The sequence below is a fragment of the Rhinolophus sinicus genome, chromosome 2 (assembly GCF_057876585.1).
Source record: "Rhinolophus sinicus isolate RSI-liver-muscle chromosome 2, RSI-T2T, whole genome shotgun sequence".
Classification (NCBI taxonomy): Eukaryota; Metazoa; Chordata; class Mammalia; order Chiroptera; family Rhinolophidae; genus Rhinolophus; species Rhinolophus sinicus.
The window spans coordinates 136313938-136386026 of NC_142502.1; the positions used below are offsets into that span (position 1 = coordinate 136313938).

General features: G+C 42.4%; 1 protein-coding gene across 7 annotated transcripts; it reads left to right on the top strand.

Moving 5' to 3' along the window:
* Positions 1-7422: 7422 nt before the first annotated feature.
* On the top strand, positions 7423-53903 carry EVA1A (eva-1 homolog A, regulator of programmed cell death). 7 transcript variants are annotated; one of them, XM_074332235.2, is made up of 5 exons: positions 7423-7698; positions 29332-29454; positions 35949-36121; positions 36678-36815; positions 52657-53903. In XM_074332235.2, the coding sequence occupies exons 4-5, from the start codon at positions 36788-36790 to the stop codon at positions 53028-53030; spliced, it is 402 nt and encodes a 133-aa protein (XP_074188336.1). In that variant the 5' UTR covers positions 7423-7698; positions 29332-29454; positions 35949-36121; positions 36678-36787; the 3' UTR covers positions 53031-53903. The 7 variants fall into 7 exon arrangements, with proteins under 7 accessions (XP_074188336.1, XP_074188332.1, XP_088652198.1 ...); XM_088796072.1 differs by lacking the exon at positions 36678-36815 and adding an exon at positions 9380-9500 and having other exon boundaries at positions 7502-7698; XM_074332233.2 differs by lacking the exon at positions 36678-36815 and adding an exon at positions 35181-35310 and having other exon boundaries at positions 7502-7698.
* The last annotated feature ends 18186 nt before the right edge of the window (positions 53904-72089 follow it).

A 72089-nucleotide genomic window follows, 5' to 3' on the forward strand; every position in this document is an offset into this window, starting at 1 on the left:
TCTGAAACCTTAGATAGTACCTAACCCACTATGTTTTTTCCTGTGCATACATACCAATGATAGAGTTTAATTTCTAAATTCAGCACAGTAAGAGAGTAACTACAATAACTAACAATAAAACCGAACAATTATAACAATATACTGTAATAAGTTATGTGAACGTGGTCTCTCTCTCTCTCTCTCAAAATACCTTATTATACTGTACTCACTTTTTTACTTAAAAGCACTTTATGGCTTCTCTTTGGCATAACCGAACTGCCAGCAACACTACTCTTGCACTTTGGGGCCATTATTAAGTAAAATAAGGGTTACTTGAACATATGCACTGTGATACTGCAACAGTCAATCTGATAACATAGGTGGCCAAGAAGTGACTAATGGCGGGAAGTGCGTATAGCAGAGATACACTGGGCAACAGGATGGTTTACGTACTGGGTGGGAAGACAGGGGGCAAGCTTTCATTACCCTACTCAGAATGGCATACAATTTAAAACTTAGGAATTGTTTATTTCTGGAATTCTCCATTTAATATTTCCAGACCATAATTGGCCTTGGGTAACTGAAACCACAGAAGTGAAACTGGATATAGGGGACTCCTATATAGTATGTCCTATGCTTCTGAGAAGTATAGTAAACCATTAAAAATAAATCAAATAGATCATATTGTAAATACATTAATCATACTAGCTAATTTAAAGGATTCCTAGTATGGACCTTTTGGTGAAGCAAGTGAGTCAGACTTTCATTTATGATTTACTCTTCCGTTAGAACCATAATCTTAGACTCCTTGTTGACGTCCAAAGTAGATCCCAAACTCTATCAGTTGTGTCCAGACACAGGAGGCTGGCTGGTTGCTGGTGGCAGATACCAGTTGACGAATGGAAATCACTCCAGTTTGGGCCCTGGAGTAACAAAAAGATTGGCATCCATTTGGTTTGATCAGATCTAGCACACCTGTGCATAAGGACACCATGTTCCAGAACTTGCTACCATGAGATTGATGAATTAGAGAACTGATTAAATGAATGCTCTGTGGGGTTTTCAGAAGGTTCACCCCCTGCCACAACCATCTGCTTTAGTTAGTACACACCTTTCAAGGAAAGGAATAGTTTGGTGTGTTTGGTCTTCTCGTCTGTGTTTGCCCATTTATTTTCCAGAACAAATCACTCTATTAATTTCACAAGCTCACACCTTTCACAGAATTACAGGAAAGAAGTCTCTGAGGAATTTGGATGGGTTGCTGTCAGCCTTGTAATGGAGCACTGACATAGAGTTCAGTCTTCAGTTCTGTTATGCTGTTAGGTTGAGGTTACTTCAGTTCAAAGTTTACTTTATGTTGAACTCTAGTGTTTCTTATTCCTCTAAAAATGTCTGTTAATAGTTTGTTGCATATGAAGTGTAATCTTTTAAAAGGTCATGGGACTAAAATTACTTACAGTAGGATGTCTCAATTTTGTAATGAGAGTCAAGGGTATGTTCAATATAAAAATAGACATTTATCTTATAGACATCTGTTTAAGGTCCTATATGTTGCATCAGGAATCTAACTTGCATTTTCTCAAAGAACAACTACTGGCAATTTTTTATAATTGAAACCTCTCATTTTTATAGTGGCTTCCTGTTGGTTGTAACAGAGTATTTTGTGTGGTTGATTTATTAAAGTTCTGTTCATGCTTATTTAACCTCATTGGCCAAGATGAAAAAGTAGAGGAGGTGTCAGGCTGGGCATGAAAATCTCCCTATGGAAAATGGAGGAAAAAGAAAAGAAGCAAAATTTACACTTAGCTATGTTTATAGTTTAACCAGTGAATATGTTCTGATTTAAAACCTGTCATTAATCAAAGGTAATGTTGTATTGGGCAGCAGCAACTGGCTAGAAAAATATTTTGATTTCTACTCTATTACCCTGAGCAAGATAAAGTGGTTCAGCCAAGAGTATTTAGATCTCTACTCTTCTGACTGGGGCCTTGAGGAAATAATACAATGAGCCTCCACTTTGCAATAGATTGAAGAGATGCTTAATTGATGTTTGTTCTTCATTATCTCATCCCTCCTGGGCACATAACATTTTAAGAAAGGTGGGGGAGGTGATTAGAACACTGCGGGGACACAGCTGTGTGCTTATATTCCCTGGGCTTTTTATTTCTATTAAAATTTCACTGGAACAACTGAATGGTGCTCCCAGCATTTCCTCAGATTTCTCCGTACAGGTAAAGCGTTACTCTCTGAAAAGGAGGAGAATGTCTGGTGAACATGGATTTTATAATTTAGTTGTCTACATCTGGAAACTAGAACTTCAGAGGGGGCATAACTGTCAACATTGATTTACTTGGTGATTAAAGGCATCCATTAGACCTTGTAAAAAGTTGGTGACAGGTTGGGCTGTACATGTGTGGTGCTGCATTCTGACCTTTGGTGTCTAGGAGGTGTTAGTAGCTAATACTATCAAGTGACTATTGCACTTCAGCAGGCCGTTGTGGAATGAATGAATTTAAATGCCACCTGGTTAATGGCTATCCATGGGCTTTAACAGAAATCCCATTACTTTGCCAGGGAATAAAATGGCAAAAGTAAGACAGTCGGTTAAAAAAAAAAGAAAGAAAGAAAAAGGAATTGTTCTGCTTCCCCAAACTAATATTTTAAACAAGTACATATTTTTTTTTCAAGCTTACTTTTGCTAAGATATATAAATATAAAATGACCATAGGGCAAAACATTTAAAAAAATTTCCTGGCTTCCTGGTTTTGTTCAAGTGACATCATTAACGGTGACACATTGGTGTCTCTGTCTGCACATCCATTAGCCTCTCATCAGTCCATGAGGCAATTTCTTTTGTCTTTCATTATTTGGTCTACAGGACTGCCTTGCTCTGACGCTCCTGGAGACCATTTACTGCTTCTGGAATTCATAAGCACTGGATGTTTGAAGGCTTCTTGTAAATAGCAGTGCCATAGGAGAAGGGCAAGGATTCTGGTTTCAATCATTTGTACTTTCTTGGGATGGAACAAGATTTCCTATCCTTGACCATGTGGGGATGACCTCACTCACTCAAGGCTGAGATAAATCCAAGGCTTTTTGTCAGCTTGGCATCGTCTCAACATGCTTTGGACAAGGGAGCGATTTTGATACCTTTCTTTTCCTAATGACTCTTGGAGATCATCCACTACTACACTGAGCTCCTTACAGTTTTGTAAACCTCTCATCTGTTAGGACCTGGGCTTTGTCTCTGCGTTTCCTACCAAAGTGGTTCTCAATCCTAACTGCATGTTTTAATTATCTGCAGGGGTTAAAATAAAAGGCCCCACCCTTAGAGATTCTGATTCAACGGGTCTGGTCGGGAGCCCAACTTGTGATTTCAAAACACTCCCCAGGTGAGCATTGAGTGTACTATGCAAAGTTGCCTATGCTGTGTAGGACGATTCCCTGGGAAGGGCAGGTGGTATCCAGGAAATGGCAGTTACACTGAACCACGCTGATAGATAAAGGGGCTACACAGGGCTAGATGATTCTGGGCGAGAACATATCCACGTATTTCACCAAAGGCATCTTGGGTGCCTTCAGCAGCTCATCATTTTTACCACAGGGACCTGAAGGTCTCCCCTTAGTTTGGCTGGTAGCCCCACTTGGTTTCGTTGTCCTCCTTTGAGTGTTGTGCCTTCTCAGTAAAACGGGGATAACCATATCTGAGGTTGTATTTTTGTTTGAGGCAAAAACAGTACCAGGTTGTATTTTTGTTTGAGGCAAAAAAAAATTGTCACAATGAGCTTTGTGTAAAACCATCCAGTTGCTGTCCTGCAACTACGGATGGGAGTATGGGAAGTGGAAGCAGCAGAACTGTGTCTGGGTCCTTGTCAGAGCTGACTGATGACACTCAGCGATGATGCGGACATAGGAATCCTCCTTGCAAATCCTGGCACCATGACATCTGTGTTGCTGACGGAATGCCATAGCCTCCCTTCACTGAGAGTGAAAACTACCATGTCACCTTTGCACTAACTGAAGGGGCTCTGGGAGCTAGAATTTTTCCATGAGTTGTAAGTGCTGTTGGCCAGGATATTGGTGTGAGGGGGGGATGACGGAGCCCTGTACATGCTGCAGGAGTGCCAAGGCCTGCAGGCGTCCACATTAGCAAGACACTCACCTCCAGAGCCTAGCTCACAGGCAAGGAGTGATTACTTCAGATCCTGGTCTCCTAGGATGAACACGTTTCCTCTTCTCATTCCCCAGCCCTGGCTATAACTGGAGCTGCACGCTGTGTGTGCATGACTCCCTCCTGCTTCTGCCCCTGGCCCTGCCCAGCTTGTTGTGTGGATCTCACCCCTGCTGTGTTTCCATCCTCCACCGCCTTAAGGCCAGTCCAGAAGACTCTATGGGACCCCGAGGGTGGGCAGCTTCATAAGGAAGCCACTGAGCATCTGCCCTGCTCTGTCCCAGGGACTAAATGTCCCTCCTCACATCTGACCTAAAGTCTGAATTGTTATGTAATGTTATTTTTAATTATGTCCCCATGGAGATGGAGAATGGACAATTCCCTCTTTTATGACAGTTGTGCTATTAGTGAAGTACTGGACCCTCTCATCTTGGGATAAATCTCCCCAGTACTTTCAGTTTCTCTTAACAGTCTATGCGTTACCTCCTCCCATCTCTTCTCAGGCTATGGAGTGTCACGCCACACACAGAAGCTTAGTAACAGGGCACTCAAAGACAACTTACTATACAGGTGGGAAAATGAGACATAGTTTTGATGTTGTGTAACTGTAAACAAGTGAATGGGACTTGAAATGAGGACTCTCCTTTGCGTGGCAGGGGCAAGACAGGGGGCAGAGGTGGCAGTGGGCATGGACAATGGTGGCCGTAAAGCATACCATTTAAGAAACTTGAGTTGTAGGGACAAACAGATCTTCACTTCATGACAGATGTCTCACGTTTCTCTTTTATAAAACAAGAAAAAAAGAAAGAGTCCTTAACCTGTTAGGATGCTATGAGAATTAAAAGAAATATATGTGTAAAGGACTGGCGCAGGGTTTGGCACCTAACTGGCTCTTGTTAAAAGGCAGTATGTACACACACACACATAAGCACCCACAAAGTGGGTAGCTTTGAGGAGTCCCTCTCCAAGGCTTAACCATAGCCCACAGTTCCTCTGACATAGCTTCTGGGAACATCTATTTCTGTAGGACCCCGGAACAGTCATTCCAAAACCCTTCCTTCAAAGTTGGTCTCTGTGCAAGGATGCATGCTCTAGAGAATAACCTGTAAGACCCCCAAGATTGCTCTGTCTGGCCACCTATATCCAGCTGCATAACCAGAGGCAGAGGCTGCCCTAGATAGCAGCTCTCGTCCCTCTATAGCTGTGATTCCCAAAACCAGTTGGAGTGTAACTTCATACTTACAACGAAATGAGGAGAACCTAAGCAAAGCATTTAGCCCGATGCCAGGTGTTTACTAAGCATTCAACAAATGTTAACAATTCTTAATAGTACGTAATAATGTTAAATCCAAAGCCAGGTGCATGGGTTAGTATGTTTCCAAATGTCCTTTCTCTGGCTTAAGGGGCAAATGAATAGGCTCTGGATTTGGGCCAGTCCATGGAAAGTCTATGTCACCTACTGGCATCTGTGTCCTATTTATTTATTCATTCATTTAGTACACATTTATTGAGCTAAATGAACAATTATGTGTGTAGTCCTGTGCTCGGCACACAATCCTTTGATCTCGGGTGTTCACGCATGTCTGTGTAGAGGGCTGGTACTAGCACACACAGTACTAAACCAGGAAAACCCATTTCTCAACACTGCCTCTCCCTCTGAAACTGAAGGGAGTACTTGCCCAAGTTCAGGAGAGTAATTTCGTGGCCACTGGAGGCTAAAATCTGGTTCCCTGATTAGGAAACAGAGGCCCTTTTTAGCTAACAGTTGCCTCTGTGTTGGGGGTACAACTTGTCAGTATGTTTTTATCCAAACACAGGTGTTCTTTTCCTTTCTGAAGAGCTGCATTTCAAGGTTTAATGAAGTAGCTCTTGAATAAGTCTAGAACAGTGGTTATCAACTCTGATTATATTAGATCATCAGGCAAGTATTACAAAAATACTGAGGTTGGAGCCCCACCCCTGACCAATTAAATAAGCGTTTATGTGGGTGGAAAAGGGGCCTCATATTGTTTTTTAAAGCTCTCCAGGTGTTTCTAATATATAGACACTCTACTGTACAGTCAGTGTCCTAGCAATGCTTTCAAAATGCTAATACACATTTGAATCATCTGAGGATCTTGATAAAATGCTTCATTTTCCAACCCCATTTCACCTGCTGAAGATTCTGCTTCAATAAGTTAAATGGGGTTGGAAAACCCCCATATATAACAAACTCCCAGTTGATAATACTGCCAGTGCCTGGACCTCACTAGGAGGTGCTCTGGGATTCTGGTCATCCACTGGTCACTGGTTACTCCAGCCAGAGGCCTGGAAGTTACGTCTTCCCTTCATTCTGTCCTCATCTGCACCCTATGGACTCTTGGTCACTAGGTCTTGTCAATTCCATCCCACCGTTCCCTACAGCTCCTATCCTCTCTTGATAGAGTAGTTCAATACTCTCTTCCCTGTTCGCCCACCATCACACCCCATTCTGGTTGTTCTCTGCTAGACTGCCTCCTGATGGGGCTTTCTCATTTCTTCTTGCCTCTGTCCATGCTGTTTTTACTCCGCAGAGTATTTTTCCAGTCCTTGACCTATCTCTTAAGAGACCACACCATCCCTGGGTCTCCTTTCTGCCTGCACTAATCATCTATGATGACTGTCTAGGAGCAATATGCCCTTCTGGTTCCTTTCTGCCCAGCTCAGCGCCTATCAAGCTCTCAGTAAAGTCATTGAAGTAACAAACAAAACCCTAACTCTGAATAAGCAAGGCCAAACAAAGACCTCAGCTGCTCTCCTTCCGATCAAAATGAACATTCCTTTGAGATTATGTATCAGGCTTTAAACTCGCTACTGGAAAAAAAAGTTGATCAAATTTAGCCAAGTGAGTACTTACTTCCTGTCTGGGTCGGGTGGTTTAATACAGGCTCAAAAGTAGGCAACGGGAATGAGAGGATGGATGCTGGCAGGAGCTTGGAGGTCTGCTTTTTAAGTCTGGACTCGTCCCAGCAGGGGGAAAGACCAGAGCTCTGGGACAGGGTGGGCACGGCCAATGGGGAACCTTCCGGGGGCCCTGGAGACAGTCGGAAGCAAGGGGAGGCAAGCAGGATTTCGGCAGCGTGAACTAACTTGGTGGGGAGGGAGGTGCCGCACGCTGCAGCCGTTCAGGTTTCGCGTCTTTCCAGCGCCCACATGGGCCGTTGGCTTGGGGAAGGGGGCGGAGGAGAGGGAGGGCAGTTCTGGAGCAGAGGGGGCGGAGGAGTAGGGAGACCGAAGGAAATGAGACAACCTTTCCCTCCCACTGACTCGGGCTCCTCTAGCGTCTGTGGGGCTCCGCACCGCTGCCCGTGAGCTCTGAGGCCAGGACCCCACGCCCCACGCCGGCCCCCTACCCCCACCCCCCGGCAGCTCCTCCCCTAGGATTTCTTTCCTAAGCGCCAGCACTGGCCTAAGCCCAGGGCACTGCTTTGTCACGTCCTCCCCTGAGTGATCGGCTCCGGGTTCCCCCGTTCGGCCCCGCGCACCCCGCGCGCAGTCCCCGGAAGTGCGTTCTGGCGGCCCCGGCGAAGGTAAGCGGCGCCGGAGAGCGCGCCCGGGGCGCAGGGGCGCCCGGCATCCCAAGCGGGCCCCATCTTCCCCGCAGCGCCCCCTCTGCGGAAACAGCCGGAGCACTCTGACCTGAAGCCGCTGCTTTGTTCCTGACCCCCTGCCCAGGTGTTGTAGACTGGGTACCCCAGGGAACTCTGCTTCCCAGCGCTTTCTTTTTGCCTCCTCTTCCACTACTTTCCTGTTGCTTCCTCTGCCCCCCGCCCCCGCTTCACCCCCCCTCCCCCATATATCCAACTACTCTCAGCTCCCTGCCGCTGCAGCCTGGCTTCGGGGGTGCTTTCCAAATCTCGGCGCCTCTCTCTGCTCCTCTGCCTCCCAGAACAGGGACTGAACTGGCCGGCCTGTGGCAGTGATGGCTTTGAACCCAGGCCTGCCGGGTGCGGACCTGCCTGAAATGTCCCTGGCTCACTTTGAACTCATTTACCTGGCTCCTTTCGAAAGCACCCAGCTCGCAGCGCGCTTTTCGCGACTTCCAGAACCCCGAAATCTGAGTGGACTGGGAGTGAAAAGACTGTTGGCGCCCCCTAAAGCCACCGTGGGACTCTCTGCTAGTGGAGAGGAGTGCAGTCAATTCCTTGCCGCTCTGCCTGAGGATCCCAAATATTGGGTTGGGGCTGGGGGGAGGAGCACTCCGTAAGAGTAGCTCAGGGACGCGGAGTGATACAGATGGTTCCCAAGGTGAGGAAGACCAACCACATCGTGCTAGCTTGCCATTTCCCTCATGTTAAAGGCCTGATTTCTCACATCAAGCCCATGAGTAGGATCTTTATTCCTGTTTTGCAAATGGGCAAAATGAGATACAGAGAAGTTAAGTAAAGGGCTCAGGGCCACACAGCTGGGAAGGGACCCAGACAGGATTTGGGTTATCAGTTGGTTTGTACGACACATCCCATTGTCAAGCCCTGCAGAGAGGGTTCTTCTGTCCAGTCTGAGTAGCAACCTACCACCTCCCGCTGGCTTATACTACTGGGGGACCAGGCTTTTTTCTTTTTGAGCCAGTACCTCTTGCTTCTATTCAAACACAAAGGATTTATTTGGTACCTACTCTGTCCTCCCAGTTCAGTGGCAAGGATTGAGGTTTCACTTTTGAACCCCACTCTTCCATCCTCCTCTCCTCATCCAGTCTATCTCCAAATCTGCCCCAGAAGGCTGGGTTGAGCTCCCTTTCCTGAGAGACAGTAAAGCTAGATGGCTAAAAGCTGGGGCCCTGGAACCAGACCACCAGGGTTAGAATCCTGACAGGCCTTTTTGTACCTTTCTGTGGCTGGATTTCCTCATCTGTAAAGTAGGGATGGGAGGATTTAAAGCAGTGGTTCTCAACTGGGGTTTTGGTTTTGCATCTCAAGTGACACCTGACAATGTCTGGGGACCTTTTTGGTTGTCGACATGTAAGTAGGGGAGAATACTATTCATCTGATAGGCAGAGGCCAGGGATGCTGCTGAATTTCCTGTGATGCACAGGACAGCACCCCCCCACAAGAAGAATTATTGGCCCCAAATGTTAATAGTGTTGAGGTTGAGAAACCCTGGTATCATGTATCAGTTTCACTAAGAGTGCTATTATTTCAACTCTCATCCTCTTATCTGCTCCAGTTTGACCAATTATACCAGTCTCTGTCCCCAAATCTCCTTTCATTCCAGTGCCAGAATTCTGCTGTTAAAACTCCAGCAGGCCATGCTACTACCCTGCCTTAATACACTTGTCGTCCCCCAGTGCAAACAGAAGGGATGGGAATCTGCGCCTGCTTCACAAGCACTGAAGGTAGATCCTGTGCGTGTTAAAGCTTGACAATCACTGTCTTACAGAATAAAATCTAACCTTCGACATTGGCACACATGGCTGTCCGTGACTGGCCTCAACTTACCTTACCCACCTCACTTTATTCCATTTCCTATGTGCGTCCGCCATACCACCCAACTCATTATGCTTTTGGTGTCCTGGGTCCTGACTTTTTGGCATGCCCTTCCTCTTTAGCTGGCAAATTCCTCATCATTTTTGGAAGCTAGAGCTCAAGTTCCCTTTGGAGTGGAGCATTCTTCAGGTCCTGCAGATGGCTCCCTGCTATCCCAGCCCTCCTTCCCCTCTTTCTTTTCTTTCAATATATCTCTCTTGCAGTGTGTACTGCACTGCCTAGGGATCCCTAGTTCATCTCCCCATGGGTCTCTATGTACCTAGAACCTAGCACTGTGCCATGCTCATAGTGGTGCTTCAGCTTGTGGGCTTTGGAGTCAGGCTGCCTGTGTTCAGATGCCACCTATTAACTCTGTGACCTTGAGCAGGTTGGCTCAGTCTCTCAAAGCCTTAACTGGTAAAATAGGAAGAAATATTCTGCCTTCTCTGCAGACTACTGTGACTAATTAATTAATGGGATAATAAGTATTCATTTTAGTACTGAGTGCCTACTCTGTGCTAGGACATGGTTCAAGTTTAGCATTTTGTGTTTTTACTTGTTTCATCCTCATAACAACCCTTTAAAGTTATTACCTCATTTTCCAGACAAAGAAACGGAGGCACAGAGAGGCTAAGCAGTTTGGCCAAAGTCACACAGCTAATGAGGGGTAGGGCCAGGATTCACACAGACATCTGGACTATAGAACACACACTCTTCACACTATGCAGGTAAAGGGCTTAGCCCAGTACTCAGTAAACGTGAGCTGAGATTTGTTGTGTGCATTGTTAAGAGTTGAAGTCCATTGGGTTTTCCACCTGCATCAGCTTGTGATCTAAGCCTGTGCCATTATTTTTACAACTCCTGTTCCTTTCCTCTCCTCCTTACCCTGCCCTTAGCCACAGAGGGACAGGACATTGCGGTCAGCCCCCCGTCACAGTGCCAGCTCAGCACCAATGAACTTGATGCTAAATGGAGCCTTAGTGTACCTGGTCAGGGTGAGAACCGTATTAACCCTTTGGGGATGGGGTGTAGAGTCAACACACCTGCCTGGAGGAGAGAGGTGCAGACTTGGGTTCAAGTCTTGACTCCACCTTTGTCCTTTCCAAGCACATGCCCCCTTCATTGTGTACCTAGCACATAAATATTGGTGAAATCAATCAGTGAATGTGGGATGGATGGATGAATGCCACCAGCTGGGTCTCCCACCTTATACTTGATCAGATGGAGACTATGCCTTCTCTCCAAGTGTTTTGAAGAACACATAAATTAAAGGTAAACCTTGGTAAGGGAGTTTAATGACACATTTGAGGTTTTGGAGAATGAGGTTTGGAACCAGTCACTGATCCTTTGTGTGACACCAGATACTAGTTGATTGCTTCACCAACTTGGAATCTGATTTTCTTGAATGTGGCCCTGGCTTTGAACGCTGAGCCTCCTCCTTGCTGGTCCCTTGGCTACTTGCTCGGTAGGCCAGACTGCCTTGCACAAATACCTGCACATCTGTGTACTCTGGCTTCCTCCACAGCTGTGATCCCCTGAATTTGCTTATTTTGGCAGGTTGTCCCCAAAACTTCATTGGGGTGAGGGTACCTGGTGTGTGCAAGTCTTTCAGTTTTGTTGGGGGTCGCAGTAAGGCTGCTTTTGAGAGTGGAGCAGGCTGAGAACTTCCCTGTCCATCAACACGTCAGAGACCCTCAGACCCCAGGGCACTGCCTGCCCCTGCTGACCCAGAGCCTGCTGGCGTGATCCCGTCTCCTCAGTCACCAGCTGCCTGATCTGAGAAACAGATTCCCCAGGGTGCTAATGGCTGGAACAAAAGACCCAAGATCTTTGGGCATCACTTGTATTTTCACTGAGGTTTTTATAGCCTGGTCCAGAAGATAAACTAGCCCAGAGAGTAATGTCAGGCCTGGTGCCAGGTTTGCACACCTTTGATGTCATACTTTGTTGGCTGCCATCTTGGGTAGCACCTCTTAACTGACCAGATTCTTAATGAAGCTGGTTCCTGCTTGTGTGTCTGGTTCTAGGAAGAGACACCTCACCCTCTAAGGTCTTGAGCTGTGTTTTCTGTGAAATGTACCTCCGTTGTTTGACTCTATATGAAATCCCGTTTAGTGCGAGAAGGGGCATTTGGTCTAGACCAGACTAGACTAGAGTGGCGATGGAATCTTGAGGTATTAGGGTGGGCTTGGAATACATGTGAGGTGAGTGGCTCTGTGCTGGGTGCCAGAGACACAAACATGAAGAAGATACGGTCCTTATCATCAAGGTCACAGTCCATGACATGTGAGGAACACGTGAACAGGTCATCAGAGTGTGTTAAATGGAATAGGAGAGATCTGAGCAGATAACAGAGCTCAAAGGAACCAGCCACTGTCCCTGCTGGAGGAGTCAGGAAAGGCTTCAGAGAGAAGAGGATGTTTGAGCTGGGTCATAATGGAGAAGTAGGAGTTTGCTGGTTTTGGGGGGACTGGTGATCAGGGCTATTACAGACAGGAAACTGTATGTACACGGTGCAGAGCCAAGAAAGGGCCTGGGGGATGAGGAAGTAATGGTGGGACGGGGCCTGGAGATGGGCCTAGCGAAGTGGCTTTGACTTTTCAGCAATCAAAGGATCTGGTTCCTTATGTTGGGAGACAATAGGGTGGGTGTTTAGACCTCAAATGTGCCAAGCTCTTTGAATGGTGGCTCTGCCTCCTGTCTCTGCTGGCCTGTTCCCTCCTGGGTCAGTGGGACCAGTGCCCAGGGGCCTAGGGAGGGACGTTGTCTCCAATAAGCAAAGAAACCAGTCACAAACAAAGCTACACGCAGTGGTTGGGGGCTCTTGTTTTCTTTTCAAAGCTCAGGTCGATGAACTGTGATGACCCTTTCTGAATCTGGGGTTTTGGACATTACCTTTAGAGCATCCAAAAGTCTGGATGAATTGCTAAGTAATTGATAAGTTTCTCAGGACTTAGAGGGAAGGAGGGGTACAGGGAGGGAGGGAGGGAGGGAGGGAAGGAGGGAGGGAGAGACAGAGAGACAGAGAGACAGAGATAGTTAGATATTGATCAGGTCTGTTTTACATAAACCCCAGCATGTGACCCAGCAGATCAACTGTCAGGATGGACACATTTCCTGGAAATTGAGTTCACATTTGCGGTCCTCTTTGAGCCCAAAGCCTTTGTATATGGTTCACCACAGGTGATGAGTGCCTATGCTGGTTGATTGGATGATCCATACAGATGCTTCTACGGGTTGTTCCCAGACTTCACTCACTTATTCACCACTTAGTGACCCCTTGGTCCATAGGAGGCACTTAGTGAGTGACAAATGAATGAGTGTTCTAGCATGACAGGCCTTTTCTGACCTTCAGGGCGCTCATGGCCTTAATGGGGAGATAGACAAGCTGAGCACAGTGGACTTGCCATGATAGAGAAGATCCGGGTGCAGAGGAAGACCCAGTCCAACCAGGAGTCAGGAATGGAGGCAGAGGGAAGCGTGGTCTCTTCTCCAGGGCACGTGACCCTGCAGTTGGTTCCTCATGGTCGATTATAATAGTGGCACCTGGGGGTAGGTGCCAGGCCCTTCTATGGGGCTTTCTGTGCCTGTATCGAATTGATCCCCACGGCCACACTCTGAGGTCGGTATGAGAGGAGGAAGCAGGGTCCCACCCACAGCCAAAAGGCTGACCTGGGATCAGATCCAGGCCAGGACTTGGAGCCCTTCCCCCTCGCCCCCGGCAGTCTCGGGGTGGTCATATTGTCATCAGATAAGATGCTTTCAGAAAATCTGGTTTTCTGAGCGGAAAGTACAGGTATGTAGGCTGCTGGCGTCCGGTGGGAACGGCCATTTCCTCCCCGTTTTCCCCCCTTTCCCTTGCTCCTGCCTGGTGTCTGAGGCCCTGCCCCAGGTACTTAGAAGCTCTCTGCTCAGAGGTTCCGCACCTCTGTCTTCCTCTCGCCCCCTCTTTGATCACCCGGACAGCTTGCACTTTGTCCTGCGTGGTGAGAGGAGGCGGAAATGCTACTCAGCAGAGAAGTCTCCATAAACTTGTGAGGAAAAGAAGGCTTTTTACAAAACACCTGCTGTAATTTAAGCCTCTCCCCTTTGTCCTGCACCCTCCTGCCTGTGTCACTCAGACAGGCAGTGGCTGCAGGGAACAGATTTCAGGGGATCTTGTTTCTGCACAGGGACCCCGATCAAAAGGGCTGCCTGAAGCTGTCTTCCCCTGGGCATGGAAACAAACACGGCTGGCTTGTCCTTTCACTCGCTCATCTTGTTAGGACAAGACAGGCCACAGCCACCTACGGGAGGGTGCGGGAAGGGCCTCTCCCTAGAAAACACGCGCATTACTTTCCTGAAGCTCCTGTCCTATGTGCCACATGGCTGAGCAACCTCTGACAGCAGCTCCCTCCTTTGCTGCTGTAAAACGCACCAGTGTCCCTGTGGGTGGGGAGGGTGAACACTGGAAGGGGTGTCAGCACTGCCACTTACCTGCTGTGAGGACTTGGTCCTTTCATTTCTCAGTGGATCAGTCATGTAGGTTGGCGTGGAAATTCTGCAGCGTTAGAGCCCACTGTATGTCAGAGCAGCACGGTGCACTGTGAGGATCTTGTGAAAATGCAAAAAACAATGACTTAGACATTTAGGGTCTGGAAAAGACACACATGAAAGTGGAGTATCCTTGTGGATGGGATTGTGTGCTCACAGAGATGGCGTGGTGGTCTTGTGTGTCTGCTCAGCTCAAGCTGTCAGTGTTTCCTGACACCCTTGTGTGCCAAGCACAGTTCTAGGCCCCGGGGACACAAAGATGAACAAGATACTCTTCCTGCCCAAGAAACAGCAATCCATTGTGGAGACAGGAATCAGACATAGTAATGAAGCCCATCTCTCTCAGTGAAGTGAGTTCTCTGAAAGAAGGACATATATCTTGTTGATCCCCAAATTACTGGAGCCTACTGGGAACTCTGGCACATAGTAGGTGCTTGATCAAGGAATGTGGCATCACTCCTCGTGGTTGCCCAGGCCAACATTGTGCTAGAGAAAATCACAGAGTGCCATGGGCATCCAGACGAGGGGCACCTAACTAAACTCAGCTTGGATGGCAGGTGGGTCCCAAGCCTAGGAGGCTGAGATGGAGGCATCCAGGCTGATGAGAGGAGAAAGGCATCCTAGGCAGAAGGGCCAGCGAGACGTACAGCATTGCTAGGTGAGCAGCATGGTATGCTCCCAGAAAGGAAGGGAGTGAGGTATGCTTGGAGAGAAGGGAAGCAGGTCTGTAAATGGACGAAGTGACCACATCAGGAAGAGACTTGCTGAAGAACTTGCATTTTATTCTGCAGGCACTGGGGAGCTACTGCAGGAGTTCACACAGAGGAGAGACTAGGTCAGAATTTCATTGTAAAAATAGACCCCTCTAGCAAAAAAGTAGATATTGGAGAGAAATAAGACAGGTGGCAGGAAGACAGTTAGGACACCATTGCAGTTTATAGGGTGGGGAAAGCCTGGGGTTTGGAGTCAGACAGACCTCAGTCCACATCCCAGCACCACACTCTCTTTGTGTAACTGAGGCTGTTAATTCAATGTCTCTGAGCCTCAGTCTTCTCGTCTGAAAACAGGGTCTCTAATTCCTCCCTAATGGGTGGTATGGATGGTGGTCAGCATTATGATGAAGTATGTGAAGTGTCTACTAAAGTGACTGATCCATAATTGATACCACATCTATAATGTGATAATAGTGTCCAATATTATTTTTAATTTTATGGTTACTTATTCTCAGCCAGGTGAGATACAATGAGATTCTCTCTAAGACACTGGTAATAAGGGTGGGGAATAAGGCACAGAGTCAAGAAATACTTTGTCAATAAAGTTGACTCGGTTTGGTGACTGTTCCAGCGGGGGAGTAAAGGAGGGGCAGGAGTCAGGATGACTCTGGAATTTTGGCCTGGGCAACCACGAGGAAGGACAGTAGGGCTATTCATTCCAAGAGGTAATGGAGGAGGAGCATTTGCAGGAAAAGATGATGAGCTCAGTTTCAGACACAGTGAATTTGAAACATCTTAGGGATGGCCAAGGAGATATGATTTGTGGGCAAATGGTGTTGTAGGATTGACATTCAGGAGACAGGTCTTAAAGAAGATTCACATGCAAACTTCTAACATGAGGTAATGATGTCATGATGTAGCTCAGTTGTTCAAGGAGGGTATGCAGCATGGGAAGAGCAATTATAATGGCTAATGCTAATTGAGTGTGTATTGTGTGTTCTAAATCGCTTATGTGTATTAATCCTCAAGAATCATGGCCAGGAAAGACTATTATTATGCCTATTTTACAAATGAGTAAACTGAGACACAGCTATGGTAAGTAACTTGCCCAGGGTCATACGATGTAAGTGATAGGCGTAGGGTTTTAGCCCAGGCAGTCAGGATCCAGCGCCTGTGCTATCAATGTCTGAGCCAGACTGTCTCTGAGAACTGGGGGTCTAGAGTGCAGCACTAACCTCTGAAAGAAGAGAAGGAGAGGACCTGGTGAAGGCAAGAGCAGTGGTGGCTGGGCAGAAAGGTAGGAGGAAATGGGAGACTGGAATGTGGGAGAAGAGAGTTTCCAGGAGGGAGGAATCAGTAGCATCAAGTGAGTTGAAAGTCCACTAAGAAAAGAAATGAACTATCCATAGATTTGGGAATTAGGAAGCTATTGGTGACTTAGTGAGGGGAGTCTGAAAGATGAGGTGGGCTGAGGAACAAAGGTGGGGTGAAGGAATGGAGACATCCAGCATAAGCAATTTCTTCCAGCAGCATGGCTATGAAAGTAACTAGAAATATTAGGCAGAGGGAATGTTTTGGAGACCTGTTAATATAATTGTATATATGTGGAGCCAGAGGAGCTCCACAAAGAGCCACAAATGCACAGTGCACACTGGGAGAAGTATCTCTATGTTCACTTTTTTTCCCCACACAGATTTGAAATATTTCTCCCCATGTTCTAGGCAGCTTCCACGTCGATAGTTGGAAATCACTAAGAAGCCCCTGATAGGTGTTTTGGATCTTTAGCTTTTATTAAGTGGAGTAGAAAAAAAAGTATTTCTCAGTGCCCACAGGTGAATTATCACATGTGAAATCCAGACCACACCAAAGTCATGTACAGTACATCCTTCTCTGAATTTGTCTTTGAAATATTCTCTGAGAAAGCTCAGTGTTCCTGGTGCTCTGCAGATACCAGGGTGATAAGGATGATGGGTGGCACAAAGCCTTGAGAGGAGAGAAAGGGACACAGAGCACAATGGGGGATGGGCTGCGGGTGGGTTGGGGGAGGGGAGGGACCACTGGCTTTGAGCTGGACATGAGACACCTGAGCCTTTGAGCAGAAGGAAAGGTAATTGGGGAGAAGGTAAGCCTGTAGAAAGAGACAGAGTTGCTTGGATCTTATAGGAAATGGAAGACACATTATAAGGAGGTTTGCTGGATGACAACCCTCTGCTTTGAATGACCCTACATGATTTAACTGCTGCCATTTAAGCTCTAAATAATGGAAAAGACTGACATTTCCTTATAAATGCTTTGTTACCAGGCGTAAAGGACATAGGTCCAACAGGCTCTGAAAAGATGTGTTTTTCTAGATCAAAGACAATGTCTCTGTGTTTTAATACATAAGATTCTTTTGTTCAGGACCAGAGGGAGATAGCACCGAGGGTTAATGCTTGACTTAAACAAGAAACTCAGCTTTCCTTGGTTCATGGTGCTGACGTCCCTGAGACTCGGGGCGAGAATTAGGGTTTGGCTGCCAACTTCATAAATTTCCCTTGATTGAAGAGGCATCTTTGCTCTTCTTAGAAACATCTCATGAAAAGCACACACCTCCACAAAGGGTCTTTATGGATGGGGTTCTCCCAAGGAGACACTGGCCAGAATCAGAAAGAACACACAAGAAATGGCCTTGGGATATATATATAATTTTCCATATGACCCAGCAACTCAGCTGAATTATTTGTTTGATCTTGAGCTTTGGGTATTGGGAAAAGACAACAGTTCATCTGTCAAGGGTCATATTTCAAGCTTCAACTTTCCCTTGGTACTGGAAGCTGTGCAAGGCAAGGAAGGATCATTCCTATCTCATCCCCTCCCCACCCCATCTTGCCAAGGTCTCTCACCTGGATGTGAGCATGGTTCGGAGTGCCTTTGGCTGGGTATGGGTGTGATGGACAGACAGACACCTTCCTTAGGGGCAGAGGGATGAAGATGCAGGAGTCTTGCCTACCTTTCCTTAGTAGACAAGAAGTGGAGGATGTCCTCCAGGAGCACGTGGCTGGGACATTGCATGGCTCAGTGCAAACGTGGACTCAGTGATATAATCCTACATGTGGCTGTATTCCAATTCCATGGGGTCTGAATTTGCTCTCTTGGGAAAGGGCTATGTAAAGGTTCCACACTGATTCCAAGAACGAGTGTGTAGGCCTGTATACCTGCTCCAGATTTATCAATGGTGCTTATGCCCATCCAACCTTCTGGACCATAGGGCTGCCAGAGGGTCTGAGAGACAGTACCCAGTGCGCTCAGAAAGTAACATCTTTGATACCTTAGCTTCTTTCGTCTGTATTTGATTCATTCATAAAATCTTTTTTTTTTTTTCCATTCATCCAACTATTCATTCAACAAAGTTAACAACTGCTATGTGGCTGGCTCCAGGCCAGGTGATGGTAATGTGGTGGTGACTCCAATAGTCTTAACTCCTGCCTTCTTGGAGCTCAGTTATTAGGGAAAAACATTAACGAAATAAATACACAAAGAAACACATGATTACAAACTATGCTAGGTGCTCTGCTGGGAAAAAGAACAGGGTGCTCCAGAAGGGAACGAGAGAGAGGACAGACTAGAGTGAGGGAGTCTAGTGAGGAGGACAGATATACAGACTCATATCTACTGTATATTCCATGCCATTTATTAGTGGCATATCACTTCTAAGGAAAGAGTGGCTAATCCTTGGCTAGGGCTGAGGGAGCAATTCTGGAAGGCCTCAGAAAGGAAGGGATGTTTAAGAAGAACCTTGAAGAATAGACGTTTTCTAGGTTGAGAGGGAGTAGTGGTGGTCTAGGTGCAGGGAACCAGATGTGTTTGGAGGACTCTCATTCAGTGAGGATGGTGTTTAGGCTGCACATCGGGGGAATAGAGAAAGATGAGCCAGGAAAAATAGATAGTCAGGGACCAACGGACACAGCTTGGACTTTATCTGAGAGACAAGCACTGGGGGAGTGATGAACTACCAAGGGGAGCGTTCTAGAACAAGTCACAAAGGGTCCAGCAGACTTTTTCTGTAAAGAACCAGATGGTCAATGTTTTACGTTTTGCAGGCTGTGTCGTGACTACTCAGTTCTGCCACTATAGTATGAAAGCAGCTGTGGACAGTGTGTAAGTGAATGAGTGTGGCTCTTTTCTGATAAAGCTTTATATACAAAAAACAGGCAATGGGCTAGATTTACTTACTTGTGACCTGTAGTTTACCAAGACCTGCTGAAGAATGATAATTCTGGTGGCTCAGTGGAGGTTGGAGTGGAGGATGGGGAGAGACTGGAGGTAGGGAGCCCAGTTGGGAGCTGCTGCTTTAATTCAGGGGAATAAAGGGAGGGACCAGGGGGAGAAATGGTCTGTGACATGCTCCAATGTAAAATTGACAGGAACTACCTGACCAATATGATGGAAATATGTCTAGTTGTTTCTTGAATGCTCCGTGGGCTTATTCTTCTACTGAAAGAAAAAAGTTGTGGCCATTCTGACTGTGTGACTCAGAACCACGCACACATCCTGGCGGGTCACCTGCTGGTCACAAGACACTGTGCTGAGTGCATTACATACATAGATTATCATCACTAAGCAGAATTCTTAAGAATTCTTATGTGTATTAAATTCTATTTCCTATTTTTCAAACTGAAGTTTAGAAATGGTAAGTTGCTTTGCCCAAAGTTACACAGCTAGTAAATGGTGAAGTTGAGATAGAATTCGGGTCTGGTGTCAAAGCCTGTGCCATTCCTAAAATGTAGTCTTCTCCCCTCCTTGCCTGTACGGCTCCCTCTTCTCCTTCCTCTCTGTCCCCATTAAGACCCATCTAGCCTTTTAAAGTTCTCAGTATGTTTCTGGCATAGCAAGGAGTGGACCTGTGTTTTAGCTGCAAAAACTTTTAGGTGTGACATTATTCTGTATTTGACAAAGGGCATGCAGCAAAACTCAGACCTAGATGTACAGTTCTAACCTGATGATTTTGTTCATGTTACAAAATGGAGAAGACACTGGTATTAGGCTATGGAATAGGGAATCCCTGGATTTAAGTGCCTAAATCAGAACATTATCTTACTCACTGCCTAACATAGATGCCCAGGAGATGTTTTTCAAATTGAAGTAATAATATCAGATGAGTGAAAACTTGTAGATTTAAATCCTGGAGGTCAAGGTTAATGTCTGAAAGGACAAATCTGACCAGTGTGATCAAAGAAGTCAGTTACCATTCTCCATTAGGTTGTCTAGTAACCCCACTAATCATTAATTTAGTGCCTGTTTAGGTTCAAATAGAGACAGCCTCTGTGTGGAATATTTTAAACAGGGCTTTAGAGACATTGAAATATCCAGGAACATCTGAATTATATCATGGATAAAACATTCCTTTCAGTGAGACCTATTGGCCAAGATTGGGTCACATGGTAAATGGAATGGCAAAGAGACCTCCATGAATGATGTGAATCGATTGTATCCCCCACGCCTTGGGCCAAGGAGGATGGACACACAACAAAAGTGGGGCTTCCAGCACGGAGGAGGGAATGCCTGTTGAGGAGCTAGATACCAGTGTCCATCACAGTTGTTGATCTGTTTTGACTACCAGCCTGTATTAGTTTCCTATGGCTGCCATAATAGAGTATTACAAACTGGGTGGCTTAAAACAACGGAAATGTATTGTCTCACAGTTCTGGAGGCCAGCAAAGGTATCAGCAGGGCCACGCTCCTTCTGAAGGCCCTAGGAGAGAATCTGTCCCATGTTTCTCTTCTAGCTTGTGGTGGCCTTAGGCATTTTGTCTTCCCCCCTGCATCTCTTCATCCTCTGTGTGTGTCTGTGTCCAAATTTCCCCTTTTAATAAAGAGAGCAGTCATTTTGGAAGAGGGCCCATTCTAATGACCTCATCTTAACTTGGTTACATCTCCAAAGACCCTATTTCCAAATAAGGTCACACATTCTGAGGTACTGGGGTTAGGACTTCAGCATATCTTTTTTGAGGGTCATAATTCAACCCATAACACAGCCCTTTCCCAAGAAGAATTCAGACTGCTTTCTCACACTGAGGTGACTAAGTGGGACTCAGTCCAGAGCCTACTCCGAGGCCTCTTCATCTGTTGTCATTTTTCTGTCCAGTTCCTCCACATGCTGCTTGGGACATGGTGATTCTGTGTCTATTCACTCATAGCTTACTATATTCCAGATGGTTTCCTGTCCTAACTGCTCAGCCTTTGCACATACTAGTGTTCTCTAGGCCACACTCACTGCTCCTGTGCCCCCAGCCTCTCCTTTCCCTACTTTGCACTTCGCTCATTCTTTTATTAGTTAATATACGAGTCACAATCAGTGTTGAGCTCCTGTTGCATTCAGGCAATATGCTCAACTCCGAGGACATAAAGATGAAAAAAGTGAAAAAAGACAGTTGCTGCTCTCCGGGAGTTCTGGTGGGAGGCCACACAAGCAAATAGTGAAACAAATGCCAAGGGGAGTGCACGCGCAAGTTCTTACCCCCCTTGGCTCCCTAGGGCTGACAGGCGCCTCCAAGCTCCCTAACTCCCTAGCAGAGCGCACCAGGCCCCTTCAGCAGCTTCATCTCTTGCCATTCCTTCCACTTTGTGCTACACCCATTTTTTATCTGCTTGCTCTTTCCCAACTATGCAATTTTCTGTCTCAAATCATGTCTTTCTACACGAATGCTCCCTCTGTTAGAATGTATTCCCCCTCCACCATCCTCAGTTATTACCCCCTTGATTAAGTCCTGTTTCTTCTTTGAGACTCATCTCTGGAGCTGCTTCTACTAGGAAGCTGACTGCGCCTGCACCCCCCCCCCCCCCCCAATCTTCTCTAGCTCCCTGTGCTCCTGTTTGGGAATGATACTCCCCCGTCCCCAACACACACACAAAGAGACACTGACTGAGGCTTGTTCATCTTCATAATGCCGGTACCTAGTATCATGCCTGTATTAGTAGGTGCTTAGTCAATATGTGAGTGAGTGAATGAACGAATGAATGATTCCTAGTCTGTGCTTTGTTCTTTGTTTCTGCTCCCTAGGTTGCAGTTTTCCCTTGGCCTCCTTCCCTCAAAATCATATGTGTGGTCACCACTTTTTCTCCAACACAACTCCAGAGACCTCACTGCTCATGATATTCTTTTGTTATGCTGACACCTCAACTGTGTTGTCCCTAACGGTCAGTGGCCATGTGTGGTTATCCACTGACCGTCATCTCTTTGGTTTGCCCTGCTTCACACAAACAAAGGCCTGCTTACTTGCCTGTGGGAAAATGGTTCTCATAGGAAAAGCAAAACTTCCTCTATGGTCTTCCCTGTGTCTCTATTTCCAGTTTCCTCCCTCCCAATTCTAGGAGCAAGGACGCACTATTTCTGCTTTATTGATTAATTCAACAAGCATTTGTTTGAATCCCAGGTTTATACCTGGGGCTATGTGTGAAGCACACTAACTCATATCTAGTTTCTTCCTTTGTAACCAAAAAGATCTGTGGTGTGTTTTTTTAACCCCTTCCTGCTTAATATATTGGGTTTCTCCTATGTATTGAACAACACAGTGATTTTCAATTTTTTTCAGCATTAAAACTCCAAATGAAATCGTACATGGCATATCAATGAGTAAAACAGAAGAAACAAATATTATATTGTATATAGTATCATTTTATTTGATAATTCTAATTTATAACATACAGTTAATTAATGAAAGCACTGAGACTGTTATGATGAATATGAAAATTTGAAATTGAGGGTTTGGGATGAGAATTGCAGTCTCTTACTTAGCATCGTCACTCTTAATGTGTCCATGTGTTTTATATTGGCTGGAGAGCCTTGAGGAAATTGTGACAGCTAGACATTGGAAGTGACAGCACTTTTAAACAGGATACTTGCAGGTTCAGGTTACTCTGACTAAAAGATCCAGAAACTTGAAAGAGGAATATAGGAAAATTTGGTTTTAATGTTGACTCACCAACACTATGTAACTACTGTTTGCGTTCCTTAATTACAAAGGATCTAATTGAAAAGAATAGATGAGCAGGTTCTTCAACCAAGTTATGTCTTTGTTTGACAGAAAATACTTCCCAAAATAGATTGTGCCTTTAGGAGATGTTAATTGTGTTATTGAATTTATTTTCAAAAACTTCAGTGTCTGTTTCTCTCTAGTAATCACGTAACCTTTAACACAGCAAAAAACCCTTTTTAATTTGGCAGGTTAAGTCAAAATATCAGTTACCATTTTCATCATTAACACTTTATCAGCTATAGGAGGAATTGTAAGAGCATAGCCCTGCATTTCTGAGTTGCTCTTGTTTGGATTTTTAAAAGCCTGCCAAACACTCTAAGAATAAAACAAGTGTGAAAGCTACCAGTAATACTTTCCACAGTGCTGTGTGTTATGTGTCCACTTATTACCGTACAGTTTATTATTATATCTTTGTACGTGCATGGAGATCCCTGAGCCTTGCCTGGCATTTAGTTGAGCTAGGGTTGTGCTGGCTACTTGCTTGTACAATTTCATAGCATGAAGAGACTTGCATGGATATGAACTGTTAAAAGACATTTTTGGAACTACAGCTTTCCTAATTATTGACATATCTATGTGTGTTCAAACATATTCACTGTGTTGGCAATAGAACCTTTATTCTGAAGTGGGTATGAGTATATTAACATGTAGCTCATGGGGTCTATGAGTGTTCAAATTTGGCATATCACTTAAGTGTGTCTGTTTACAGTTTGAAAAGTATTTTTGAAAATGTAGTTTAAATCAAACATTTGTAGAACCCTTGAAACAAATAGGTTGGACTCCATTGTATTGGAGTAAGGTGTAAGGCAATTGCAGTTGCAGGAAAGCTGTAGAGCTGGCTTGGGAGGGCCTCCCTGTTAGAATCAGAAGAATACCTGTCCAGCTAGGGACATTTCATGTCCCTGGTACTCAGTAGTTTGTCTGCATTGAAGTGAATTGAAGGGGCACAGAGCAGGTCCTGTGTAGCTGTGGAACTAGGTCTCCCTGGTGAGGAGACATCAGGAAGTGGAAGCTGCCTGTCTCCCCAAGGATCCACATAGTTCCCACCAAGGAAGTCTGGTACCCCCACTAGCTAAAATTTCCCTTTTCTCAGGGACTGCCCTGAGCCTCCAGACTCCCCATAGTCAGGGGTTTTGATCTACACTCTGACTTTGTCAGGGTTCTTGTGCTTATGCTCTGGTTTTAATAATTGTAATAGACTTAGAAGTCAGCTTGGGACTCGTAGGCCAAAATAGAAAAGCATCAGTGACCAGGAATCTCCTTGTTCCCATTTGCATGTTGCTCAGTTGGGCACTATTTCTGTGAGTCCACATTTGCAGATGCCTCAGATATGCTGGACTTGGGAGGCCCCACTGGTGGTGGACCGAAGCTTTTGCTTGAATGCTGGTTAGGGATAAAATGGCAAGTGGATCGCCTTTATAATGGTCCGGATTAAGGATCCACTAATCTGCCAGCATGTCCTGCCCTACTTGCAGTTCTAGAGAGAAAGCCACACAGGATTTGGTCAAAATTATTCAAGCCCATGTTGATGTAGCTGACCAGCAGGGTGGAAATTCTTTTCATGCCAGTGTGGTAGGAAGGTTGTGATTCTGTCTGACCACTTCCTGCCAGTCTCCATGACAATTTCTTCCTTATCTGGCTAACACTGGTTTTCTCCAGGGTCGAGCCATGGGCCTTTTCCTTTATATTTGGTATTCTTTGTAAGGGTTACCTCATCTGTTTTCATATTTCAGCTGATGACTCTGAAATGTCTTTAATTATCAGTCCAGGATCTCAAATTACTCCAGTCTCCCTTTCCAAAGTTATTCTCCCAAACTTGTTTACGTTTCTTACAAGCTGGTCAAACTCAGTGTTCTTGGGTCTGCCTGCACTTCCTCCATGAAGGAGAATCTGATGTAAGGCCCCTATTCTCAAAGAGCTCATAGCCCAGTACCAATATATATAAAAAACACATACTTTTACTGTCTGCAAAAGATTGGCACACGGGATTATGGGAGTCCAAAAGAGGGGACAATTACGTATGCAGGGGGAGAATGTTCTTGTAGGAGGGGATGTGACATGGATCTTGAAGGTGAGTAGGATCCAGGAATGCTATCATATAGAGAAATGCATTCAGAAGAGCAAAACCCAGAGGTAGACTCAGGTAGGAAGGGTATGGAGACGAGGGCTATTCCATTTGCCTAGGCATTGGGCTGTGTTGGAAGGATTGGGAAGAACCCATGAAGAGCTAACATTTACAGGCTCATATTTTAATTTTACTCTGTACCTACAGATTTTAGAACAGAGGAGTGGCATTATTAGAACACAGTTTCCCAATGCTCCATCTGGTATCGGTATATGATATTGGGGTACGGGGAGAAGAAAAAGGAGAAACTCCTGAGTTGGGTGAGTGGTAGTGGGGATGGAGAGTTAGAATGGACATGAGAATAGAATTTTCAGGGCAAGAGAGAGGAAGGGTCTGTGGTGACCCCCAACTTTGAGCCAGAGTGATTAGGAGGCTCAGAAATTAAAAGGAAGCAGATTGGCGGGGGAATGAGTTTAGGACACTGTGGGCTGGAGAGACCTCTGGGAAATCCAGGTGGGGAATCGCATTCTGCCCTCATCCAACCTCAGTGTTCCAGACTCTCCTTTCAGGTCAGGATGGTCTGGCTCTCTGCCCTACTCTTCCCAGCTAGGACCAGCCCTGCCTTATTGCCCAGGCTTATCTGACTTGAAGCAGTAAATCCTTGAGACCTGACGCTCTGGGCATAGATATCAGGGATCAGTCCTGATGGGCCAACCTAAGGCTGGTCATGAGGACATTGTTGCCCATCTCCAACCATGTGCTCTGCCCCACAGGATCAGCTTTCGCTTGTGTCCTTTTCAAATTCCTGTCCCATTTCTTTTTTTTTTAATTTATTTTTTAAATGTATTGGGGTGACAATTGTTAGTAAAATTACATAGATTTCAGGTGTACAATTCTGTATTACATCATCTATAAATCCCATTGTGTGTTCACCACCCAGAATCAGTTCTCCTTCCATCACCATATATTTGATCTGTCCCATTTCTGATGTTCTCACTTGTAGAGGCCTTTCTGAGACAGAAACCCTTGCCCCCAGGCTGGTGCCAGGGCTCTGATACCCATGGACAGAACCCAAAGGCTGAAAGCTACTCTTTACAGATAACTTCCTGGGTTTCCTGTCTGTTCCACCAACCTGGGAGACACTTTGTGGCTTCTAATCCTTGACCATTTTTAAGACCCATAGGGGTGGCTCAACTTTTGCCTGCAAGGCCTAGTCTCCAGTGCCTGTATCATCCTCAGGGATGGATCCTGCCCTTCTTCTTACACCCAGGTGCTACTTCAAGTTCAACACCAACACCTCATCAGTAACTTCCTGGAAACGTGAAACAGCACACGCTGCACCTTGCACTCACCTGTGACCTCTGAGGAAAGCATCTTGCATCCTGCCTCCCTGGTTTTAAACACGCCTTTGGGTTCTCACCCCTTTTTCATTTCTACCCTGGCTGTTCTTCCACAGCTGGACACCTGACCTTCACATGACACTGAGGTCTTTGGACTGGGGGTGCTGATGTTTCCTGTCTGGGTTGCTTTTGCCGCTGGTTGCACCTTGGTTCTGACGGTGCCATCATCCAATTCCGTGGGAGCTTCCTTTGTGTTTATGATTTGGGGACTGTGGAAATAAACTGAAACTGGGGAGAGAGCTGGTAGCATCCAGAGGCTCTGTGATTTAGTAAAACATCTTCAATCACTTTCTTCTCGTTCTGAATGCTTCGCGTAATTAAAACCATTCCTGGCCAACACTAAATAAATTTTGCACATGCTGGTTGGATTACTGTGTAGTCTTACCCCAGTGTGGCTTTCTCAGAGATTAATATTTCACTAAAACTATTCCTCTGGGTAGGCTGAAGCCAGCAGCTGTGGAAACTCAACATTTGCTTTTATACAGTGAAATGTTAGGACAGGGCTGCTTTTCACATTTCTCAGATATGCTGCTCATTTGGAAAAAAATAAGCATTTTTGGCAGAGTCCATGTGGCATGAGCCAAATAGCCCAGCTTGTGTTTCTATATATTCAGATAAAAAATAGTAAGAAAATGTGGTTCAAAACGACCATCATATAACTTTGGCACGTAAAAGTTAGAATTACCATTTATGTGCTAGGCATCTTCCATGTTCTGCATCCTTACAGATATCCTGTGAGTGTGCCAGCCCTCGGTCCGTTTGCCTCTGATTCCTGCTCTGCCCTGGATAGCAGCGGCTGATCAGGAAGGATGCTCTGACTTCCTGCTAGGTTTGGCCAATGGAATCACCAGCGGGAAGTTGCGGGGAGAGGAAAGGAGGAAGCCCGAGTATGTCTTCCCTCCTTCTCTTCTTTAAGCATCTCCTCCAGTAGTGGCTGCATCTCCATGGTTCCAGCTCCCACTGTTTGAGTCCTCCATGGTTCCAGATTCTTTCTGGTGATTCTGGCTCCTGGGTAACACTGCCTCCTCCCTTTGTCCTGATGATCCTGGCTCTCTGCTGACACAACTTCCTCCCTTCACCCTTCAAACTCTTGGCTTTGCCATCTATTGCAGCAGTCTGCAAATCTCAGCTTCTCTATCACCTTCAACTTCTATTTCTACCTTATCCCCGCAACCAGTTCCCTGCATTGAATTCCTTCTGCTGCAAATACTTGAAGCAGCTTCTGTTTCTCTGTGTAGATGCTGGTTGATGGATTGAGGTTGGCATCATAAGCCTCATTTTAATGATGAGGAAACAGAGGGTCAGAGAGTTAATGAACTTGTCTAGTTTTAAGGTAGGAAATAGTGGAGCTTGGGTTTAAGCTCCTGCCTGCTCAATCCTGAAGCTAGTGCCCTTTTCCCTACATTGGCCTGTGTTCTGTTTACTGGTGCCACACAAACCAAGTCTAACTTCTCCTGTATAATCTTCATGTTCTGGACAAAGAAAACTCTCATAATCTCCTCCAAGATTTCCCCAGGTGAAACATTCTCTTCCCTTTAACTTCCTCTAGAAGGATAGAAGGTTCTGGTTGGAGAGTGGGATTTCTGAGTGTGAGTCATTCATCTAACCGTCACTCAGTGTCAGCTCTGTGCACTTACTGTGGGAAACTCTGGGAAAAAAGAGAAGAATGAAGACATAATCTCTGTTCTTAAGGAGTTCACAGCCCAGATTTCAGAGTCAGTACTTTGCAGGTGACGACAAGATCAAGGATATGTCTCTGGAAATGATTTGCTGCAGTGGGTTGGAGTGGAAGGTTGACGGAGCAAAGGAAGTCCATCAACTGGCAGGCCAGCATGTTGGATGTGTCATTCACAGGTGTTTGTCAGTCCTGCAGAGAAAATTGGGTTTCTCTCTGCTCAGTTATTTCTCTTGGGCCATGTGTATCCTCTTCCCATCCTGTGATGAGGGAGCTATTTTCCGTTGAAGCCTTTGCACCTCAGACTGTGTGACCACGCTGGAATCAGTCGTAAGGGTGGTTTTCATTAGTGTAGAGCTGAGGGTGAGTACATCTCAAAGAGCTACTTCCACGCTTTTGTACATGAGTCTCTAAAGAACTACTGGTCCTGTACTTCAAGTTTCCTTTTCTTTCTTGCTTAATGTTTTTTACCAGTAAAATGGAGATAGGAAGGTGCCACAAATCCTTTGTGAGGCAGAGGCAGCTGGGACCAGTATCTATAAAGATTTAAATAAAGCAGCAGCAGTCGGATGCTGAAGGAGTCAGCAGGAAGCAGGGATGACAAATGAAGGAGTGTGTCTGTGTGGAGCCGGGGGACTGCTCAGGGCTCCGTGAGCTCCGTGACTGATTTCATTCTTTCCACACACTTCTAAATGAAGCTGACAACATAAAGGAGCTGTGTGGGATCCAGGCCTCTCAGAGGCCCCACTGGCTTCCCTAGCTGGGTGAACAGAGGCCTTGAAATGTCTCGATGAAAGGGACAGGCTGTGGGACTCCACATATCAGCATTTCCAGGTTTTTGGTGCCCACACACACTTCATGAGACTTCATTTCATGGCCCATCTGGGCATTGATATCTGGGAACCAAATCCCTTCCCTTCCTGTTCCAGAAAGGCTGGCATGAAAACTTCATTGATGAGGGGCCATGTGGACACATCCCATTCTAGCTGTTTTGTGGGTTTTGGCCGACAGGAGGGAAGAGGAAGCATGTGTCTTTGATCTTTCACCCTTTGCTTCCCTTTCTGCTATGACCTGGGAAGATCAGTTTCTCTGGCTGTCTGGTACAAGTTCCAGATTAAACTCTGGCAGTGGGCTGTACCCTCTCAGGGGATGGCATTCCTGCTCTTCAGGGATCCAGACAAACATCACCAAGGCTGATGTGCTCAGCCATTCATAATGACACCAGGTCTACTGCATGATGTGATCTCCTGGGCATGTGATGACCTCTGATGGTTTTTGTGCCATGTCTCTTTTCTTTCAGAGCCTAAGAAGCCAAGTAGGGCCAACCAGGATTCAAAACCTGCACTGCCTGATACCAGCATCACCCGGGATGAACTATTCTTATCAGAGACTCCTCTGTTCCTGACAGCACACCTCTCCCCAGGTAGTAAGGAGATAATGAGATTTTTTATTTTTACCACTTTCTGCATACTTTGTAATAAGTTAGTCTCCTGCATGGGTGCTATTGCAATATAAGATGAAAAGTATCATCACCAGGCATATTTCATTTTATACGTTCAGTGCTTACACTTGGTACAAATGGGTTTCAGAGAAGATGAATTGCAGCAGTGGAAATGAGGTTACCTCAAAAATGAAACCCAGTGAAAAACAGCATACAATGCATGCAATTAGCCATTCAATCTAATGGGTGGTGCTCATAAGACAGGCTGTCCTCTTCATCCAGAGACCAGCAGGTGTTCAGGAAGACAAAATTCTGCGATGTTAGTCATGGAAAGAAGCTATTGGTTTTCAGTCATGTTGCAGTTTGTCAGTAATTAGGCAAAGGAGCTTTGGGTCATGGATGAAAGAAAGTTGTTGGAGAGTAAGATTTATAAGTATTGGTAGGGTGTATCCAAAAAGAGTGTGCTGCAATGCTGGTTCACTGGCCCACAAGTGTTCTCTAGACATGATTTTTCCCTAGAATAGTGTGGGGTTAGTCCCATGGGTTACCACTGGAAGAAAGCCCGGCTTTGAGAATATACAGCCCCTTAGTCCTAATTTTGTCCTCATCAATAGAATTCCCAGGGTCAACTTGTCTAGAAGAGGACCTGATCTAGATCTTGTGCCGGTGGCTGTCTAGTTATGAATTAACGAGCTGGTATTGGTTGATGTGTTCTCTTGAGGGCTTGGTCAATGTGGCTGTTCTCCCAGAGCCCATTCACTTCTGGTCTAGGCCTTGGACTTGTGTCCTGATCAGGGCGGCTTGGAGTTTGTTATATTGGTGATGTGCACGAGGCTCACAAACACTGAGAACACAGACTGGTCAGTGAAGTAATGATGTGTGTTCTAAAACAGGGTTTCTCAACCTCAATACATTAGTATTTTAGGCTAGTTCTTTGTTGTAGGGAGCTATTGTGCATTGTAGGATGTTTAAAAGTATCCTTGCCTCCTACCCACTAGACGCCATATTAATCCCCACTGCAATTGTGACGGCCAAATATATCTGCAGACATTGTTAGATGTCCCCTGGGGGACAAACTACCCAGAGTGGAGAATCACTGTTATAGAAGCTAGCCAGTGATACGGAGTTTCCTTGAGAAACAGAATACAAAATTGCATTTGGGGGAACATGAGTGTTTCATGCCCCTTACTTTATATTGGTAGGTGTATTAGACAGGGTTCTCCAGGGAAACAGACCAATGGACTATTGGGGTGCCAAAAAAATGTATACACATGACTTGTATTCATCATTTGTTATCAGTATATATTATTACAATTTTAATAGTCTCTTTCATATATATATATATATATATATATATATATATATATATATATATACATACATACAGAGGGTGCCAAAAAAATGTATACACATTTTAAGATAACATCTTAAATAACATTATGAGGAAGTTGCTCATGTGAAAATGGAGACTGCGAAGTCCCAGGATCTGCCATCTGCAAGCTGGAGACTCACAAAAGCTGGTGGTGTAGTTCAGTCTGAGTCCAAAGGCCTGAGAACCAGGGCAGCTGATGGTGTAAAGCCCAATCTGAGGGCTGGGGAAGATGAGATAAGATGGGATGTCTCAGATCACACAGTGAGGCAGGAAAAAAGGGGCAAATTCCTTCTTCCTCCACCTTTTGTTCCATTCACGCCCTCAGCAGGTTGGAGGGTGCCCAACCACATTGGGGAGGGTAATCTACTTTTGTGAGTCCATCGATTCAAATCCCAATCTCATCTGGAAATACCCTGACAGACACACCCCAAAATAATGTTTAATCTGTACGCCCCATGGCCAATCAAGTTAACTCATGACTAGCAGAAATGTTTTCATTAGAGGGCAAACTGTCAGTGAAAAGTGTCCACAGCTACCTGGAGCGGTTCCATCACTATTAAGGGAGGGCTCGGGACAAGAGTTTGGCTCTGGGGCTCATCACTTCTCTAACTTCTGCAGATCTTGTCTCACTGGCATTTATCCTGAACACAGTCTCTTTTGCCGAGTCCTGACTTTGGTCCCAGTGTCCTCACTAAGGTGCTCTGTAACCACTTGGAGAGCTGACCGTGTGGCAGGGCCAGTGAGGACTCGCTCTCCTACCCGGGATCAGATTTACAAAGGAGGCACTAAGGGAAACCCGTCCTGGGCCTGCGCTGTTACCATATCTTAATGCTTAGACTGAAGGGGATCACAGAGGTCAGGTAGAGAACTTTGCAAACGCTCCTAGGTGTTTTGTAGAATGAGATTTTTATTCCGAAGGTCTGGGTGGCACCTAGGATTATGCAGATCTAACAAACTCCCAGGGGATGTCAGTGCTGCTGGTTTTTGAACCATGCTTTGAGTAATAAGATCTAGGCCAGAGGTTAGCCCACCATGGTCCATGGGCCAAACTGGGTCCACCACATATTTTCAAAAATAAAAGTTTTATTGGAACACAGTCACACTTGGTTTACATATTGTCTGTGGTGGGTTTTGGACCACAATGGCAAAGTTGAGTAGTTGAGACAGAGACAATATGGCGCTCAAATCTTAAAATATTTATTTTCTGGCTTCTATAAAAAAGATGTCCTGACCCCTGCTCTAGGCTGACTTGTGCCACGAGGGCCATGGAGGGTCTTCGAGGTTGCTCTTTAGGGTGGACTATCCAGAGGTTGTCTTTCCTCACCCTTGGACTGCCTTCTTTGTCACTGTTCCTTTCACCTCTGGCTCTTACAGCCCTCTCCATTAGCACCTGGGGCATGAGGCGAGTTGCAGGAAGCTTCCATGCCACAGTACAGCTTCCATCTTGCATGTGGTCCTTTCTTAATCCTGAGAAAGTACTCAGCTTGGTACCCCGCTCAGAGCCAGTCAGCCCTAGTGTCCTTTTCATCTTCAAGGTGGCTCACCCTCAGACCTGTTTAGAAATACGCTCTGAGACTTACGCATACAAAGCTCATGCCTAATTGTTCTTTTTTGTGTTTCATCTAGTCAGTCAGCCAGGATTTACTGAGAATCTCCTTTCATCAGGCACCTCGTTAAGTGCTTGGGTAACAAGGATTTATAAGATGCCTCTTCAGTCTAGGAGGGAAGCATGTAAACTGATAATTCCAATTATAATACATAGGTTCAATATTAAAAGAATATCTGGATACTTTGATAGCCAAAGAAAAGAGCCTGGAGGATTTGGAGCTTTACTGCACTAGACTTTTTTTTTTTTTTTTTTTTTTTTTAAATCATGGGTTTTTATTAAATTTTACACAAACACATTTTTGCATCTAGTGATGTGATATATTTTTTCTGTTAATCTGTAAATGTGATAGATTACAATTAGTTTCTAATTTCTTTCATAAGTGTACTAACATCTTTTACTTAGAATTTATTATTAGTTTAAAAAATTGTGATAAAATATATATCACAAAATTTATTAATACCATTTTAACCATTTTTAATTGTATAGTTCAGTAGCATTAAGTACATTTACATTGTTGTGCAACCACCACCACCATCATCTCCAGAATAATTTTCATCTTGCAAAACTGAAACTTTGTACTCTGTATCCATTAAACAATAACTTCCCATTTCCCAATTTCCCTCAACCACTGACAACTACCACTCTACTTTCTGTCTCTATGAATTTGATTATTCTAGATACATCATGTAAGTAGAATCATATAGTATTTGTTCTTTTGTGACTGGCTTCATTTAGCGTAATGTCCTCAAGGTTCATCCACGTTGTAGCATGTGTCAGAATTTCCTTTTCTTTTAAGGATGAGAGTAATAATCCATTAATGTATCTATCACATTTTGTTTATTCATTCATCTGTGGATGGACACTTTGATTGATTCTACCTTTAGGCTACTGGGAATAATGCTTCATAATAATTGATGTACAAATAACTGTTCAACTTCCTCTTTTCAGTTCTTTTGGGTATATACCCTGAAGTGGAATTGCTATATCTTATAGTAATTCTATTTTTAATTTTTGAGAAATTGCCATACTGTTTTCCATAGCGAGTCCACAATTTTACCTTTCGGCCAACAGTACAAGGAGTCCAGTATTTTCACATTCTCTTCAACAGTTGTTGTTTTCTTTTTTGTTTGTTTGTTTTGGGGGTTTTTTTTTTATTTTTTTATTTTTTATGGTAGCCATCCTACTGGGTGTGAGGTGATATCTCATTGTGGTTTTGATTTAGATTTCACTAGTGATTAGTGATGTTGAACATCTTTTCATGTGCTACTGACCATTTGGATATCTTCTTTGGAGAAATGTCTATTCAAGTTCTTTGCCCCTGTTTTAATCAGGTTGTTTTTGTTGTTATTGAGTTGAAGGCATTCTTTATATAGTTTGTATATTAACCCCTTATCAGGTATATGATTTGCAAATATTTTCTGTCATTCTGTGGATTGCCTGTTCACTCTGTTCATTGTGTCCTTTGATGCACAGGAGTTTTAAGTTTTGAAGTTGTACAACTTATCAATTTTTCCTTTTATTGCTGTGCTTTTGGTGTCATATCTAAGAAATCATTGCCAAATCCAGTGTCATTAAGATTTTCTCCTATGTTTTCTTCTAAGAGTTTTATAGTTTTAGTTCTTACATTTAGGTCTTTGATCCATTTTTTAGTTAATTTTTAGTATCGTATGAGGTAACGGTCTGACTTTATACTTTGCATGTAGATATACCAGTTTTCTCAACACCATTTGTTGAAAAGACTGTTTTTTCCGCATAAAATGGTCTTGGTACTCTTGTTGAAAATCATTCACCACATATGTAAGCATTAGTTTTTGGGCTCTCTATTCCATTGGTCTATATGTCTGTCTATGCCAGTACTATACTATTTTGATAACTGTAGCTTTGCAAAACGTTTTGAAATCAGGAAGAGTGAGACTTCTAACTTAGTTCTTTTTCAATATTGTTTTGGCTATTTGGGATTCCTTGAAATGCCATATGAACTTTAGTATGGATTTTTCTATTTCTGCAAAAGAAGTCATTGGGATTTTGGGATGACTGCCATAGGACTTTTGAATTCTCTCTAAAGGAAACACTTGCCAGACAGATAAGGGGAGGGAGGCATTTTAAGCAAAGGAAGAACAAAACCAAATGCATGGAAAGATAAAACAGCTTGGTATATTTGGGGAATTAAAAATAATCTGATATTGTTGGAGCATTAAGCATGCTTGCATCTCTGTGTATGTGTGTGGGTGTAGACTTGGGTAGGAGATGAATTAGGAGCTAAGGTAAGAGTCAGATACTGTGGAAGTGGATGTGTGTTGTACCATGTTTCCCCGAAAATAAGACCGAGTCTTATATTAAAGTTTGCTCTAAAATATGCATTAGGGCTTATGTTCAGGGGATGTCATCCTGAAAAATCATGCTAGTGTTTATTTCCTGGTTAGGTCTTATTTTCAGGGAAACACAGTATTAAGAACTTCAATGGAGATTAGTTGAATGATTGGGCCATGAAGTGAGGTGATCAGATTTGTGCTTTATAAGGATGACCTTGTTGATGAGAGTGGGTGCTAGATTGAGCAAGAAGTAGATGCTGGCAGAAGGACCACATAAGAAACTGTTCTAAAATTCCCAGAAATGAAATGATGAGATTTGCTCTATGGTAGAATGAGTGGGGATAGTTAGGAAATGGGTCTGAACTGAATAAGTGTCATCAAGATCTTTGCCACTTGTCTTCCCTTCCATCCTCAGGTTCTCTCTTCGAGGGCTTCTCTGAGTGAACTGAGTAATGATAATGCCACAGCTAGGGAGAGAATGTGCTCCCCCAGCCAGAGGCTGAGCCCCCGAATACTGAGATCCCAAATCTGTGGTCTGAACCCAGGTGATGTGATTCTGCCGGTGGGCAGTCTGTGGCAGTGCAGGTGTGTTTGGTTGGCCCATTGCAGTCACAGGTGAAGTTGTGGAGCTGGGGGCAGGGAGCAGGCCTGACCTCCCAAGTTCCTGTGGGCATTTTAGAATGGGAGCCACTTCAGCAGGGCTGGAGTAGCCAGCTCAGCCCCATTGCCAAGGATACACGTTTGGTGACCCATGGGATGAGACAAGCTGATCAAAGTACACAGGTGCCGTCAGGGCAGGGGAGCAGAGCCAGGTGAGGAGCAGGCTGGGCTTGGGGTGGCAGTGCAGTGATTCACATGACGATGGGCTGTGCCTCAGAGGCAAACAGAGGGAGAATGAAATAAAAAGTATCAGGAAAGGTGACGGAGAAGTGCTAAATGGGAAGTTGGGTGGATAGGGGGAAGAGAGAGGAGAAAAGCCAGGAAAAACAGAGATGAAAAGAGGTGCCATTTCCTTGAAAGCCAAGAAGCTGGGTGGAGCAAAGAGGACAGACTCTAGATCCCTGCTTGGGAAGGCTGGCTGGCATTTAAGAAATTGGCTCTTTGTTTTGAGCCCAGGCTACCTGGCACACAGCTGCAGGAAAGCAGAATGTGTTCTCATCACTCACTTTGTGTTCCCAAACAGAAGAGAAGAGAGGGAGGGGCCACACTGATCCAGCTCAAGCATCTCCAGGAGGCTCTCCGGATGCCACGTGGAGACTGCCCTTCTGCCACAGCACAGAGTCAGAGCCGGTGATTGGGAGCCTGTGGAAATGGCTTTACTCAGCAACATCCTAGCGGCCTATTCCTATGTCTCAGGTAGTAGTCCGGTCTGGGCTGGGCCAGGGCTGAGGCCTGGGGCTGGGGCTAGGGGCACACTCAGGAGAGAAATGCTTGCCTCCTAGCAGAGGGGGCTCTGATATGCTGAGTTTTGAAATGAAAGGTCATCTGGTCTGAGAGTTAAGCGTGGCATTCTCTAATTTGGTAAATGGGGTTGGGCATTCTAAGAGCTTTATCTTGCTGAAAATGTTTGGTTTTCTTTTGGGCTTAAGTGAGTGAATGAAGTAGCCTGGGGCTGTGGTCTGCTTCTGTCATTAGGTATTTAACTCTGTTGTGAAAGGCCTGGACGGAGTATCCTCAGCCTGGCTATATATGTGCAGAGGATCTCAACCCCGTCCAGGTCCGGTGTGTGTGGCAGGAGGGGCACCTCTGTGTTTGGGGGGCTGTGTGAGGTGTTTGATAACCTTCTGGGAGACATGGAGAGAGAGGCTATGTGGGTCTGGGATAGTCTGATATTTACCCCATCCTTGGTTGAAAGTTGTACTATTTTAGAAAGATAGCTGACTTTCTCCTTAAGATTATTTCTTGAAGACAGATGTTCTTCATATAATACATGAAAAAAGATGTTTTAAAACACATGAAAATATTCTTCAATCAAGCTGAAATTTAAAAAAAAACAGAACATGCAAATGCTCACCTGCTTGAATGACCAGACTGGTTTCCTGCTACTGGAGTGAGTTTTTAATTTTTTGATAGTTTGTTTTTACTGTGCTTGTGTCACCTGATGTCTCTCGGGATGTTGTATGAAAAGGAAGGGACTGAAGTTCTGATTAGATTTCCTCTGGGCAAAGACTAGGTTTTACTTTCTAGTTCTCTAAGCAGGGTTCATATGTGGTGACCTAAGAGTTCAGATGCAAAACCTGACGTTTCTATTTACAATGGAAAATCTGAGCCAGGGCTGAAGATAAGGGAAGCTCATGGCTTCTCTTTGTGAGAGGATCTTGTATGACGTGCAGCCTGATTTTAGAAAGGAAGACTTCTCAGGGCATACCTGGCTGGCTCCCTTGTGTCTGGCAAGATGCAACATGTAGTCTGCACATGTCTCAAATCCAGGGTTCTTCTTTCTCAGGTCCTTAGTCAGCTCTGCACCTTCCTAAGGAAGCCTAGTGCCTGGGGCCGCCTTCCCCAGGTACCCATCCATCAGAGGAATCCCAGCTTTGCTCTTTTTTCAAAGCTATTCTTGGGAGAAAGGACACTGGAGCTGGAAAAGAGATGTTTGAAACTCTGGTATCATATTCACCAGCAATTAAATGATGGTCCCCTCAGCTGTACAGGAAAGACACCCCCAAAATGAAATGGGGGTGCCAGGGAGGGTCTGGAATTTCCAAGGCTTCAAAGGACAGTTGCAAGTCAGCTGTTGCAAGAAAATATCTTATGTGAGAGCAAACAGGGTACTGGACTTTGGAACTCTACTCAGCACAGGAGGTACCTGGCAGTTTTCCATTTTGGCCAGCATGACTCTGAGTTGTGACCACTAAGTGTGGTAACTCATTGAATGGTCTGGTGTTTACTGTGTATCTTGTGATCTTGTGAAAGCTGTTTCTTTCCCCCCTCCAACCTTTCCCCTTCCCACCCCATATTCTAGGATTAAATATTTCTTGGGATGTAGGAAGACAATGCTTTCCTTAAGTATGGGCTAAGATAAAAAGGGAATGCAAGGAAATGGAAAGTAGAGTGGCTAAAATAAAACGTGTTCGATCCAATCAATAGACTTGATGGTTGAAAATTGATTCTGAGTGCAATGGGGAACACTGCCTGCCTATAAAGGAAATGAATAAAGAAATGGTAAAATATGAATGTGACTATAACACATAAAATTCATCATTGTTTTAAAACAAGAAAACAGAATAAGTGGATCAGAAGCAATAACAAAAAATATGATAGAGGAAAATTGTAGAAAATTTCCTACTCTTTTAGCTCTGTCATGTGCTCATTAGGCTGTGTCTGGACTTCAACTTCATGGAGCCCTTGACCCCTCCTATTTTCTTCTAGCACAGCAGTTACCTCTCATTTTATCCCCGCCCATCATTTCAGCAACACACTTGCTAATACACATGTGCGTAATTCTCTTATTCCTTTTCCAGCTTCTGATTAAACTAACAGGCAAATCCTAACTCTTAAGTGAATACTGCTTTCTCTCTTTGCACTCAAGTAACCAAATGCAGCCACATCTTTACAGATTAAAGTCATTAGAAATTCATGATATCTAACCTCAGCTGAGCCTTTCGAATAGTGCTTCAGTCTCTCCTATTTGCTTTTGGATCCATCCTGTTCCCATTCTTCACAATAGCCAGTTCAAACCATGACCATGCCAATAATTTTAAATATGTTTATCAAAATGTAGCCAAAAATGAAATGGCAAATGAAAACTAAGAAAAAATTGTAGCCGTGATGAAGAAGGGTTAAAGTTTATAACATATAAAGCGCTCTTACAAATCAATAACAGGTAAGTATACCAAAAGTAAAGTGGACATAGGACAAGAACCAGTAGTTTGCCAAACTTAAAAATACAGAGAGCTGATATAAAACATCATAAACAGCTCAAATTCTAGCAATTAAACAAATGCAAAATGAAAACAACAATGAGGTTAACATTTTATTTTACCAAATTCTCAAAGGTTTGAGTGATTAAATGTATAACTTCAGTTTTGGAGAAAATGTGGGGAGATGAGTACTTGCATATAGTGCTGATGGGATTGTAAATTGCTAAAACCTCTCTACAGAATGATTTAGGAACATTTGTCAAAAACCTTAAAAACATGTATACCATTTAGCCAACAATTCTACATCTAGGAATTTATCCTCAGGAAATAATTAGGGACATGGGTAAAAATTTTACTGTGAGGATAATTGATCTTATCAGAACTGTTTATAATAGTAAAAAAAAATCAGAAAAATGGGTGAATATTAATTGAAGTAGAAAGATGTTTATGATATGCTGTTAAGTGAATAAAGCTCATTACCAAACTGCGTATGCAGTATAATCCCATGTATGTGTGTGTGTTCACATGTATATATAACCACATTATATTGCAAATTATACGTGGATGCTGGGGTTGTAGGAGTGTGTGTCTGTGTGTTTTCAATTTTCTTGTGGTTAGCTATATTTTCACGTATTCTATACTTCGTTGATATTACTTTTATAATAAGTAATGTTATTTTATTGGAATTTAAATTTTTGAAATCTATGATACATGTATTTAAAAAATCACCACTATCCTACTCTTCTGACTTTCAGAGCCATGTGTTTAAATGTCTTGAATGTTACCACTTGGATATATCATAAGCATTTCAAATTCAACCTGGACTAGAATGGAATATTGTTCTTCTCTTTAAATATGCTCCTTCTTTTGTGTACCATCTAAGACATCACCTACACCAAAGATATAATTTTTAGCCTTTGATACATCTTCTTCACTGTCCATATCCAATTGCTTAGGATTGATCCATATTGCTTCTCAATGTCCCTCGGATATGTCCCCTCCACTTTATTTCCACCAATACTGAATTGGTTTAGGCTCCATCATGTTTTTGCCTGCCTTGACATAATGCCGTTTTCCATGGTCTACCTGCCTCCGATCTTGCTTTTTAGTTAGTGTTTTGAAGCAAAATGATATTTCCAAAATGTAGATGTGATGATCCAGTTCTTGTTATTTTTTAGAATCCTTTATTGGATTCTCATTATCTCTGGGATAAAATCCAAATGCTTTTGTACGGTTTCACAATTAAGATTGTTTTCAGTTGCAAATAATAGAAAACCTCAGGTTGGTGGCCTAAACACATAGGATCTTACCCACATAACAGGAAGTGTGGAGGTAGGTGGTTGCTTGCATTGGTCCATTGGCTCAAATACATAGAGACCAACATCTCTGTGATTCTCAATGCCTTTCTTTTATGCTTGTCATCTCATGGCTACAACGTGGCTGCTGTTGCTCTTGCTTTCATTCAAGATTGAAAGACGGCAATAATAGGAAGTAGTTTCCTGCAGGTCTACTCTCATATTTCATTGGTCACGACTATGCCACATGGCCATCTCTAGCTGCAAGGGAGTCTGGAAAAATGAGAATTTTAGCTTTTTCAACCTCCAAACTGGTGGTTTATAACTGAGGTGACTTTGCCCTATAGGGGGATTTCAGGCAATATCTGGAGACATTGTTGGTTGTCACAAGTGGGGTGTGTATGTGGGGGGGCTGCTACTGGCATCTAGCTGGTGGAGAAACATCCTGAGATGCACAGGACAACCCCACCACAACAAACAATGAACTGGTTCAAGATATTAATAGTGCCAAAGTTGAAAAAACATGCTCTAGAGTAGAGGAAGCAAGAGAGAAGGGCCATGGGGGTGATTTGAGGTACTCTAGTCTGTAGTTTACTATGTGCCTTCCCAGGGCTTTTAGTGTCTGACCTACACATCTTCAGGCCCTTATTTAGTTATAGCCCTCCCTGACCAAGATTTCACTGCAGTCTTTTTAAACCACTTGCCAGGCCTTTTCTCCCTTTTTTGCTTTTGCACAGTCATTACTTTTTCCAAGAATTCTTTCGTCCAGTCCTCAACTAACTCCCTCCGAGTCTTCAGAACTCTCTCAGTGTCATCTTTTCCCCTCACTCCACACCTTAGCTTAGGTGCCCATCCATGTTCTCCTCACACATATTTTGTTTCCCTCTATCTCAGCATATGTATTGGAGGAGTTAGCATTTCTTTTATTTTTCTTTTCTTTTTTCAATTAAAGTTTATTGGGGTGACAATTGTTAGTAAAGTTACATAGATTTCAGGTGTACAATTCTGTATTACATCATCTATGAATCCCATTGTGCGTTCACCACCCAGAGTCAGTTCTCCTTCCATCACCATATATTTGATCCCCCTTACCCTCATCTCCCACCCCCCTCCCCCCTTACCCTCTGGTAACCACTAAACTATTGTCTCTCCCTGAGTTTTTATTTGTTTATTTGTTTGTCTTGTTCTTTTGTTGTTTTTGGTTTATATACCACATATCAGTGAAATCGTATGGTTCTTGCGTCTGACTTATTTCGCTTAACATTATAATCTCAAGATCCATCCATGTTGTCACATATGGTACTATTTCATCTTTTCTTATGGCCAAATAGTATTCCATTGTGTATATATACCATAACTTCTTTATCCATTCATCTATCGAAGGACACTTTGGTTGTTTCCATGTCTTGGCCACCATAAATAAAGCTGCAATGAACATTGGAGCACATATGTCTTTATGGATAAATGTTTTCAGATTTTTTGGGTAGATACCCACAAGAGGGAGTGCTGGGTCATATGGTAATTCTGTTTGTAACCTTTTCAGCAACCTCCACACTGCTTTCCATAGCGGCTACACCAGTCTGCATTCTCACCAACAGTGTATGAGGGCTCTTTTTTCTCCACAGCCTCTCCAACACTTGTCACTATTTGTCTTGTTGATGATAGCCATTCTAACTGGTGTGAGGTAATATCTCATTGTGGTTTTTATTTGCATTTCTCTGATGATTAGTGAAGTTGAGCATTTTTTCATACGTCTGCTGGCCATTTGTATGTCGTCTTTAGAAAAATGTCTCTTCAGGTTCTCTGCCCATTTTTTAATTGGATTGTTCATTTTTTTGTTGTTGAGTTGTATAGTTCCTTGCATATTTTGGCTATTAGCCCCTTATCGGAGACGTTGCTTGCAAAAATCTTCTGCCATTTGGTTGGTTGCCTCTTTATTTTGTCGATGGTTTCTTTTGCTGTGCAGAAGCTTTTTAGTTTGATATAGTCCCATTCATTTATATTAGCTTTTACTTCCCTTGCTTTTGGAGTCAAATTCATAAAATGCTCTTTGAACCTAAGTTCCATAAGTTTAGTACCTATTTTTTCTTCTATGAAGTTTATTGTTTCAGGACTTACATTTAGGTCTTTGATCCATTTTGAATTAATTTTGGTACATGGTGACAGATAGCAGTCCAGTTTAATTATTTTGCACGTGGCTTTCCAATTCTCCCAACACCATTTATTGAAGAGGCTGTCTTTTTTCCATTGTATGCTTTTTGCTTCTTTGTCAAAAATTATCTGTCCATATTTATGTGGTTTTATTCCAGGATTTTCAGTTCTATTCCATTGGTCTGTGTGTCTGTTTTTCTGCCAATATCGTACTGTTTTGATTATTGTTGCCCTGTAGTACAAGCTGAAGTCAGGGAGTGTGATACCTCCGGCATTGTTATTTTTTTCTTAGGACTGCTTTGGCTATTTGGGGTCTTTTGTGGTTCCATACGAATCTATTGATTTTTTTTGTTCTATTTCTTTAAAAAATGCTATTGGGATTTTGATGGGGATTGCATTAAATCTGTATATCTCTTTGGGTAATATGGCCAGGAGTTAGCATTTCTTGTTTCAACTATTTGCAAGCAACTCCTTTGGAGCATAATATAATAATTTATCATGAAGGTCATAATGTCATTAATATTAATAATCCTATTAATAACTTCTAATGGGGTTGTTAGAAAGATTAAATGGAATGATTGCTCTTTTTAATTTAATGTTTTGAATTGATAATACATTCTCCATGCTCACTCTTCCATTTCCTTTATGTTTTTCCTTAAAAGTCACCTTCTCTGCAAGACGTGCTCTGGTCACTCTGTCTACCTCCTCTCCTCCAGCATACGTTAAACACTTCAAATCCTCCTACCTATTTGTCCTGTTTTCTCCCTATCACCAACTAACATGCTACCTATTTTATTTATCTTGTTTACTGTCTATCTCCCCAATTAGAATGTAAGCTTCCAGGAGCACAGAGATTTTTTGTTTTCTTTTGTTGACTGCTATATCCGCAGCACTTAGAACAGTGCCTGGCACCTATTAGATGCTGAATACATCAGTGCATGAACATGGCTCAATGATCAAATAATATAAAAAGACATAGTGAGAAGTCTTACCCCAGAGCAACCCCCTCCATCCAGTCCCCAAGTTTGGTCCATCGCCAGGCTTCTCTGCATCCTTCCAGAGTTCTTTGTGCAATGTAAGAAAATATGAAGCTATAGTCTCATCCTCTCCCCTTTTAACATAGCATAGTGTGCATACTGTTTGGTACTTTGCTTTTTTCACTGAACAATATATTGTGCAGATATGTTGTATCAGTGTATAGAGAACTTTTGCATGCTTTTAGATAACTACATACTGCTTCATTGTATAGATGAGCCACAGTTTCACCAGTTTGCTGTTGATGGCCAGTGGAAATGGTTCAGATCTTTTCAGAGTTGTTGCAATAAATAACTGTCACATACATACATGTTCAAATACATTCCTAGAATAAACTCTCAAAAGTGGAATTGCTGGATCAAAGTGTATATACAGTATTAATTAAGATAAATATTACCAAATTGCAATTTAAGGAGCTTTATCAATTTACTCTTTATAAGAAGTATGAGAAAGTCCTGCAACAGTATTTTCAAACTGTTGGATTTCTGACAATCTGTTAGACGAAAAACAATATCTAAATGTCATTTAATTTCTGTTTTTCTAGGTCAGCAAATTTTTTCTGTAAAGGATCATATAGTAAATATTGTCAGCTCTGCAGCTGTATGGTTTCTGTTTTAACCACTCAACTCTGCAGTATTGCATGAGACAGACATAGACAAAACATAAATGAATGTGCTTGGCTCTGTGCCAATAATAAAACAGTAGTCGGGCAGGTTTGGCTTGGAAGCTATAGTGTGCCAATCCCTCTTTTAAATATCTTTTCATATGTTTAAGTGCCATCTATATTTATTGTTCTGTGAATTGCTCATATCTTTTGTCCATTTTCTTTATTGATTGTTGTTCTTTTTCTTAATGCTCCTCCTAGGTGCTCTTTATGCATTAGTTTTTTTTGTCTCTGTTACGTATTTCAAATATGTTTCCTATTTTGGCATTTATTTTTTGACTTTGCTTACAGTAATTTTTTTCAATGCAGGCGTTTTGGGGGTGTCAGTTTTTGTTGTTGTTGTTGTTGTTATTATTATTTAACCAGTATTCTTTGCAAGTACAGTGTTGTGGATTGGGTAGTAGTAAGCCAGAAAATGAATCACTTTTCCTATGAGATTGTCATGAATGAGGTGGTCTTTCAGCAGCGAGGAAGCCTAACCCACCATAATTCAACTGATAGTTACAAATTTGGGGATTTTCGAAAGCACTGTAGTTTCTGTTTTATATTATTCCCCTTTATACTGGGAATCCCGTGAGGGTTCAGAACCTTGCTGTCTCTAGCCCCAAAGGCATTGTAAATTTTTTGTGGAATAAATAAAGTGATCACTTATTGACCTATAAAATTTGGGGGGAAAAATTAATAATTGGAATATCCCCTCCTGGAGAGGGTTTGGTGAATATGGTATTTTCATACACAGCTAATGGCAAGATTAATTAATGTGTCACTTTTGAAAAGTGACTTGGCAGTGTGTATCGAGAGGAATAAAAATATGTATCCTTTTGACACAGAGATTCCTTTTCTGAGAATCCATCATAAGGCAGTAAATGAAAGACATAAACAAGCAAAAAGAAGGGGTGTTAAGCACAAAAATATTTCTTCCATCATTATTTTTAATTAAAAAAAAATTGCAACAACCTAAATATCCAAAGGTAGGAAACTTTGTAACTTGTGACATATTCACCTGATAAAATACTGTGTAGCTATTGTTCGGCTGATTGAGGGGAAGACAATAGACCAGGGGTGTCCGAACTTTTTTCAACGTTTTTTACCAAGGGCCATATGCGGTAAAATACACAAACAGCTGGGCCACTCACTCGAGGTGAAGTACGTATTGCCTCACCTGGTTTATTTAAGTAAACTAAATATATTTTTGGAATTTGCTGCGGGCCAATTAACAATGGATTGTGGACCGCAGTTGGCCAATGGGCTGCAGTTTGGACACCCCTGCAATAGACCGATAAAGAAAGGTGTTATATATTGTATGAAATGTATACCCTTGGAGGGAAGGATGAATCTGTAGAGCACAGATGATTTTCAGGGCAGTGAAAACACTCTGTATGATAGTATAATGGATGTGTCATTATACATTTGTCCAAACCCATGGAATATACAACACCAAGAGTAAACCCTAGTGTAAACTATGGGCTTCAGGTGAGTGTGATGTGTCAATGTAGGTTCATCAGTTTAAACAAATGTACCCCTCTGTCAGGAGGTGTTGGTAATGGGAGAGGCTATGCATGTGTAGGGGTGGGGAGTATATGGGAAATCTCTGTATGTTTCTCTTAATTTTGCTGTGAACCTAAAACTGCTCTAAAAAGTAGTCTTAAAAGCAGACAAAAAAGTATATCCAGATAAAAATATATAAATTGTATTTATATCCCAACTATAACCAAGTAAATAGAAATAAATATTTCTATGAGAGAGAAAAATGACAGAAGAAAACTCACCTCACTACACTGCATATTCAGGTAGTGAGATTATGGTGATATGATAAATTTTTTTCCATCCCCTACTCTTTTAATGTTGTACTAATGTATATAAATTTGCATCAACCTAAATGCCCAAAGATAGGAAACTGTTTTTGTAATTTGTGGTGCACTCATGGGATAGAATAGTTTTGTAGCCATTGTTAGGCTGATAGAGGGGAAGATGATGGACCAATAGAGAAAGATGTCATACATTTTATGACATTGCAATATGTATATACATGCATATTTATATGCACACTTGCATATATATGCATGCATACATCTATATACATATTTGTCCATATATAATAAATTTATTCACTGGACTTTTAGAAATTGTGTATTCATGATTTAATTCAACAAGCATTTGTGAGATATGCACCATGAGCAAGGCACTGTGCTAGATGCTCTGGAAATCCAGTGACTCATGGATTCTGCCCTCAAATTTCTTACTGTCATGTAGGAAAGATAATGGTTTTGTAACTAATTATAATACAACTACATAAAGTGCTGCCTAAATCGATGGGGCTAATTAATCCCATTCTTCCTCTTTTCTAAGACTCAAGGTACCGGAAAAGTATCAAAATACAGTATCAACTTCTGCAGTGTTTGAGCCAGATCAGAGAAGGGGTCAGGGCTTCTACCCATCTTCCCTTGAGTCCTAGGTTTGTAGGCCAGCAGGCCTGTCCCAGTACAAGTGAAGAAAAATGAAGAGAGTAGATTAGGCTGTTGGTAGGATAATGGAAGGCCTCTTCTGGGATGCCTACTGCTGGGGCTCACGGGGCTAAGGGAAGAGAAGGGAAGATGAAAGAGGTGAAAGCAAAGGAACATGCACCAGAGCCAGCCTAGTGAGGACAGTGATTTTCCAATGCTACTTATTCCTGAGGAAGAATGAGTCAGGGATGGGAGGGGAAGGAAGGAAACTTCCTCCAGCATTTCAGAGAGGGCAGAATTGTTAGCAGCGGGAGTCTTTGCTTTTCTATGAGAAGGGACAGAATCCTATAAAGAGACATCCTTGCAGTGCATTCAGATTTCAGAGAAGAGATGATGCTGAATACTTCCTGATTCCACACAAGCCCCGTTATTATCTTTAAGGCCTATTTTTAAAATTTCTTCCTTTCCACGGAAGGCATTGCAATCTTTGGGACCAACAAGAAAGTCCAGGCAGGGGAAAGGTTCCACTTGCATGGAGACCAGCTGACCTGGCCTGGGCTGGTATTGCTCTTCTGTCCTGCAGAATCTGCTGGGCTCATATGATCTGACCTCAGAGGGTGCAAATGAAATTAGCCCTAAGACCTCCACATAGGGCCTCTTCCTGCCCAGGGAAACAATGACCCTGCAGGAAGCAAGATATAGCAATACATTTATTTTTATTCATTGAGGGAAACCAACCGACAATAGCCCTCCCCACTCTGCTTCCCGGGCAATTAACAGCTGTCTGGATCTGCTCAAGACTGGGGCAGATCATTGGCCAAGAGGAAGTGACCTGGAGCAGAGGAGAGAAAAAACAACCATGATAGAGCTACAGTTTTGATTTTTTTAGAGGAATGATGAAGAGAAACAACACAAATCATATCAGCTCTGAAAATCAGCCCTGAGTCACCTGCTCAGGAGCCGGTGAGGCCCAGTAAACTCCCTTGCTCTTTCTGCTTGCTTTTACTTTTGGGATCCATGTCTGAGACTGCTATAGGCAAAAGAGGATGTTTTCTGATCAGGTAGCAGGACAGAGTGGATTAGTTAAACTAGAGGGAGAACAGTGGTTTCTAAGATAGTTCAGTAACCATCTTCAGAAATAACCTGTGTAATAGGTGGGGGTGAGGGCACAGTGTGAGATATACACTCACAGGGAAGGAAGGATGGGATGAGAAAAGGAAGGAAGGAAAGAAGAGAAAGAGGGAAAAAGGGAGGAAAACAGGTAGACTAGATAGATAGATGGATGCGGGGAAGGGAGGGGCAGGAGAAAAGAGTCAGGAAGAAAGAAAGAAGGGATTTGGGAATTTTTTTCTAGAAAGCCTTCTCAGATCCCCATATCTGAACTCAGCCTTTCCACTCACCTTTGTGTTTTTAGAGATTTCTCTTAATGCTTTGGTAGTAGCACTTCCTTTTGGTAATAAAACAGGTGGGTCAGCTTCCCTGCTGGATTGTTAAGCCCCCTCAGTCCTCTCAATGTTTGCTGAGTATCAATGGGACAGAGTTTGCTTTCAGCCTTCTTCACTGCACTCATTCATTTATTTATTTTTATTGTGATATAATTGACATATAACATTGTTGATTTAAGATAACAATGTGTTGATTTGATACATTTATATATTGCAATATGATTATCATAGTGTTAGGTAACACCTCTTTCACATTTACGTAATTATTATCTCTTTTTCTGTGGTGAGAACAATTAAGATCTAGTCTCTTAGAAACTTTAAAGTTTATAATACAATATTGTCGTGTATAATCACTGCACTGTGCATTAGATCTCCAGGACTTACTTAGCTACGAGTTGCAAATTTTACCCTTAAACAACATTTTGCCAATTCCTCAACCCCCAGCCCCTGGTAACCGGCATTCTACTCTGTTTTTACTGGTTCAGCTTTTATAGGTTCCACATATTAGTGGTATAATACAGTAGTTGTCTTCGTTAATTTATCTCAATTTTAGCATAATGCTCTTACGATCCATCCATGTTGTTGCAAATGATAGGATTTTCTTCTTTTTTATGACTGAATTTTCCATTATATGTATGTGTGTGTGTGTGTGTGTGTATAATGTTCTCATTATCCATTCATCTGTTGATGGACACTTAGATTGTTTCTATGTCTTGGTTACCATGAATAATGCTGCCATGAATAATACCGGGGGTGCCAAAAAAATGTATACAAGTGGTCACTTTGGTCAATGTTGCTCAAGCAGTAGATCGTTGTAATCAGAAGTATCTGGACGTTGGTGGTAACCATTTTGAGCACCTCTTGTAATTGCAGAAGTCAAATGTGACTTGTGTTCATCTTTTGTTATCGGTATATATTGAGTATTAAAATTTTAATGCAGCTTGCCTTTCTTAAAATGTGTATACACAGTCTTTATTTTTCCTTTACATCTGAAGGTTAACTTTGCCAGATAGAGTACTCTTGGCTGGCATTTCTTTCAACACTTAAGATAGGTCATTCTACCCACTCTTGGCTTGTAGAGTTTCTGCTGAGAAATCTGCTAGTAGCCTAAAGGAGGTTCCTTTGGAGGTCATATTTTCTCTGGCGGCTTTTAAGATTCTTTCCTTTTCTTTGATTTTTGACAGTTTTGTTATAATGTATCTAGGAGAAGGTCTTTTTGCATTGAAATAAAAGAATGATATATTAGCTTTGTGAACTTGGATATCTAAGTCTCTCCCCAGGTTTGGGAAGGTCTCAACTATTATTTCTTTACATAAGCATTCTCATCTTTCCTCTTCATTCTCCTTTTGGAACCTTGATTATGCTGATGTTTGTACATTTGATTGAACCCTGTAGATCATGTAGGCTTTCTTCACTTTTTTTCATTCTTTTTTTTTCTGTTTGCCTCTAATTGGGTTATTTCAAAATTCCTATCATCTAGGTCACTTATTCTGTCTTCCATTTGATCTATCCCCATTCAGATTTCCTCTACTGACCTTTTCATTTAATTCATTGAATTTTTCAGCTGCAGTATTTCATATATATATATATATATATATATATATATATATATATATATATATAATCTCTTTGCTAAATTTCTCATTTTGTTCATGTATTTTTTTTCCTGATTTTGTTGAATTGTGTTTTGTGTTTTCTTGTAGTTTATCATTTTCTCAAAACAGCTATTTTGCATTCTTTATCCAGTATATTGCAAGATTTTGTGCTTGCTTTTGAGCTCAGTTATTTAAGGATTAATATCTTTTTGTGATTAGTTTTTTTTTCTTGATTCTTTATGTTCCTTATAGTTTTGTATTGCTAATTTTGCCTTTGATGGAGCAGACACCTCCTCAAATATTTACTAGTTGCCTTCAGATGGAGTAACTGTTGATCCTGTTATATCTGGGATTCTCTCTGACCTTGTATTTATACACCTGCTGTGCATTTCTTGTTCGCTTTTGTGACAGAATTCTTAAACTTTTATACCTTTGGTTCTTACAACTCACCTGGCTGGCTGCTGGAAACCTCTTTCCTGTTTCCCAGAAGGTGGAGCTATAGCTCAAGTTTCTGAATTTTTCTCTTGCCCACAGATCCTGGTCTGTTTTTCTGATGGCACTCCATTTACCTAATTCACTCTTCTGCTAATCTTGGAACTCACACAAGGAGCCACTGCGGGGGCGGGGGGGGGGTGAGTTTATCATATGGGGGTTTGGGGCTGCCCACCAGCTCGTGGGTAGATTCGTGCCTGAGGTTCTCCCAGAGGTTTATTGGTAAACTTCCTGCTGAAATCCTGAGTGAAGTCAGCAGGAATCACGTCACTTTAATACCCTTTGATATTTGTATCTGCTTCTTTCTCAATATCCTCCCTACCTCCAGTCATGGAGGTCCCGCTACGGTGATCTGGGTGTTGCTGAAGAGAAATGGGTTCATCCTACAGCATCCATCACAGCTGGGGTAGCCGCGCACACACACACTACTCTCCTTTTCCCCCTGTGGAGAGGTCACCATGGGATCATTCAGTTCTCTGCTGTGTCACTTTCAGTGCTGGAAGTTTCTCTTCTCCTTTCTGCTGAATCCCAACTTGTTTTGTTTGGTTGCTCCAATGGTGTGCTGGAATCTCCACTCTGACGAGATGGATTTACAAATTCTCTTTCTTCTGTGGGTATCTGCCCAAGTTGGCACTCTCTAGTTTTTTCCCCAACTGCTCTGGGAAGATTTGGGGTAGGTCCTATCTTTGCCTATTACAAAAGAACAGGTGGGCGACACTCCTCCCAGGTCCCTTGGCATATGTTGTTGGATCACACAACGCCCATAGAGATGCTTTGGTTTGTGGATGTGTGCCTATTTAGCTGTTTAAAAAAAGTGTGGGGGGTGGGGGGCAGGAGCAAGAGGTAGGGATGTCTCACATGCCATGATGCTAATGTCACTCTCTTTCACTGCATTTACGTTGTATGTTGATTACTCTTGTATTGACTGTTCATATTTTCTCATTTCTTCTCTACTCTTCTCCTCGTACCTATGATTTGTATTTATTTATTCACATCCCTGTAATATTGGTGGGGGTTTCAGAGAGAAGATGGGATCATAAGCGTATACATTCCATGTGCTATGTTTAGACTTATAGAGACTCTTGGGGGTATAATTTAGAATACATTGTACTTCAAAATGCCTGTGCCCTTTGATGCAGCTGTTCTATTTCTAGATAACTAACCTATGGAAATCTGTGTTCATTAAGAGATGTGTACAAGAACACAGGGACATTGACTCTAGCATTGATCGTAATAGTAAAAAATTGGAAACAATTTATATGCTATCAATAAAGAAATGGTTAAATAAACTATGATAGGTCTATACTACAGAACACTATGCAGCAGGCAAAAAGAATGCTATTGACATATCTGGAAATCTAAGAAATATTCTTAAATTTGAAAAACAAATATGTGTCATATATTGTCCCAATTATATTCTTAAAAAACCCACAAAACAATGTATATTTTAATTCATACTTACCAGTGAATATAGATTATGGAAAACGACATTGCTTATGTCAATCATGGGTCCTGTCAGATTGACAGTGCTCTATGACTCAAGGCCAGGCATATCCCCATGTTCTCACATTTACCTAGAAAGGAAAAGCTGTTCACCCAAAGGGTTTCATTCTGCTGAGTACATCATACAAGGATCATCACAGGGCCCACTAAGCATATTGTTCATCAACAGAATGATTTTTTTTTTTTCCCTAACCAAGGAAGAGCTCAAATTCCTTCCCCACAAGTTAACCTGATGAGGTCATTCCAAAATGCCTACCCTGGCTTTTAATCTGTGATTGTAACAATGACCTATTGCTGTGTGCTGTGTAGCAAATTACCTCAAAACTTAGTGACTTAAAACACACACATTTAGTATCTCTCAGTTTCTGTGGTCAGGAATCTGGGTTTGGCTTGGCTGGGTTCTCTGGTTCAGTGTCTCCCACAAGGTTGCTGCAAGACCAGGACTGTGGTCACCTCAAGGCTTCACCAGGGAATGACTGACTTCCAAGCTCGCTGACATTGCTGCTGGCATCATTCAGTTCTTTGCAGGCTATTAGGCAGAGGCCACGCTTAGTTCCTTGCTATGTGGGCTTCTCTGCAATGTGAAGCCAGCTCACCATATGGCAGCTGGCTTCATCATAGCAAACAAGTGAGAAAACCTAGAGTGAACATGAGCAAGTTGGAAACCAGGAAACCAGTCTTATGTCACCTAACCTTGGACTCTTTCATCACTTTTGCCATATTCTATTTGTTAGAAGCAAGTCGCTGGGTTCAGCCCACTAAGTCCAGCCTTCAAGGGGGAGGGGCTTGCATAAGAGAGTGAATACCATGACTTGGGGGCATCTTAGAAGCTGCCTACATTTGTTGACAAGGCCTGTGATGGTATATTTAGGATGAAAGACACCATTTGTCCTTGGTTTTATTTATAAATTTGTCGAGAAGAAGGGGAGGAAGAGGAGGAGGAGGAAGAGAAAGAGAAGAAGGAAGAGGAGAAGAATAAGGTGCCTACAACTGTGGTTAAAAGTTTAGTCAAGGGCTTGTAGGAGCAAATGCAGAAGCAAAAATTTTTCTAGTATAGGCGAAAATAGGCTTTAGACAGATGCATCGCTTAATCAAGTGATATGTAAGCATAGTTGCTTGCTTATAATAGGTGCTATTTTTCTTTTAACTTTGCATTTTGAAATAATCTCAGATTTAAAGTTGAAAGAATAGTAAAAGAATCCATACACCCTTTATCCAGATTCACCATTTGTGAATAATTATATTCTTGAATACATTATGCAGTTTGTCATATGGGAAGGCCCTGTCTGTAACCATCAAAGCTTTGGGGTCTGGCGAGAGGTGTGCAGGTAGGTTGGAGTCCTGTTCTCTCTCTGCACGTAGAGTTGTCCTCTCTCAAATGCTCTCTTTTGCCTCCTCCTCCTCCAGAAAACCCTGAGCGAGCAGCTCTGTACTTTGTGTCTGGCGTGTGCATCGGGCTGGTCCTCACCCTGGCTGCCCTGGTGATGAGGCTCTCTTGCCACACAGACTGCCGGCGGCGTCCCCGGAGGAAGTTCCTGCAGGACCAAGAGAGCAGCAGTGACAGCAGCGACAGCGAGGATGGCAGCTCAGACACAGCGTCTGACATCTCCATCCGGAGGCACCGCCGCTTCGAGAGGAGTTTGAATAAGAACGTGTTCACCTCGGCAGAGGAGCTGGAGCGTGCGCAGCGTCTGGAGGAGCGGGAGCGCATCATCAGGGAAATCTGGATGAATGGCCAGCCCGAGGTGCCTGGGACCAGGAGCCTGAACCGCTACTATTAGGGGCAGGACTGCTGGAAGGCTCCCCGAAGGGAGTGGGTCCCCAATGAGGGTGGGCACAGAGAGCTGAACGCAGTTCTGCTACGGTTACTGCTGGCACAGGAGATGAGCAGGACACCCCCGTTTTCTCCTTTGGGATGAGATTTGTGGAGCAGTAGAAAAACCCCATCGGTTCATCAACCTTTCCAGGCCTTGGAATGGTGCTGCAAAACACTCTCCCACCATGTGGACGGAGATGAGAGAAACAGGACTACGGTTTCTCTTGATTTCTGAGGATCTCAGAGTTTCTGCGGACTTCATTGCTATGAGTTATTCCTTTACAAAAGGAACGGTGGTCATAGCGTGAGGGCTAGGAACAGCAGGGTGAACTTTCTCCAGTAAATGCAATTTTCTAAATGACTTCATGCTGTGGAAGTTATTCTGATCCAAATAGCGTGAGCCATACTTATTATTTAAGGCTGATTTTTTAAAATCTTGTGTTGCAATAGCAACCTCGTCCATTTGAACTGGCACCTCAGGGATTAAAATCCTAATTTTTAGTATAGTTCCCACCTCATTCATGAAAATGAATAGAATTAATGTATTATGGGAGATGTGTCAGTGAACTAGACAATGACATTAACCTCAAAGGATGAAGGGTTTTATTTTAAATAGTTTATAAGATATCTATTAACATGCATGTTTGAAAATGCTGCATAAGAATAAAAGCTGTGTTTTCTCCCCTTTTGAAGAGAAGAAAATTTTGTTATGACTGTAGATAATCATGATTTCAAACATTTGTTTAAAAAAAAATCCAAGTTTGGATTGCCAAGAAAATAATGGGAATGGGAAATGAGGAATAAAGCCAAAATTAGGATGGGATTAAAAACATAAATGTTGCATAAAATCTTTTTTGTTTCATGTCTGTCTCTCTGGTTACCTTAAACAGCAGCCCGTTTATATAGGTGGGTTGGGTCTTTTGTCAGGCCTTTCAAATAATTGGAGAATTGAGAGAAATGGAAAAACTGGGGAATGGAGAAATGGCCCCTGTGTGATTATGGGCTTTTCATTTTCTTTATGTTGTATGTTATGGTTACAGTATAGTTGACTGATTGTTAAGCAGATAGGGAAATAGAAGACTTACCTAAAGTTAGAGATAAGATGGCGGCCCTATATGGAAAGGGGAATTTGGTTGGGAAGGAAAAGAGAGAGACAGGGCTATGCCACATTTAGAAATGGGTTACAGAGGAAGAAGCAGCCTCCTCCAGCCTGAATAATGAGTTTTATCTGTCATCTCCCTTCTCTTAGCCTGTCTGGATGCCCCAGAGCCTGCCTACTGGGAGGCTCTCCCCTGTCCACTTGCTTTGTCACCGTGCCTGAGAGGGGGGTCGGGAGACTTCCTCGGCTGGGGTTTCTACTACTTTAGCAACCTACTCTCTGAGATAGGGGCTTGGAGGACTGTCTTAAGATGTGAACAATCACAAATCTCTATTTACGATGTGCTTGAAACCCTCACAGGCTGGCCTGACTATATCATTTTGGGGTGGCCTCATTGGCTAGTAACAACTGCCAAAAATCTAGTTAATCAGCATCTCTGAATCTGGGTTCCCACCCTTGTGGTTTCAGTCCCTTGACAGCAACGCAGGAATCATCCCATTCCCCTGGGCTTTAAATGAACATTATCTATCTTGGTCTCTGCCTCTTATAAAAATGAAACAGTGGGGAAACTGCCTCCACCCCCCAGGATGCATCCAAAGCTGGCAACGGGGAGGGATTCACCCCTTGTGGCAGGGACTATGGGGGACTGCAGTGGTGGAGGTGTTTGGGAAGGTTCTGGGACATCTGGTTGTCCCAGTTCTCATTCCAATGTCCTAATACCTTTCTACCAAGTTCATGAAGTTTCCATTTTTAGGCTTTGCCTGAGGCACAAAATATACTAGGCAACAGTTTAACTCATGGTTTCACTTCCATATACCAAGGATTCTAGTTTTTCAGCCAAAGATAGGGAAACCTTCTCTATCTTGACCCAAGCAGTTTCATATTTTAGGCACGTCTGCAGCATGAGCCAGGACATGCCATTTTTATGGCAAAGCCACTGGAATTGGCTTGGATGGGACCAAAAGTTGAATGGAGTGGGGTCTCAGGAATCACCAGCACAGGGCAAATGGTGTTAGTAGGGTTGATGGAGACGCCAATATTGGGCCCATCTGTGTCTGCACATGGGGTGCAAGGGAGGGTTCAACAAAGGAACAATGGCTTCTGTCAGCACTTCTGTCAGAGAAAGCTGCCTCTCCAGCCCTCACCCTGAAGCTAGTTCCTTCCCATATGTCCCTGGTGCCTTGAGCTGCTGCTCCAGCACTGGAGCTCAGAGTGAGTAAGCCCGTCAGCGAGTAAGTCCATGTGTGGAATGTCTGGGACTCCAGAAGCCCTCCATGTCACTCAGCCACAACCTCCTCTGGTTTTCAAAGCCAGAAGTTGTGGGGACTTCTTTTCCCAGCATTGGAACCCTAGGCTGGGGAGCCTGTGTGGGGCTGTGACTCCTTACTCCTCAGGGCAGGATGTCTGCAGCCAAGGTATCCCTCCCAAATTTTAACCACCACATGCGGGTGTCGGGCCAGCCCATTTCACATCTTTGCCCTTTTTACCTGTCTCTATGTAGCTTCTTCATATCCATAGTTACAAGACTTCTGTTCAGCAGACTTCAGATTGTTCTCAATGACGATTATTCTGTGGTTTAGTTGTAATTATGATGTGGTTATGAAGGAGGCAAGTGCAGTGTTTTTCTACTCTGCGATCTTGACCGGTTATGCCACTAGGTTTTGAGAGGTGGTTTGTTACACAATACATCACTGGAGAATTCTTCAAACTGCATTCACCTTCTCCCAGACCCACTGCTCTAATCTATATTTTGTACAGGCATACATTTCTATGTCAGTTCATGACAAGACAAGTTGCAGGGTTACCCAAGTCAGAAATCTGGGACTGATTCCAGGTTTTTTTCTTTTCCTTTAAACCTCACATATAACTAAGTTAGCAAATCTTCCCAATTTTAAGTTATCTATATTTCTTGTGTCAATCTTTCTTTTACAACCTAATTCAAGCCCTTATTATCTGGACAACAGTAAAAACCTCCAAATTGTTCTCCAATTCTCGTCTCCCTCAAAGTCATCCTGAATTTAGACACTAAAGTGATCTCTATTAAATGTGTAGCTCTCCATGTGTCTGTCCCTCTTTTATCTTCCCTACGTTTTCCTGTTGCTTATCGAAAATGTCCAAATGCCTCTAGATAGCATGCCAGTCTCCCCATGAAGGCCCCCACAGCTTCATGACTTGCCCCTTTGTGCCCATTTTTCACTCCAACAATATTAAATTGCTTATAGTCCTCTTCCACACAGAATGAGCTAATCATTGCTTTGCCTAAAATACCTTTTCTCCACTCTCTTTCTCCCTCTCTGCCACTCACCCTAAAAGCTCCGCACAAGAGTTTCATCAACCAGGAAGACTTCCAAGCCTTCTCCAGGCTGGGCTGTGCATCATCCTCTAAGTTTTCATGTGTCCTATGCTTGCTATGATCATTGCTATCACCACTTTGTTGTGAAATTATCCATCTGTGCCTCTAAGGCAGGGAGTCTATTATGTTCATCTTGGGTCCCAGCAGGATGCACAGAGCCTGTCACATCATATGTTTTCATCAGTTATTTATTGAACTGTAGTATAGACTATGGTGTATTCACCAAACTCTCTTTCCTCTGCCTCTTGGGCACATAGAAGGACTGCATTTCCCAGTCTCCCTTGAAGTTAGAGGTGGCCATGTGACCAAGTTCTGCCCAATGGACTATAGTAGGCTTCCCTAAATGACATTTGCATTTGAATTTGCCTTCCACATGATCCTCTATACTCCCTTTCTCCCTATGTGCTGATTGGATGCACTGAATCCAGCAAAGAATTCTGTGGCTTTAGGGGGTGGTGGAGCCACAAAATAGAAAGGACCTGGGTTTCAAATGACCACACAGAAGGCCACCCACTGACCTGGAACATGCACATTGTACTTTGTGTGAGCGGAGAGATGTTGATGAAATGAATTCCTGGAGGACTCTTGACATCTCTGGTTCCAACTCTATTTCTACTGTGTTTTCCTGAAAATAAGACCTAACCAGAAAATAAGCCCTACCATGGTTTTTAGGATGACATCCCCTGAATATAAGCCCTAATGCATCCTTTGGAGCAAACCTTAATATTAGACTCGGTCTTATTTTAGGGGAAACATGGTAGATAGGCTTACTCCTAACTCATTCTTCATGAGTAAAATTGATCTTAAATTTTTAGAGGAAATTCTAGAGGTCAGAGTAACACTCTTATTTTTGGAACAATTTTTCTTTACTACTTTTAAGTTCCTTTTTTAAAACAATTTGATTGCATATGTACTGTGAAGTGATTACCACAATAAGGTTAGTTAACACATCCTGCACTCAGATTTACAACCTACTCTCTTAGCAAATTTCAAGTATACAATACAGAATTAACTACAGTCACCATGTTGTACATGAGATTCCCAGATGAATATAAGATATTTATCTTATAACTGAAAGTTGTACTTTGACGAACATCTCCCCATCTTTCCGACCCCAAGCCCTAGAAACCACAAATTTACTCTCTGTTTCTATGAGTTCAACTTTTTTAGATTACAAATGTGAGATCATGCAGTATTTCTCTTTCTCTGTATGACTTATTTCTTAGTGTAATGCCTTCAAGGTTTACCCATGTTGTCACAAATAGCCGGATTTCCTTCTCATGGCTGAATAATATTCCATAGTATATACCACATCTTCTTTATCCATTTATCCATTGATGGATACTTAGGTTAATTCCATGTCTTTGTTATTTCCAATAATGTTCCAATGAGCATGCAGGTACAGATATAGCCTCAAGATAGTGACTTTGTTTTCTTTGGGTAGATACCCAGAAGTGGAATTGCTAGATCATATGGTGTTATAGTTCTGTTTTAATTTTTTGAGGAACCTCCATACTGTTTTCCATAGTGGCTGTACCAGGTTACATTCCCACTGACAGTGTGCAAGGGTTCCCTTTCTCCATATTCTCACCAACACTTATCTCCTGTATTTTTGATAATCGTCATTCTAACAGGTGTGAGCTCATGTCTTATTGTGGTTTGGATTTGCATTTTCCTGATGATTACTGATGTTGAACATCTTTTTCAGGTACCTGTGGCCACTTGAATATCTTTAGAAAAGTATCTATTGGGGTCCTCTGTACATTTTTAAATCAGATTATTTATTTATTTATTTATTTATTTATTTATTTATTCATTCATTCATTCATTCATTTATTGAATTATATTACTCTTTTAGATATTTTAGAGATTAACTCCTCAACAGATATAAGATTTGTAAATATTTTTTCCCATCCATAGGTTGGCTTTTCATTTTGTTTACTTTTTTCCCTACGTAGAAGCTTTTAGTTTGATATAGTCCCACTTATTTCTTTTTTATTTTGTTGCTTGTACTTTTCGTGTCACATCCAAAAACTCATTGCCAAAACCAGTGCCAAGAAGCTTTCCCCTATGTTTTCTTCTAAGAGTTTTACCATTTCAGGTCTTACGTTTAAGTCTTTAATCTTGAGGGTTTTTTTTAAAAAGATTTTATTGGGGAAGGGGAACAGGACTTTATTGGAGAATAGTGTGTACTTCCAGGACTTTTTTCCAAGTCAAGTTGTTGTCCTTTCAATCTTAGTTGTGGAGGGTGCCGTTCAGCTTCAAGTTCTTGTCCTTTCAGTCTTAGTTGTGGAGGGCGCAGCTCAACTCCAGGTCCAGTTGCCGTTTTCTACTTGCAGGGGGCACAGCCCACCATCCCTTGCGGGAGTTGAGGAATTGAACTGGCAACCTTGTGGTTGAGAGGATGCACTCCAACCAACTGTGCCATCCAGGAGCTCAGCGGCAGCTCAGCTCAAGGTGCCATGTTCAATTTTAGTTGCAGGGGGCAATGCCCACCATCCCTTGCGGAACTCGAGGAATTGAACTAGCAACCTTGTGGTTGAGAGCCCATGCTCCAACCAACTGAGCCATCCGGGAGGCAGCTCAGCTCAAGGTGCCGTGTTCAATCTTAGTTGCAGGGGGCAGAGCCCACCATCCCTTGCAGGACTTGAGGAATTGAGCTGGCAACCTTGTGGTTGAGAGCCTACTGGCCCATGTGGGAATCGAACAGGCAGCCTTTGGAGTTAAGAGCATGGAACTCTAACCTCCTGAGCCACCAGGCCGGCCCTTTGAGTTGATTTTTTGAATGGTACAAGATAGCAGTCCAATTTCATTCTTTTGCATGTGAACATACAATTTTACCAACACCATTAATTGAAGAGATGATCCTTTCCCTATTGAGTATGCTTGACTCCCTTGTCAAATGTTACTTAATCAAATATGCATGGGTTTATTTGTAGGTTCTTTATTCCATTCCATTGGCCTGTTTTTTATGTCAGTACCATACTGTTTCAATTACTATAGCTTTGTAATATAATTTGAAACCAATAGGTGTGATGCATCCAGCTTTGATTTTTTTGCCCAAACTTGCTTTGGCTGTGTGGGGTCTTTTGTGGTTCCATATTAATTTTAGGATTTTTTTTCTATTTCTGTGAAAAATGCCATTGAAATTTTGATAAGAATTGAATTGAATTTATAGATGGCTTTGGGTAGTATGGACATTTTAACAACATTAGTTTTTCCAATCTATGAACAGAGGCTATTTTTTTTTTTTTCATTTGTTTCTTCTTCAGTTTCTTTCATCAAAGTCTTATAGTTTTTCATATACAGATTTTCACCTCCTTGGGTAAATTTATTCCTAAACTTTTATTACTTCTGATAAAATGCACTAATGTAAATGGCATCATTTTCTTTTCTTTCTTCTTCAGATGTTAATGTATAGAAATATAATGGATTTTTGTATTTTGATTTTGTATTCTGCAACATTACTGAATTTATTAGTTCTAAGAGTTTTTTTGTGAAGTCTTTAGGGTTTTCTATAAGATTATGTCATCTGCAGAGATAATTTTACTTCTTCCATTTCTATTTCCAGTGTACTTTCTAAGTTCAATTAAGCACAGAGAGTCTTACAAAAAGTTCTTACAGGTTTGTAAGGAATGGATTTTCATTCTTGAAATTATAATGGCTGCTCTTAACCTCATTGATGCCTTTTATTCCTTTTTCTTGTCTAATTTCTCTGGCTAGAACTTTTAGTACTGTGTTGAACAGAAGTGGTGAAAGGGGAATCCTTTTCTTGTTCCTGATCTTAGAGAAAAAGTTTTCAACCTTTCAACAATGAGTATGATATCAGTTGTGGGTTTGTCATATATGGCCTTTATTATGTATTTGTTGAGAATTTTTGTCATGAAAGGATACTTTTAAGATCTTATGCTTCTTGGAGTTACTTTATGTTCATCAAGAATATTCATCCGTCTCTCTTTTCAATTCATAATACTGTGTTTCCCGCAAAATAACACCTAGCCGGACGATCGGCTCTAATGCGTCTTTTGGAGCAAAAATTAATATAAGACCGGTATTACATTATATTATATTATCGATAGATTCAAAGTTGACATGTTCCTTGCCTTGCCTCTCTTCATGCTAAATATTTTCAAATTTATTTATATGTTTCTCATGGTACTTCTTGCTTTTTATCCTAATATTTTATTTACATGTAAACATTTCTTGTATTCACTTTGTTGAAGTAAAATGGGTCAGGCAATACTTCCTGCCTTTTGTCATAGCTTTCACAAAAGCTTTAGCATCATTCTTATCAGAGTGGTAGTACTATCAGATAAAGGCAGTTACACTTACTCTTTTAATCAGTTTGGGGCAGAGCAAAATTACCCTCATTTTTTTGTCTTTCCTCATCTTCTCAACTTATTTTTCGACTGCACAAATTGAAAAATGGGCTCCTCTTTAAAACTGTTGTCAGAAAAGGGGTGTCAGTTTTCTAATTATTTGCCAGGCCAAATCAATTTTTATAGATCAGGATATATTATTTCCTTGCCCTAAATATTAGACTTAACATTAAAAAATATATAGCTTTAGAAGTATCAGCCTGCAAGATGGTAGTCTCTCCAAGTCTTCTTGAAAATCTGCATCATGACTTGACTTTATCATTAATTGTTGATTTAAAAATTCATGAATATTTTTAAGTTTTGAGTTAATAAAGCAACACAAAGACTTGGACAATGGGAAACAGAGCATATTGCAGTGCGCTGTTCTACAGAGCCTCAAAGCCATAACTGTTTGTGACAAAGATGATTTTAACTTTATGAAGGTCTGCTTTATTTGCTTTCATTTATTCTTTACTGTTAACCATTTCCTTGCCTCTTTCTACTTTAGGTTCTCCCATCATCTTCTACATTGACTCATATGTGACCATGTGGTAGGGCTTTCAGTGTACTTTCTAAGTTCAATTAAGCACTGAGAGTCTTACAAAAAGTTCTTACAGGTTTATAAGGAAAGGATGTTCATTCTTGAAATTATAATGGCTGCCCTTAACCTCATTGATTACCAATTTTCTAGTCCCGCAGGCTTGAACAAATAACAAGAAAGTTTTAAAGTTTAACCATTGGACTGTGCTTCCAAAATAGTCACAGCATATATTCTTTATTATTCTTACCTTCAAGATCATCTTTGTTTCACTGGATCTGAGGCACTTGACCCTCAGATATATTTAAAATCTCCTTTCTATAGGAAAACTATCATTCAGTCACTGAGAGAGGGAACTTCTAGATGAAAGTCTCTTTTCCTAGCCATCTGGTCCTTTTTGTTTTCCTTTTTTCAGCAGTAGGAAGAGATCTGGGCCTAACACTGGCAACAGTGACATTTAAAATGACCTGCATGCACCTCCAACCCCCATTTGAAGAACACAAGGAAGGTCTGAGGCTCTAAGAAGAAAGATTTCTCTGGGCCTGAGGTGAGAGAAAGGGAGTCCATTCAGACTCAGAATTATGTAATCAACTCCAGCTCAATATAGTCAAAAAGACAAGGTGATGAACTAAAGAATTTCTTTTGTACTCCTGAAAAATCTTTTTTTTTTTTTTTTTTTTTTTTTTTTAATTCACAGTCTCTGGTCTTTTCATGAACAGTATTGGATGTCTTACACTATGTTACCACACCGAGTCTTACGTCTTACGTATGTCTTTTGAATGGAAAAACTGTTGCCACTTTGCAATATCTGTATATTCGCAAGTGAATTCCTTGAATGGGAAGAATGTATTTCTGAACGAGGAACTTTTGACAGAAAGGAGAGATGCATGAACAGAAATATGTTTTCTCTTTATGATGTTACTGTTACTTTGCAGAATTAGACTTTTGCATATCCAGAGCTCAAGAGGCTGCTCCTGCTTTTTTGGATACTTCCCCAAGTGAGTGATTCATCAATATATATGAAAGAGTTACCAGGCTATCCGTAGTGACAAAGGCAAGTTTACAAAAGTAGAAGCAATTTAGTTGAATGGCATGAGCTCTAGGGAAGTATATTATAAGAGATTGGAGAGCAGAATTTGGTTAACTACAGTCCATGAGCTAAATCCAGCCCACTACCTGGTTATGTACCACTTGCAAGTGAAGAATGGTTTTTACATCTTAAAACAGCTACATTTAAAATGGTTATATAAGTACCAACACACTAGCCTTGATTTCGCCTCAGAGCCCACAAAGCCAAAACATTTACTTATGGCACTTTATCACCTGTTGCAGAGTAATGGCCTGGAAATATCAATAGAGGATAGGATTAGTGCAGAACTCTATCCCTTCCCTAACTGTGGTAGGCTGAATAATGACCCCCCCACCCCAAATGTCCATGTCCAAATCCTTGGAACCTGTGACTATGTTATCATACATGGCAAAAGGGACTTTACAGATGTGATTAAATTAAGGATCTTGAGATATGAGATTATTCTGGATTATCTGGATGAGCCCGATGTAATCATAAGGGTCCCTATAAGAGGGAGACAGAAGAGTCAGAGACAGGACATGTGATGACAGAGGCAGAGCTTTTAGTGATGCAATCAAGAGCTAAGGAACCTGAGCAGCCTCTAGAAGCTGGAAAAGGCCAGGAAACAGAGTTAGGAAACAGAGTTTCCGGAGGGAACCATCCCTGCCGACAACTTGATTTCAGCCCCATAAGAATAATTTTAGACTTCTGAACTCCAGAACTATGTGATAATAAATTGTGTTGTTTTAAGCCATTAAAGATGTGGGAATTTGTTATAGCAGCAAGAGGAAACCTATACATTTATCATCCCTGTGCTCCTTGGGTTGTAGAAGAATCATGGGCTTCACCGTGGAGTCTCACAAAATATAGTGAGTTCCTATGGGCAAGCTGGGTAAGGGGGAGAGGTAAAGTTGTGAGAGAAAGTTTAGAGCATACGATATGCAGCTGATTGCAGACTGATGGTTTAGAGAACATTTGGGAAAGGCACCCAAAGAACAGCTCAGTTGTTATCTGTTAAGGAAAGAAGAACTGCTCAAGGGAATGAGGGTGAAAGTCAAGGGAAGGGAAATGACTGAAGGACCTGGGAGAAGAGACACAGTTGCATTAGCTAGCCTCAGGTTTCAAATGGCCTCCACCCAGGTATCTATCTATCTGAACTCAAATGATGTCTCCATTGGCAGCAGAAGAGAAAGAAAGAAAGCCCTTAAAATGTTAAGGGTGTGGTTTTTTATCAACCATATAAAGCCTGATAGTTCCCTTCCAATCAGAATATTTATCTCCACCTGCCTCTTAAGTTCAGATGAATTTTTCTCCCTCTCACTAAGAATCCATCTGTTCCCTGTGTTTTCTGTAATTTGCACACAGTGGTATCCTTGGCAACCAGTCATTTGTTGCCAATACAGCCCTTAGTGTTCAACATTATGTCCGTATTCCAGAAACTATTTACTAAACAGACCAATATCTCTTAAGACAACATTTCTCACATTATGTCATGCAGATCACCAATTATCATTCCTTGGAACTAGGAGTCAGTATGGGAATACAGTAGAATACAGTATGGGAAGCACCTCCTTAAATCATTAAAACTGAATGCAAAACACAGATTAAAACTAAAATTTGGAGTGAATTCCTGCTTACGTTGCAGGCCTTGGAAGAGATACCAGTACATGGAATTCCTGAGGCTTTTCTCAGAAATTTGGGTCCACCCTGGAACAGATCCTATAATTCAAATTATTTATAAACAATATGAATATAAAAGCAGGAAAGCACAAAGCTACTTTTAGAGGTTCTTTCCAAATATCTGAGTAGTCTTGTGGGTGCAATGACCCACAGTATTGCTTTTCCCAAGATGCCTGCAGCTCACAATCACCATCTCCTTGTAGGTGATGGGGACCCTGGGTAAGACTTCTCTAGGGACCAGGAAGGAAGCAGGTGCTGCTAAAGATCTCTGTGACATGCAGGATACCCAACTCTGCCCCTTTGCTTACTCGGAAAGTGTGTAAGAGTGCTGATGTTTCCTAGTTGGATATGAAACAGAACCCCAAGGATCAACCTTGAGATACTGCAAATAGAATGGTAGGCAATTTGTCAATTGAGTTTTAACTGTTCTATGAGCCCATCACTTAAAGGGTATTTGACAAGTAATTTTTTTGTTTAATTGTCTGTCTCCTCCAGTAGACTCTAAGTTCTATGAGGTCAATAAATTTGCCTTTTCAGTATTCCTAACACAATGCCATGCCTTAATATGTGCTCGGGAAATATGTGTTGAATGAATGAACATTAAGTTTTAGCACCCAAAAACTCTTTTGAAACTCAGAGGCAATTTTGGTGTTGTTGCTATTGCTATACAAGGCAGTAATACTAAGTGTATTGTTAATGAGTTATTTTTCTGCCAGGCTATTTTAGTTGCCAATAGGGAAAAAAGGTCTTCTTTTGGTGAAAATGAACAAATAAATAAAATAGCCTCTGGTTATATTTGCAGATTCTATTAACATGAGGACAACCCAAGAAAGAGTAGAATGTTAACAAGACACTTTTTTTTTTTAACCCCTGAGATTCCTTGGCATAGATTCTGGAGTTTCTGCTCTCATCATTTCAACAAGTGTTTATTGAGGACTTACTATGTTCAGGACACCAGGATAGTTGTGTCCTCTCTCTCAGTCTGCTAGAAGATATAAGAAAGCACATAACAGCTGCTTTGCAAAGTATAATGTGATAAGGATAAGACTGAAAGATAAAAAGTACTAGAACTTTCAAGGATGGAGAGAACATTGGCAGCTGGGGAAAATAACCATGGAGCTGTCTCCATTTCCTTGAAGTGTTCAGTCTTAGGGAGAATGAAGACTCAGTGACACAGGAAAGCCAAATAAATACACATTCAAAGTCAACACACACCCATTAGCCATCTTTTCTTAAACCAGGCACCTCCCAGCCAGTTGGGGAACAGCGTATGCTCATAGTATTTGCTTTCATTCATAGGAAGGGCAGCCTTATCTGTACATTCTAGTCACCAGTAATGTTCACCTCTATGTCTTTTTGGTGCTCCATGCACCAGCACACTGGGTTAGTTCTTGTTCATCAAAGTCCTTTGTGGGTAAATAATGTGTTCTCAGATATGAGAGAATCCTTTTTTTTTTTTTAAAGATTTTATTGGGGGAAGGGGAGCAGGACAGTACACAGTGGGGAAGAGTGTGTACTTCCAGGACTTTTTCCAAGTCAAGTTATTGTCCTTTCAATCTTAGTTGTGGAGGGCGCAGCTCAGTTCCAGGCCCAGTTGCCATTGTTAGTTGCAGGGGGCGCAGCCCACCATCCCTTATGGAAGTCCAGGAATCAAACCGGCATTCTTGTGGTTGAGAGCCCACTGGCCCATGTGGGACTCAAACTGGCAGCCTTCAGCGTTAGGAGCACAGAACTCCAAGCTCCTGAGCCATCAGGCTGGCCCAAGAGAATCTTATAAGATAGATATCTGTCATCCAAGATTAACAGAAAATGCCCATCTGATCCAGGTTTTCTATCTAGTCAAAACCATTTTCAATGACTACGTAACAATCTCTTTCTGAAATACCCACAGAAGTCCTAGAGTTGGGCTCAAAGAGTGGTGAAAACACTGACAGAGAAGTGTGTGTGGCGGGGGTGGGGTGGCATCCTGCTTGTAGGAAACAGCCAGAGAAAGTTCCAGAGGCAGAATAAGAGATAGTGAATAGTTCCAGTTGGCTAGAGGCATGGGACATATTTAGGGAAGTGGTGGGGAGTAAATTTGGAAAGATAGGTTAGATCTAGCTTCTGGAAGGTTGGACTTTGAGAACTGGCTAATAAGATTGGCCATTTGTCCTCAGGCAATGGAGAGCAAGGAAAGATTTATGAACCAGAAAGTTATATGATCAGCACGTGCTTCAAAAAATGTTAATCTGGATTGGAAAGGGTAGGGTCTTGTGGAAAAGGGTTTAGGTAGAAGACTTTTATAATAGTTTTGATACAGAATCAAGAAGATCTGACAACTGATTAAATGTTGATGGGGGACAATGTAGAGGAAGATAAAGTCAAAGAGTGATCTGAGGGTTAAAATCTGAGTTATTTAAACTTGTGATATCATTAAAATAGTAGTAGTAAGATTAACAAGATTTGAGGAGCACAGTTTAATTTACATAATCATTTTACAGATATTATCTTGTTTAACAGAAACAAGTTAATCGATGGGGAAAACTTGGTTTTGGGGGGGTAGAATACAGTTGATGGCTGTTGTGTTTGCTGATTCAACAGACTTTCTCCTTTTTCTCAATTTATTCTATAGAAGACTACAGTTTATGTGATTGAAGCTAATCCACAGCTTCCAACAATTTAGAAAAATAATTAATATATTTCCACCCCTGTAGAGGTGGTGTTAAAGATGGTCATGGATATTAAGAAGATTGCTGGTATTTCTTGAATTATGTATGACTTAACAGCCCCCAGGAACTACTGAGTGGGAGTAACAAACTCCTTGTTCTATTTAAACAATAATAATAATTAGCTTATTTTCACATTTTAATTATGTGACTTGTTGCAGGATGGCCAGTGTCCCAAGTCAGCCCAGTGAGATTCAATTGTAGGATTTTTGATGGAACTATTGGGAAAGAGAAGATCTCTCTTCCTAAGACCCCTGTAATATGAACAGGTAATTATAATAGGGAGACTCTGACTAAGAAAGAATGAAATCAACACACACACACACACACACACACACACACACACACACACACACACATGGCGGTTGGGGGAAGAGAGAAAAGAAAGGGAGGGAAGAAGAGAGAAAGAGAGGGGAGAGAAGAAAAGAGACTCAATTTTAGACAACACAGTTTAAGTTTCTGGGTTGAGCTCTCTCGTGGTGGCATATGGAAATATATTCCTCTACTTTAAGTTGGATTTGTCATTTGCAATACAAAAGATGCTGGTAAATACAGTGGTGATGTGTTTGACTTCAAACATCTATTAGGTTGGTGCAAAAGTAATAGCAGTTTTTGCAATTATTTTGAACCTTTTAAACCACAATTACTTTTGCACCAACCTAATACAATCTCAGTTTCCAGAATGATACTTTTGTAGACTGTAACTCAGAAGAGAAGTTATAACCAGGGATAAATATTTGAGACTCATTTGCACAAAAATGATATTAACTCTCTGGTAGTGACTGAGATCCCCAAGGGAAAGAATGTACAGAAAGGTGGGAGGGAACAAAGAGCAGAATAATGCTTAGTCATAAGAACTGAGAGACACAATTGGAGAGAAGAGAGAAATGGTTCTTAGGGTCACATAGAAGTCAAATAGAAAGAAGACTGCCAGTGGGTTGGCAACCGGAAGTCATCGGCAATCATTAAGGTGGTGATTTATAGGATTATGGTCTTAAATAAGTGATTATATGAAGGTAAGATTTGGATTTCCTCCTATATAGCATTTTACTTTATTCTTCACTGGAATTTGTGTAAGACTCGAGTATCCATTATCGTATCCATCTTTAATACTCTGTGTCTGGCACTCAGCAGGTGCTCAAGAAATGAATGAATAAAATGAAAATTAGCCAATGATGTACAGAATGTTTCTATTTATGAAAATGGATTTTGTCAGGGAAAACATGCTGTTTACAGTGTGCTTCTGGTTGAAATCCGAGTTTGTGCTTCCGGCATAACAACAGCCATGATTTAAGGCTGGTAGTTAGGTAGCTGCAGAGCCTAGTGAATGTGAACAGATCACAAAGCATTCGGGAGTTGTATTATAAACTCAAACATACAAAATAAACACTGCAAAGAGATAGATACATCTTGTATTTATGACAAGAAAGGGAAGAAGGCAATCAATCCTACATCCTCAGGCTCTTAAATAAGGATGGATAAAAGCTGGTCCCTAGATCATTCTCTATTTCACATTTTCCTCCTTGCTTTAGAAAGGAAGGCATTCCGGAACAGGATGGAAAATAGGCCTAAGCATGCATGTTAACATCAACCGCATGACAATGATGGCCTGGAGCTCGGAGAGAAGGATTGTGTGACTCCATGGAAAAGAATGGGTGGCTCTGATTGATTATCAATGTCTGCCATGAACAAAGGAAGGAGGAAGGAGCATTTAATTCAGATCTCTGCTCAAATGACACCTTCTCAGAGAGGCCTTCCTTGATCATTCTATCTAAAATTATCTTCCTATTTTTTATAACACTTAGCATGGTCCAATATTACATTATGTGTGCATGTTTTATTGTCTGTCTTCTCTTCACTGGAATATAAGAGCCACAGGAATACGCTGCTGTATTCCCAGCTCCTAAAACAGAACCTCCTCAATAAACATTTGTTGAATAAACGAATGGTTTTCATGCTCTGTATTAGTCAAACTGGGCTAAGATAAAGTTGATCTTTGAGAACGGAGAACTCAGACGATAGTACTGCATACAGACACTCCTTTCAAAAACGTTTTACTGTGTTTTAGTGAAAGAAAAAGGGGTGGAATTCCTATAACCCATATGTACAAATACCGATATCCATTGAAAATTAAGTTTTAGGAAAAGATAAACAAGCATAACTTCCTTTCTCTCCCCTTCTCAGGGGCTGTATTTGGAACACAAGGCTGGACCACACACAGAGCTGGGGCTTTGGGTTGACATGTGTGTGTTCTATGCTGGCTCTTCCACCTTAATGGAAGAGCTGCTTAAAAAAACAACCACAATCTTGAGAGAGAGTTAAGAGCAATGAATCATAACATTGTAGTGACACTAATTTAAGATTCAAAGGGTTTGGGAGGCACAACTGTCAAACAGCAAGATGAGCGATGCTGGGCTTGAAAGCCTGAGTTATGAATGAGTGCGCATGCATTTACCAAGCAGCAGGGTAGAAATACACAAAGGGAGACCTCGGTTAAATTATTTCATTGCTTGGGGTTGAGGGTCAAAGTGCAAGAATCCCTGAACTAAGTCTCACTTAGTCTCCCCTAACTGAATGCTTGATTTCTCTGGGGAATCTGTTGTGGACAGACAGGTGACTGATCCCACTCAAGCGGAACAGGTGTCATGGTGGCCAAGATCTGGGAGACAGAGTGAAGCATCAGAACCAGGGCAGAAAGCTGGATGCTAAACTTAGGGGTCAGGGCAGGGGTGGGAGCCAGAAGTAAGGCCAGCAAATGGAAATAGAGGAGAAAATGAAGGAAATGAAAGGTTCCAAGAGTATGTTGGTTCCTGTAGTGACTAGTAACAAAGGATTATTATGGAGACTAGGGAAAGGCCAAAGGAAGAGGCAATGATTACACAGCAATATGACTGTAGTCATGGCGAGGGTTAAGGGGTTGCTGGGTGGAAGGAAATAGACACATGTGTCTTGTTTATTCATATTTTATATCTGCATAAAACTGCCAAAAAAATTAAGGCAGCTTTCAAGAATAGAAGCAATTGCAGTGCAGCTGTTAAAATAGAGATTATATATATATATATATATATATATATATATATATATATATATATATATACACACACACACACAAAAGGAGAAGAAATGGAAAAGAATTTATAAAATGCCTAGAAAAATCTAGTTATTTTAACTGGGCATTGACTTTAACTGTGAATTTCCTTGCAGCCAAGGAAAAAAAGAGGATTTCTCATAGTTGGCAGTCAAAGAAAAGAGAGCAGAAGGATAAAATGCCAGTTTTCTTTTTTATTGCAAATAAAGAGAAGGGAATCTGCCCGTAGGAAGAGATGGAGTACCAAGATGAAAGCGAAAGGGAAAACTGAGGGTTGAGGTGGACAGGACCACACCATGCTGAAGTCTCTTTCTCCCTCTGATGCTGGCTCCACACTCGCACTTATTTCTGGTCATAAAACTTTCACCCACAGTCTGTCTTCTCTCCACCAGTCTAGCTGCTGGCTGAGCCATGGGAATGTACACTTTTCAGACTCCCCTTTCTGCTGTGCTCTGAGCAAGCCCACCTCCTTTTTCCTTTCTGGATTTTGCTGCTTGTTACTCTGGGTGCCACGGAGACTAGAAAAGTGTCCCATCTCCTGCTGACATTGAAACGGAAGTGGTCCCAGACTTCTGTTCTCACCTCTGCATTCTGTGGATGGTGTACAGCACTCCCAGCTCTGTGGTATCCCTTTTATTCCCAAGGGTGGTGCCCAGTCCACCTCCACCTTCCCTGTCCTCTGAGTCTTCTTAGGTCTGACTGAGTGTGAGATCCCCTGTGTCTGTATTAGGGCGTGTGGGGGGGGGGGCATCGTCACCTGAATGATGAAGATGGGAGTGTCAGACCATTCCTTCTCTTTACCAGCCTCCAGATTCACATCTACAAACCCTAATATTATTCTCACCACCCTTTATCATAACATTCTTCACCCTTTATTATAATTGTTTGTTTAGTCTGCCATGTCTGCTGTCCACCTACTAACCTTCCCCAAATACCAGAGGCCATAAACCAAATGGGCCAGCCTATTCTTGTCTGGTTTGCTGGGGCATCCCCAGCATTTGGCCTGGCATAAGTAAGCATTCAAAAACACTTCTTTTATTTAACCAACATTTATTAAGTAACTACTATGTGAGTACTCTTCTAAGAATTTGGGACACATTGTACACAAAAGAGACAAATCTGATTTCCCTTGTCGATCTTACGTTGTTCTCATGGCTTTTGATAAGTGAATGACTATAGGCCATGGAGGAAATAAGGAAGAATCCATTAAGGAGCAAGGAGAGTGGTCAGGACATTCCAATAGTTGTTCTCAAACTGGAATGTGCCTGGGAGCGTATGGGGGGACTTGATAAACATTCCAGGCCCAGCATCAGGGAGCCTGAGGCTAGGAGCAGGGTCTCTCTCCTGTGGGTGGTCCTCAGACCACACTTGGAGAAATCCTGCCTGGTCTCCTGGTGGGGGAAGCTTGAAGGGGGATATTGATGAATGGGGTAAGGCTTCACATTCAGGTCAAAAGTGACATTCTCGACAGAGCGCTGACTTGTGAAATGGTTAAAAAGGAATAATACAAGCAGTTAAGGCTGTCTTTGGTGACAAGTGAAAAGACTGGCTGACTTCTGCCCTAAATCACCACAGGAACCGCTGCCCTGAGGCATTAACTGAACCCGCAGCACGCTGCCACCTCCGTTGGCATAAACAACCGGGTATCAAAGAAGGCTCTGGCAGGACGCACACAAAAGGCCCGTGCACACTTTAGTGAGAGGCCAGGGTGCTCCTACCAATTTCTGGGTCAAATATTCTGCTTTCTACTCCCACATATATGATGGTGGGGAGAAAGCAAATCCATTTTCGTGCTGAACAGTGTTCTTTGGAACGCAAGGCACGTTGGTGGGTGGCCCAAAGCCACCATTATCTCCGGGGCTCTCTCTATCCCACGCAACTTCCCTGCCTCACCGATGCTCAATCTTCCAGGTAATTCTTGGTAAGAACATACATTGGAAATGAAGGAGAGAACCATCCTCTCCCTACTCCCGTCCCTCTTCCCACTTGGCCCTAGCCAGCCCATATCTCAGCATCTGAGGACCAGATGCCAACACTCTGGAACCACAGCCTAAACTCGCCAGGACAAACCCAGGAGATCCTTAAGGCAGGGGCTTCCCTCAGCCCCACCAAATGCCTCCAATGCCTGTAGTGC

Coding starts and splice junctions, on each gene's coding strand:
- EVA1A (XM_074332231.2), top strand. CDS start 36,076: ATGGCTTTACTCAGCAACATCCTAGCGGCCTATTCCTATGTCTCAG. Junction 36,122..52,656: donor GGCCTATTCCTATGTCTCAG/GTAGTAGTCCGG, acceptor CTCCTCCTCCAG/AAAACCCTGAGCGAGCAGCT.